The sequence below is a fragment of the Bombina bombina genome, chromosome 8 (assembly GCF_027579735.1).
Source record: "Bombina bombina isolate aBomBom1 chromosome 8, aBomBom1.pri, whole genome shotgun sequence".
Lineage (NCBI taxonomy): Eukaryota > Metazoa > Chordata > Amphibia > Anura > Bombinatoridae > Bombina > Bombina bombina.
Window position 1 is genome coordinate 217,087,484 of NC_069506.1, and position 72,089 is coordinate 217,159,572.

Genomic DNA, 72,089 nt, shown 5'->3' on the forward strand with positions numbered 1-72,089 from the left:
CCTGCCCGGTTCCCAAATCTATATAGTCTACCCGCTGTTTTCAGCAGTCCTGCCGCTGCTTGCTGGTTTGTAAATGTTTCTAGATCTGTTTTAGCTACTATGTAGTTATCATATGTTGATCTCGACCCTGTCTGAAGGAATTGGAGGTAGGCTTGTCCTAGCCGTTCTTGCAAGGCCCTATGTCTGTGTTGAGTTTTGTATTTTACTTTTGCAACGTATGAGATTATGTTGCCTGCCAGCACTGTTTTGGCTGCTTCCCAGAAGAGTGTAGGGTTGTCTACATGTATTGCATTGTCTGTTACATAATCTGTCCAGGAGTGTTGTAAAAATTTAACGAACGATTCTGATTTGACTAAGTATGTGGGGAAACGGAGTGTGTTCCTGTTAGTGTGATGTTTGCTTGTTCTCAACGTTAGTTCTACCGGGGCGTGGTCTGAGATTAGTATATCATGTATTCTACAACTCTGTATTTCGTTGGATAGATTATTGGCTATTAGAAATAGGTCTATTCTGGAGAGTGTATGTTTGGCTTTTGACAGACATGTGTATTCCTTGCCTTCTGGGTTATGTAGCCTCCATATGTCGCAGGTGTTAGTGTCCCTAAAGAACATATTAAATATCCTAGATTCGTATTTGGCTTTATAATTCTTTTTGGGGTCCCTGATTCTGAATGTTTCCAGCCAAAGCCTGTCTAATGTATGCGTGGGTGAGAGATTGAAGTCCCCTCCTATTATCAATTTGGATCCCATATAAGGGGCTAAGGACTTTATCAGGTCTTGCCAGAACTTCATGTCTCTGTGGTTAGGTGCATATAAGTTACAAAATGTATAGTCTGTGGAGTCTATTGTTGCTTCAACTATAAGGTATCTGCAGTTGGGATCTGGATGTACATTCTTCACATCAACTGTCACTCTCTTCCCAAACACTATAGCTAAACCCCGACTGGCGCTGGTGTGTGATCGAAAAACTACGTGCTTTACCCATTCTCTTTGTAGCTTCTGATGTTCTACATCTGTGAGATGCGTCTCTTGTAACATTGCGATGTCTGCTCCTAATTTTCTAAGATGATTAAGGGCTGCCTTACGTTTGATGGGTGTATTAAGACCCCCCACGTTCCATGTTATCACCTTAAGAGGCATATTTACATGTTTGTGTTATGATGGGTGAGGAGAGAGAGAAAAGAAAAAAAAAAAAAAAAAAAAAAAGGGAGGGGGGTGGGTGGGCAGTAGGGGGGTGGGAGAGAGAGAGAGAGGGGAAGCAAAATGTGACATCAAATTTTCTGTATGATTTATGAGTTGACCAAAACATGACCAAGATATCTGTCAACCTTGTATGAGTAATTTTCGGCAACATTCTAATAGTTTTGTCTGGATTGTTGTCTGGGTTTTGGAGTGGTTTCTATCCTTGTAGAGGTGCCCTGTGTCTTTTGTAAGAGAGTACATTTCCCTATCATTACGTGTGTCTTTCCATTACTCATGTGTCTTTCATCTCTCTGTTCCCCATTCTCTCTAGCGTGAGTTGTCAAGTGAACAAGTTTGCCAGTTGAGTATACTCTATGTGGTGCATTTGGGAACATAAAGCCTGGGTTATGGATAGAGAGCATGGGTGTGCGTATTAGGAGAAGCCTGTCTATTTTTTCTTTTCTTTGTTTCTGTGAGGTGTGGTTATAGTAGTGTGTAGGCAGTCCCCCTGTCTTCTCTACAGTTGTTGCAGGTTCTATGTGTGCTTCTAAGCAGGTGTTTTTAAGTGCGCCAACCTTTCTTGTCAGTATGAAATTGCTGTGCAAATCATTATTCCTGGTCATATCATTCAAAACAGTTATAAAACATTCAACAAAACAAAAATACAAATGTGTATTGGTCTTACCAAAGATCTCTTGTCTTTCCATCAATTAGGTTTGGTTAGCTGCCATATATTTGTGAACAAGTTAAAACAAACTAAAACATTCAAACTTACTAAAACACTAAAACAATTTACAATCTTATATAGATGTGATGCGTTACAGTAGTATAACATTACCCTGGAGGTCAGAGGTGACCTCTCTCCATAGTAGTAGTAGTCCATCTGTGTGGTCCGCAGACCTCTTTCAGTCCTTGAACTGTGTCCTTTAATATTCAGATATATAGTGAGTGTCCACCCATTCCATAATGGGCTATGTCAAGCCGATCCAGGGTAGGATATGTTCACTCTGGATGTTGATCCTGTTCTGTAGCTAAGTAGCTCTTCAGGGCCTGAGGAGTATGGAAAAACTTGGGTCCATGAGGTGTTTGTAGTCTCAGCTTTGCCGGGAACAACAGGGCCACTTGTCTCCCTTGCTCGTGAAGCTGAGAACATAATGGTGCAAATTCCTTTCTTTGTTTCGTGACCTCCATAGAGAAATCCTGAAAGAGTAGAAGTTTAGAGCCTTCATGCAGTACCTCTTTTCGAGCTCGATAGGCTTGTAGAATTTTGAGTTTCTCCTGGTAGTTCAGGCATCTAAATATAACCTGTCGTGGTCTGGGATTTCTTTGCTCTAGGCCTCTTTCCGGACCTATACGGTGGGCTCTTTCAACATCTATGGGCAGTATATCAGGGTGTATGCCAAGGAGTTTGGGAAAAGTGAGCGCCACAAACTCCAGTAGGTTCTTGCCTTTGACGGATTCTGGAATGCCTATTATGCGCAGATTATTGCGGCGGCTCCTGTTTTCCAGGTCATCGATACGGTCTTGTAGCAATTCCGATTTCTTTACCAGCTGTTTGATGGTAATGTCTGCTGACACTTGCCTGTCTTCCACGTCTGAGATTCGTGTCTCTGCTGCTGTAATTCTGGATGCAAACTGACGCACCTCACAAGTTAATGTGTCTACTCCCGCCTGTAGGGAGTCCATTTTTGGCAGAAAAAATGATTTCAATTCGTGCAATAAGGATTTATGGTCTAGTCCTGGTAGGGCTGTCTGGTCCATTGGATCAGGGACGTCAGGATGAGTCTCTGTAGGGTTTTTTGGATGTTTTTTATTGTCTGTGTTTTTTGTCCTGTGTGTCATCTCAGCTGGTGTGGGTGAGAGTTTGTGGAAGAATTTGTCTACCTTCATCAACCCCCTCTGTCCCTTTGGGGCCGGTTTTGCAGAGTTAAGATATGTGTCCCTCTTGCTTAGCTTAGCAGTAATTGCAGCAGCCCCTGGCAATCTGATGCAGTGCAGGTGTGCAGACGTGGAGGGGTCTGATAGAACAGATATTGCGGTCAGTTACCGTGCTTATGGTATTTAGCTAGTGAAGGTTCTCTTCGATTCTGTAACCACTATTTTCCTTCTATTGGTTTCTAAGCAGGAGACACAGCTATTATGGTTTTGGCAAGCAAGGGGCTATGATGTCTTTAGTTTTCTGTGCAGCTTGTCCGTGGTTTGGTGCTGATTACGAAAACCAGCAGGAGTCTGGGTTTGACCTCGTGGCGCTGCTCGCTATTCTATAAGTGGAGTAAGATGTTGTTAAGTAAATTAATGTCTTTTCAGCCACGCTGTATCCCAAACTCTGCCAATCTCTGCCCCTCTCTGTCCCAGAGTGTGTCTGTTTTTTGATATACGAGTTTGTTATGACCTTTTTGTTATTATAGTTTTAGATTAGCAGAGCAGTGGGTTCTGGAAAGGTCTATATTTATTACAGTGCTTGCTCTGTGGCCCCGGTAATTATTGGCATCTCTGTTCGGCACAACTGTTTTATGCTTTCTTTCGTTCCCAAACTCTTGTCGAAGCCAAAGGCCAACAGTCTATAATAATAATAATCCAATGTGGGGTATTATATGTTAGGGCTGCAGCCGTGGGGAGCGGTGGCTGTGCCCCTTCCAGGGTCTCAGCAATTAATGTTCTTAGCCACTGTGGGATTAAGATATTTTAGCCTTTGTCCGTTACTGAGTTTTGAGGTCCCTTTTTTAATGTACAATAAAAGAAAAGGAGTTTATGTTGATATTTGTCCCCTTTGATGCAGACCTGATCTTTGTGCTGCCGTGTGTGTAATCTAAGTGCGCTAGGCGTCGGCCTCGTGGTGCGCCGCACCACTTTGTTGGATTACCTTTCTGTCTGTGGCCCTAGCGATCGGTGTTTGTCTGCTGTACCGGACCCAGATTCAGCCCTCTGTTGTCTTAAATTGGGCTTGCGTTGTCAAGTATGGTTTTCCGTGTCTTGGATGCTTTATAATTACCCCAGACCTCCGCTCCTCAATACTCCGTTTTGCTCTGCCGGGGGGGGGTTTGAAGAGGTCTCCTTCCACCTCTTCCTCTGTGTTATTCCTCCGGGGGCTGTAGTGTTCCACCCGGCTCCGTGTAGATGTGTTCTGGGTCCGGGTCTTTACCGGTCTGTGATGGAGACGGTCTGTGATGGGGACGACCTATTTGGCGGCGCGTTAGGAGATGGCGCCTGTTTCCTTTTCTGGGCTCCCGGTCGCTGGATCTGATGGATAAATCCACACACTGCTGTCCAAAGGTCGGCGAAGATTCTCACCTCCCGACAAATCCTTAGAGTGTGGGGCAAAGCAGTAGATAAGGATGAATTTAGATTTATATCAGCTCTGATACTCGGAGCTCTGTTTAGATGCGACTGCTTCTCAAGCCCGCCTACCGGAAGTCCAATAAACATTTTCTTAAGGTAACCCTCTAATTTTTTATCCATAGGATCTGAAAAAGCACAACTGTCCTCGACAGGGATAGTAGTACGCTTTGCTAAAGTAGAAACTGCTCCCTCCACCTTAGGGACCGTCTGCCATAAGTCCCGTGTGGTGGCGTCTATGGGAAACATTTTTCGAAAAATAGGAGGGGGGGAAAACGGCACACCGGGTATATCCCACTCTTTATTAATAATTTCTGTAAACCTTTTAGGTATTGGAAAAACCTCAGTACACACCGGCACTGCAAAGTATTTATCCAGTCTACACAATTTCTCTGGCACTGCAATTGTGTCACAGTCATTCAGAGCAGCTAAATCCTCCCTAAGCAAAACACGGAGGTTCTCAAGCGTAAATTTAAAAGTAGATATATCAGAATCAGGTTTCCCCGAGTCAGAGATATCACCCACAGACTGAAGCTCTCCTTCCTCAGCTTCTGCATATTGTGAGGCAGTATCAGACATGGCCCTTAAAGCGTCTGTATGCTCTGTATTACACCTAACACCAGAGCTATCACGCTTTCCTCTAAATTCAGGTAGTCTGGCTAATACCGCTGACAGTGTATTATCCATGACTGCCGCCATGTAACATAGTAGATAAGGTTGAAAAAAGACTGAAGTCCATCGAGTTCAACCTATACAAATCTAAAATACTTTCAAAAAGCTCCAGTTAAGCTTAAATAACCCCATTAAAATGTGACCCATTTAATACTAGCAATCATATCCATGAATTTTGTTTATATACAGAAATTTATCCAGACTATTTTTAAATGTATCTATGGTATTGGCATTCACTACCTCCTTTGTTAATGAGTTCCACAATTTTATTGCTCTTACAGTGAAAAAACTTTTCTGTTGCAGGAGATTAAATCTCCTTTCCTCCAACCTTAAATTATGACCTCTTGTCAGAAACAATTGTCTTGGAATAAACAGAGCTTCTGCCATCTCTGTATATGGGCCTTGAATATATTTATATAAAGTAATCATGTCACCTCTCAAGCGCCTTTTTTCTAAAGAAAACAGACCCAGTTTGGCTAGTCTCTCCTCATAGGTTAATTTCTCCAATCCCCTTATTAGCTTTGTGGCCCTTCTCTGAACTTTTTCTAGTTCTGCAATATCTTTTTTAGAAATCGGTCCCCAGAACTGCACTCCAAACTCAAGGTGAGGTCTTACCAGGGCTTTATATAATGACAGAATTATGCTTTCCTCCCTTGAATCAATGCCTCTTAATACATGCTAGTATCTTATTAGCCTTTGAAGCCGCTGCCCTGCATTGTTCACCCATCTTTAGCTTGTTATCTATTACTACTCCCAAATCCCTTTCCTCCTGTGTTTGTCTAAGTCTTGTCCCATTTAAAAAATACGTAGCCTGCTTATTTTTACTTCCAAAATGTAGAACCTTGCATTTTTCCGTATTAAACCTCATTTTCCATTCACTTGCCCATAGTTCTAATTTTAGCAAATCCCTTTGTAAAGAGAGTTCGTCCTGCTCTGACCTAATGACCTTACTTAACTTAGTATCATCTGCAAAAATAGAGATTTCGCTATTTAATCCTTGCTCCAAGTCATTTATAAAAATATTAAAAAGAACAGGGCCCAGTACTGATCCCTGGGGGACGCCACCGATTACCTTTGTCCAATCTGAGTATGATCCATTTACTACTACTCTTTGCTCCCTATCTTTTATCCAGTTATTTATCCATGAGCTAACATTTTCAGCTATTCCCAGTCCCTTAATTTTGTGCATTAATCTCTCATGTGGCACTGTATCAAATGCCTTTACTTGTAAAGTAATCGCTATGGGCGTCCTTGATGTACTTGGCGCCATTTGAGCGTGAGTCCCTTGAGCGGGAGTCAAAGGGTCTGACACGTGGGGAGAGTTAGTCGGCATAACTTCCCCCTCGTCAGAATCCTCTGGTGATAAATTTTTTAAAGACAAAAGCTGATCTTTATTGTTTAAAGTGAAATCAATACATTTAGTACACATTCTCATATGGGGATCCACCATGGCTTTTAAACATAATGAACAAGGAGTTTCCTCTATGTCAGACATGTTTGTACAGACTAGTAATGAGACTAGCAAGCTTGGAAAACACTTTAAATCAAGTTAACAAGCAAATATAAAAAAACGGTACTGTGCCTTTAAGAGAAACAAATTTTGTCAAAATTTGAAAAACAGTGAAAAAAGGCAGTAAATCAAACGAAATTTTTACAGTGTATGTAATAGGTTAGCAGAGCATTGCACCCACTTGCAAATGGATGATTAACCCCTTAATGCAAAAAACGGATCAAAAAAAACGAAATAAACTTTTTTTAAACAGTCACAACAACTGCCACAGCTCAGCTGTGGCCCTACCTTCCTCAATAAATGACTTTTGAAGCCTTTAGAGCCCTTCAGAGATGTCCTATAGCATGCAGGGGACTGCTGAGGGAAGCTGAATGTCTCTGTCTGTAATTTTAACTGTGCAAAAAAGCGCTAAAATAGGCCCCTCCCACTCCTACTACAACAGTGGAAAGCCTCAGGAAACTGTTTCTAGGCAAAAATCAAGCCAGCCATGTGGAAAAAACTAGGCCCCAATAAGTTTTATCACCAAAGCATATATAAAAACGATTAAACATGCCAGCAAACGTTTTATATTGCCATATTATCAGAGTATATATCTCTGGTAGTAAGCCTGATACAAGTCGCTATTAAATCACTGTTTTTAGGCTTAACTTACATTAATTAGGTACCAGCAGCATTTTCTAGTCCCTAGAAAAACTTAAAACTGCACATACCTAAATAGCAGGATAACCTGCACGCCATTCTCCCTCTGAAGTTACCTCACTCTTCAGACATATGTGAGAACAGCAGTGGATCTTAGTTACAAGCTGCTAAGATCATAGAAAACACAGGCAGATTATTCTTCTAAATACTGCCTGAGATAAAATAGCACAACTCCGGTACTATTTGAAAATAACAAACTTTTGATTGAAGAAAAAACTAACTATATTTTACCACTCTCCTCTTACTACCTCCATCTTTGTTGAGAGTTGCAAGAGAATGACTGGGTATGGCAGTTAGGGGAGGAGCTATATAGCAGCTCTGCTGTGGGTGTCCTCTTGCAACTTCCTGTTGGGAAGGAGAATATCCCACATAAAATAGTACAACTCCGGTACTATTTGAAAATAACAAACTTTTGATTGAAGAAAAAACTAACTATATTTTACCACTCTCCTCTTACTACCTCCATCTTTGTTGAGAGTTGCAAGAGAATGACTGGGTATGGCAGTTAGGGGAGGAGCTATATAGCAGCTCTGCTGTGGGTGTCCTCTTGCAACTTCCTGTTGGGAAGGAGAATATCCCACAAGTAATGGATGATCCGTGGACTGGATACACCTTACAAGAGAAAGCACAGTTATATGTAGATATAAAATTCAAATTTATTTAAGGATAAAATATCCACATAATCAACAAGTATAGTGCCGGCACTGTTAAAATATATATAAAAAAATATATTAAAAAAAGCATATATTATGCATAGATATTCAACACATAAGTATTACAAGCATATAGATGTGTTTGGGATGTATGTGAATCCCCAATTTAAAAATAAGCAGCTTCAAAAATAAAAGTCTCAGATATGGCTGTTTGTGGCAGCAGTACCTTAGCAATAGTTAGTAACGATGTGTAGCTGAACAGTCTGTTGAGAGATCGCTGTGATATGTACAGCTAAGATGTTTCTTAGGATATATTGTATCAAATTGTGTCCATAGCTTTTAATGGAGTTGATGTTCCTCTGTGTGAGGCTAGTAGCCTCTATGCTGCTGATGTTAGGAGCTGGGCCGCCATGCGGTTCCAATCAGATTTGTCTGTCAGCGTTGTAGCGATAATCCAAATGTTTGGCGTGTGCCTTAGTATGGATGAGGCTATGCTCTAAGGTAAATGAAACAAAGATTCTCACTGTGAGCGCTCTTTACGGTAGTGATGTGTAATGACCCTTGTGTATACAAAGGGACAATTGACACCCGTTTAGCACTATGAGGATCAGCATTCAAAAGTACATCAGGAGTGCATCAGATTATGGGGTACCAGGTAGAAAGGTGCATGTTGCTAATATGATGACATCATTGTCATCTTTCTACCTGGTACCCCATAATCTGATGCACTCCTGATGTACTTTTGAACGCTGATCCTCATAGTGCTAAACGGGTGTCAATTGTCCCTTTGTATACGCAAGGGTCATTACACATCAGTACCGTAAAGAGCGCTCACAGTGAGAATCTTTGTTTCATTTACTTCAGAGCATAGCCTCATCCATACTAAGGCACACGCCGAACAGTTAGATTATTGCTACAACGCTGACAGACAAGTCTGATTGAAACCGCATTGCGGCCCAGCTCCTAAGATCATCAGCATAGAGGCTACTAGCCTCACACAGAGGAACATCAACTCCATTAAAAGATACGGACACAACTTGATACAATATATCCTAAGAAACATATTAGCTGTACATATCACAGCGATCTCTCAACAGACTGTTCAGCTACACATCGTTACTAACGATTGCTACGGTACTGCTGCCACAAACAGCCATATCTGAGACTTTTATTTTTGAAGCTGCTTATTTTTACATTGGGGATTCACATACATCCCAAACACATCTATATGCTTGTAATACTTATGTGTTGAATATCTATGCATAATATGTGCTTTTATTATATATAAATATATATTTTATCAGTGTCGGCACTATACTTGTTGATTATGTGGATATTTTATCCTTAAATAAATTTGTATTTTATATCTACATATAACTGTGTTTTTTACCTAGGTGCTTTATAAATTCCTATTGTGCACTACCCTTCCCAATTATAACAGGCTAATTAGCCTTATATAATCCTAATACACCAGTCAGTTTTGCTCTCTAGCAGAGCACTAACCCACTGCTCCCAACTTTTCCTTAGCCTTAGGAAGGTGGCAAAGATCGTTATAGCCTGCAGCGTCATTCATAACATAGCTCAGCGGGCTGGGATGCTTCAGGCAAGATGAGGAGGATGAGCCAGTTCTAGAGGGGCCATTCCGGGACGAGAGACTCAATGTCAGAGCCAACATCATCAACCGCAACTTCAGACGGTAAATACTAGAAGTTATATAGGAGCATTGCGAATATGTGAGACTTTTAGGAAAATTAAAGTATAGAATTTTGCAAACATGTTATGATTTTTAAAACAATTATTTTCGAAAAATTAATGTTTTTATTTTTATTATCATAGGTAATTTATACAGCATATGATTCTGGCATTGGCTCCTGTAATGACTTTGCCACCTGATTTTCAAAGACAACATCAGATGGTAAGTATACACAATCTATGGACTGCGGGGGGGGGGTTTGCACAATGATCCATCATATGGCATACAATTAGTTTCAATGTATTATTTAGTTTAGACATTATTAGAGTTTTAGATAGTCAGAAAGGGATACTCTGAAGCACATAGTATTGCCAAAGTCATACATCAGAGGTTAAATCTGCACAATGTATCTGACTAAGCTTCACACTTGGTTGATAGAACAAAACACAAAAGATGCTACATATGCTTAGTAAGCTATTGATTCAAATAGTTTAGGAAATAGTTGGGGGGGGGGGGTGCAGAACCATGTCACACATGTTATTACTGATTTTATTTACACTTTATTTTACATTAGGGAGATGACTTCATCTCCAGACTGAAAGTGAAGAATACCAGACTGAAAGTGAAGATGACTTCATCTACAGACTGAAAGAGAAGAATACCAATGTGATCATGTTTGTGGCATTTTCAATCAACTGTGTTGACTTTTAAAAACATACAAATACACGTTCACATGGTAAGTGGACACAATTCTCAGGAACAAGCCTGGGGATGCAGGATACATCTTATGGGAAACACTTATGGTTCCTCCTTTTTTTTTTTTAGATGGTATTTCACAATCCTCTATATGGAAAATGATGAATAGGACACATAATGAAGATAAACTGATATTTTGAATAGAATTGCCTTTCAAAGACCATACATCCAGGTTAGTTTGCACAATGCATGCTATTTAAGAATCATAGGAGGAATAATGTTCAAATAATTCATAATATATACATGTCCTATTTTAGAATAATTTTATTTTATATACATTACCCATACTTTGTGCTATAGAGAACTCGGATTGTGATGAATCAGACAGATAAATGGGATACATTTTATAGTTTACATTTAGTTATATTATTATTTGAAATACTACACATTCAATTATGTCCCTCATACAATAGAATAATTAGGAATCTTTGCTCAAAATTTGATATTATGCATTATTTTGTCTAATCTTAAATGCTAATATGCAAGTCAACTCTTGATTAGACAATTTAATGTAATTAATTTCAAATTAATGTGTAGATAGATTGATAGAGCTAGATCTCCAGTCTGAACCTGGCTTTAATATCAAGACAAACAATACATGTTAGAGCATAGACAGAAGATTAATTTACAATTATTGTATTTACAGAATATTTGGTTAGTCATGTGTTCATTAAATAACCTAATTGATTTCAGATTTTTTTTTTTATTTCTTTCTTACAGATATTCATTTTTGCTGAATTCCAAAACTAATATTGATTTATTGTTATTTTTTTCAATACATTTCTATACATACTATATTTTTATATTTTATTTATTGAAATACATATTATTTTATATATATCTCGATCCCAGTAAGATAATAAGAAATACATCCTTCTAATATTCTGACATGTAAACAAAAACAGAATTTATACTTACCTGATAAATTACTTTCTCTTGTGATGTATCAAGTCCATGGATTCATCCTTTACTTGTGGGATATTCTCCATCCCAACAGGAAGTGGCAAAGAAAGCACACAGCAGAGATGTCCATATAGCTCCCCCTCTAGCTCCACCCCCCAGTCATTCGACCGAAGGTTAGGAAGAAAAAGAGGGAAACCATAGGGTGCAGTGGTGACTGTAGTTTAAAACAAAAAAGCTATCTGACTTAATAGCCAGGGCGGGCCGTGGACTCGATACATCACAAGAGAAAGTAATTTATCAGGTAAGCATAAATTCTGTTTTCTCTTGTAAAATGTATCGAGTCCACGGATTCATCCTTTACTTGTGGGATGCCAATACCAAAGCTTTAGTACACGGATGAAGGGAGGGAACAAGACAGGTACCTTCAACGGAAGGCACCACTGCTTGTAAAACCTTTCTCCCAAAAATAGCCTCCGAAGAAGCAAAAGTATCGAATTTGTAAAATGTATGCAGCGAAGACCAAGTCGCTGCCTTACAAATCTGTTCAACAGAAGCCTCAATTTTAAAAACCCATGTGGAAGCCACTGCTCTGGTAGAATGAGCAGTAATTATTTCGGGAGGCTGCTGGCCAGCAGTCTCATAGGCCAAACGGATGATGCTTTTCAGCCAAAAGGAAAGAGAGGTAGCAGTCGCCTTCTGACCTCTCCTCTTACCAGAATAGATAACAAACAATGAAGGTGTTTGTCTGAAATCCTTAGTTGTTTGTAAATAGAACTTTAAAGCACGAACCACATCAGGATTGTATAAAAGACGTTCCTTCTTCGAAGAAGGATTAGGACACAGAGAACAATTTCCTGGTTAATGTTCTTATTAGACCCAACCTTAGGAAGAAAACCGTGTTTGGTATGCAAAACTACCTTATCTGCATGGAAAACCAGGTAAGGTGAATCACACTGTAAAGCAGATAACTCTGAAACTCTTCGAGCAGAAGAGATAGCTACCCAAAACAAAACTTTCCAAGATAAAAGCTTAATATCTATGGAATGCAAAGGTTCAAACGGAACCCCTTGAAGAACTGAAAGAACTAAGTTCAGACTCCATGGCGGAGCCACAGGTCTATAAACAGGCTTGATTCTGACTAAAGCCTGACTAAACGCTTGAACGTCTGGTACCTCTGCCAGACTTTTGTGTAAAAGAATAGACAAAGCAGATATCTGTCCTTTTAAGGAACTAGCTGATAATCCTTTCTCCAATCCTTCTTGGAGAAAGGACAATATCCTGGGAATCCTAATCTTACTCAATGAGTAACCCTTGGATTCACCCCAAAAAAGATATTTTCGCCAAATCTTATGGTAGATTTTCCTGGTGACAGGCTTTCTAGCCTGAATCAGGGTATCAATAACCGACTCAGAGGGACCACGCTTTGATAGAATTAGGCGTTCAATCTCCAAGCAGTCAGACGCAGAGAAATTAGATTTGGATGTTTGAAAGGACCTTGTATTAGAAGGTCCTGCTTCATTGGTAGTGGCCATGGTGGGACAGATGACATGTCCACTAGGTCTGCATACCAGGTCCTGCGTGGCCACGCAGGCGCTATCACAATCACCGAAGCCCTCTCCTGCTTGATTCTGGCAACCAGACGAGGGAGGAGAGGAAACGGTGGAAAAACATAGGCCAAATTGAAGGACCAAGGCGCTGCTAGAGCATCTATCAGCACCGCCTGGGGATCCCGGGACCTGGACCCGTAAAGAGGAAGTTTGGTGTTCTGACGGGACGCCATCAGATCCAATTCTGGAGTGTCCCATAGCTGAGTCAGCTGAGCAAATACCTCCGGGTGGAGTTCCCACTCCCCCGGGTGAAAAGTCTGACGACTTAGAAAATCCACCTCCCAGTTGTCTACTCCTGGGATGTGAATTGCTGAGAGATGGCAGGAGTGATCCTCCGCCCACCTGATTATTTTGGCTACTTCCGTCATTGCTAGGGAACTCCTTGTTCCCCCTTGATGATTGACGTAAGCTACAGTCGTGATGATGTCCGACTGAAATCTGATGAATTTGGCCGCAGCTAGCTGAGGCCATGCCTGAAGCACGTTGAATATCGCCCTCAGTTCCAGAATGTTTATCGGGAGAAGAGCTTCTTCCCGAGACCATAAGCCCTGAGCTTTCAGGGAGTCCCAGACTGCACCCCAGCCCGACAGACTGGCGTTGGTCGTTACGATGATCCACTCTGGTCTGCAGAAACACATTCCCTGAGACAGGTGATCCTGAGACAACCACCAGAGAAGAGAATCTCTGGTCTCCTGGTCCAGCTGTATTTGAGGAGACAAATCTGCATAATGCCCATTAAACTGTTTGAGCATGCATAGTTGCAGTGGTCTGAGGTGTATGCGTGCAAAAAGGACTATGTCCATTGCCGCTACCATTAGTCCGATTGTCTCCATGCACTGAGCTACAGATGGCCGAGGAATGGGATGAAGAGCTCGGCAAGTGGTTAAGAGTTTCAACTTTCTGACCTCCGTCAGAAATATTTTCATATCTACCGAGTCTATCAGAGTCCTAGGAAGGAAACTCTTGTGAGGGGGGAGAGAGAACTCTTTTTGATGTACACCTTCCACCCGTGAGACCTCAGAAAGGCCAAAAAAATTTCCGTGTGGGACTTGGCTCTTTGGAAAGTCGAAGCCTGAATTAAGATGTTGTCTAGATAAGGCGCCACTGCTATGCTCCGCGGTCTTAGAACCGCCAGGAGGGACCCTAGAACCTTTGTGAAAATTCTGGGAGCAGTGGTCAACCCGAAGGGAAGAGCTACAAACTGGTAATGCTTGTCCAGAAAGGCGAACCTGAGAAACTGGTGATGATCTTTGTGGATAGGAATGTGCAGATACGCATCCTTTAAATCCACGTGGTCATATATTGACCCTCCTGGATCATAGGTAAGATTGTCCGAATGGTCTCCATCTTGAATGATGGGACTCTGAGGAATTTGTTTAGAATTTTGAGATCCAGGATTTCTGAGAATTCCTTCTTTCTTGGGAACCACAAACAGGTTTGAGTAAAAACCCAGCCCCTGTTCCGCAATTGGAACTGGGTGGATCACTCCCATTGTATGTAGGTCTTCTACACAGCGTAAGAACGCCTCTTTCTTTGTCTGGTCTGTAGACAGATGAGAAATGTGGAACCTTCCCCTTGGAGGGGAGTCCTTGAATTCTAGAAGATATCCCTGGGATACAATCTCTAAGGCCCAGGGATCGTGTACATCTCTTGCCCAGGCCTGAGCGAAGAGAGAGAGTCTGCCCCCTACTAGATCCGGTCCCGGATCTGGGGATACCCCTTCATGCTGTCTTGGAGGCAGCTGCAGGCTTCTTGGCCTGTTTACCCTTGTTCCAGCCCTGGTAAGGTTTCCAGGCTGACCTGGGTTGGGGAGCAGTACCCTCTTGCTTTGCAGCAGGGGAGGATGAAGCGAGACCGCTCCTGAAATTCCGAAAGGAACGAAAATTATTTTGTTTGTTCTTTATCTTGAAGGACTTGTCCTGAGGGAGAGCATGGCCTTTTCCCTCAGTGATTTCTGAAATAATCTCTTTCAATTCAGGCCCGAAGAGGGTCTTTCCTTTGAAAGGGATGTTCAAAAGTTTGGATTTTGACGACACATCGGCCGACCAGGACTTTAGCTATAGCGCCCTGCGCGCTAAAATGGCGAAACCTGAATTCTTTGCTGCTAACTTAGCTAGTTGTAAAGCGGCATCTGTGATAAAAGAATTAGCCAGCTTAAGAGCCTTAATTCTGTTCATAATATCCTCATATGAGGTCTCCGTCTGGAGCGCTTCTTCCAGCGCCTCGAACCAGAAAGCAGCTGCAGTAGTTGCAGGAACAATGCATGCAATGGGTTGGAGAAGAAAACCTTGTTGAACAAAAATTTTCTTAAGTAAACCCTCTAATTTTTTATCTATAGGGTCTTTGAAAGCACAACTTTCTTCAATTGGTATGGTTGTGCGTTTAGCAAGTGAAGAAATGGCCCCCTCCACTTTAGGGACCGTCTGCCACGAGGAGGGGAAACAAAGGGAATACCTGGTCTATCCCACTCCCTAGTAACAATATCCGCAATCCTCTTAGGGACCGGGAACACATCAGTGTAAACAGGAACTTCTAGGTACTTGTCCATTTTAAACAATTTCTCTGGAACCACCATAGGGTCGCAGTCATCCAGAGTAACTAATACCTCCCTGAGCAATAAGCGGAGGTGTTCTAGTTTAAATTTAAAAGCCGACATTTCTGGAGAGCAGTGATAAAAGAAATAGAGAAAATACTAGAAATACAGATCCCATTAGACCCCCTAATATGGCTTCTGAATAAACACCCTAAGATTAAATTTAAACCCTACCTTAAACTATTTTTCATCATGACTAATAGCATTAAATTCCTAATAGCCAAAAATTGGAAGAGCAAAGAGGTCCCAAATGTGAAATTGTGGAGCAGGAAGGTCTCTGACTTTCTGGATATGGAGGAACTACAATATTTAAAACAGGACAGAATGGAGGTGTATGCGGAGATGACCTTAAAATGGGAAAGCTATGTTACACCAACCAAACAGAGGGAGCAGCATAATATTAATAATGAGGTGGTCAGTTAATTGATTGTATATCAAATAATATGAAGTTAAGTTTCAGAAACATGGTAATATATGTGGAAAAAGAATAACCAGTCATACAATATTGTTATTATAATTTGATTTAGATATGTTATAAGAAAAACTGAATTGGCTCATGAATGTAATATGTTGGAGCTGTGTCTCCGATTCTTGTAAACCTTTTGAATTACAATAAAGCTGATTAAAAAAAAAAAAAAAAGTTACATTTATATAATTTACTATTAAAAAATAAATAAATAAAAAATTTAAAAGCCGACATATCTGAATCTGTCTGAGGAGAAACCTTTCCTGAATCGGAAATTTCTCCCTCAGACAGCACATCCCTCACCCCAACTTCAGAGCATTGTGAGGGTATATCGGATAAGGCTACTAAAGTGTCAGAATGCTCAGTATCTGTTCTTAAAACAGAGCTATCACACTTTGCAGGTAACACGGGCAGTTTAGATAAGAACTCTGAGAGGGTATTATTCATAACTGCCGCCAAGTCTTGCAAGGTAAAAGAGTTAGACGCACTAGAGGTGCTAGGAGTCGCTTGAGCGGGCGTAACTGGTTGTGACACTTGGGGAGAGGTTGACGGCCTAACCTCGTTACCTTCTGTCTGAGAGTCATCTTGGACCACATTTTTAAGTGCAACAATATGTTTCTTTAAAGTGTATAGACATATCAGTACAAGTGGGACACATTCTGAGAGGGGGTTCCACCATGGCTTCTAAACACATTGAACAAGGATTTTCCTTGGTGTCAGATATGTTTAACAGACTAGTAGTAAAACAAGCAGGCTTGGAAATCACTTTAATCAAGTAAAAACACACTTTGAAAAAACGTTACTGTGCCTTTAAGAGATAAAAAAGGCACACAATTTTGCAAAACAGTGAAAAAATGCAGCAAACTTTTCGAAATTTTTACAGTATGTACCTAAAGTATTAGTAAGATTGCACCACTAGCAATAAAAACGATTAACCCCTTAATGCCCAAACCGGATCGACAGTAAGCCAAAAAAACGGTTAAAAAACGTTCAGCACCTTGCACAGCTCTGCTGTGGCCCTACCTGCCCTTAGGAACCAGATTTGTGGGGAAAAAGCTTCTTATAGGCCCTCAAACTGCAACCGGACCCTCCATGTGAAACAGCCTGAACTTCTAGTCAAATATAACTGAGCATCTGAGGCGCGAAATTAGGCCCCTCCCGCCTCACTACGATGCTTGTGAGGCCTAAAGAAACACTCCAGAGTGTTTTAATAATAGCCATGTGGGTAACAACCCCTGAAGGAAACCCAAAGGAACCTTCAAAGTGTCTCAAAAAAACGATATTTTCAATAAAAACAGTTTGCCCTGAAAGTAGTGTCAACCAGCATAAACTAGCCCTGTTATGTAAGCTTGAAATTCCATACTTAGTCTCTGAATACAGCTTACCCTTCCCTCATGGGAATATTATCAGTCTTTTCTAGCATTATCACAGTCTTGTCTAGAAATAAATGACTGAACATACCTTATTGCAGCCTAACCTGCAAACCGTTCCCCCCAACTGAAGTTTTCTTGCACTCCTCAGTCCTTTGTGGGAACAGCAGTGGATTTTAGTTACAACATGCTAAAATCATCTTCCTCCCTGCAGAAATCTTCATCTCCTTTCTGCTAGAGAGTAAATAGTACACACCGGTACCATTTAAAATAACAAACTCTTGCTTGTAGAAAATAAAAACATAATTTATGCTTACCTGATAAATTTATTTCTCTTGTGGTGTCCACGGGTCATCCATTACTTGTGGGATATTCTCCTTCCCAACAGGAAGTTGCAAGAGGATCACCCACAGCAGAGCTGTCTATATAGCTCCTCGAGTAGATAAATAATAGATGAAGCAGCACCAATTTCATGCAATTAAAACTTCTTTATTGACAGCTTTTACAAACTTCCAATGGTAGGCAGGTAGTTGTGATGTGACAAACTGTGTCTAGACAAACACACATAGAAGACAAACTGCTGACATGTTTCGGCCCTTCTGGCCGTAATCTTAGCTGTGTTGTCTCTCCCCAATTCACCACTTATACTTCTATGCTCATTGTGATTGGTTAAAAACATAATCCAGTGTGTCTGCCTAATTAGGCACATTAGTAAACGTTCTAGTTTAAACAAACATGTCAGTCTATACAACAATACCACCTATGAACTTTAATTACACATTGAGGAATAGAAGAAAATAGAGGGGCGCCTCATGTGTAGGATCAACAGATATAAAAATCAGTAATAACAGTAGTAGAGCCAAATGGGTACTCACACACTTCACAAGCACACCAATGTGCTGGTAGTAGCAGGCTGCAGATTCAAATAGGTGTGGCAGCTCACCTCTCAGGTAGTACTGTGATGCTGGAGATGGAAAAGGAGACACAGAAAAAAAGCACTACATGTGCAGACTGTTAAAAATATAACAAACAATATTTTCAGTGGTACAGATGGTTACTCACATACTCCATGAGCACACTTATGTGCTGGTAGAAACAAGCTGCAAATTTTAGGCAGGTGTAGCAGCTCACCCCAGATCAGATTTCTTAATTCTGTAATCAAATGGCTCCAATAGGTAACACAAAGTCCCAAAAAGGTAGAGAGACTCTTATGTATCAGCAGGGCAGTAGGTAGGTAAAGATATCCACTCAAAGGCGTATTTCCAGTAAAATACACATATTTATTAAAAACAAAAGTTAAAAAACACAACAGAACAATTGCTGTGTTAGGTGGATAAAAAAGGGGTTAACAGTGACCCCAATAATGCAACGCGTTTCTCGGTTTAGCACCGTTTCATCAGGCATAAAATTGTTCTTATTCCTACCTCTCCTGCCTCTGCTTTATATAGCCAGCTAACAAACATTATCCTCCTTTCAGAGGGGTGTGTTTAACAATTAATCACTGACACCTGTCTAAGGTGGCTAGTCTCCTAATTACAAGATGTTAAGGAAATCCAATGTATTTATATATGCAAGAAAACTGTCTGTTGTTTATGATATACGTGTATATGTACAAAAGACTAGCTTTCTATCTGATATACGTATGTGTATAAGTGTAAGGGGGATTTTCTTTCTATTCCATCTATTTTATAGATCTCCCAACAGTGATAGTCTATTCCTATACTATATATGTTATATGGCTCATCTATCAGTAATATTTCCCTATATTAATTCCCGATATTAATTGGCCGGGGTGCATATGAATTTTAACCTCTGTGGGGTTTTTTTCCCCTATATCTAGAAATATTCATAGCCGTAAACTTTTTACAAAATAATCTGTCCTCTTAATAATATGTCCTAATGTTGTACTTTATAGGTAATAATGGGGGTTTCTATACTACGGTAATTTTACCAATGCTGCACTCCACGAGCAGCATATATGAAATTTACAGCGAAACATTAACCCAATATTGACTTGGCTCAACTAAATGGTATGCACTGTATTATAAATAGTGCCCTAGTGTTCCGATTTCTTTAGATAGATTTGTAATTTTTATAATTACATAGTATATTCGATCCCAAAATGTGATAAAAATCACACATAATAAATATCAAAATAAACCACGATTGTGGAGCAAAACAGTCTAAAATCTAGTATTTAAATACAAAAAAATCAAATTTATGTTGATAAATCTTGGAGTAATGCATAAAGTAGCATATGGTGAATATTAATATGGTGTATAATATAACATAATATGTCTCAAAATGTGATGTTGCAACTAAATGTGACAGTAATATAAAGGTGATTAGACCATCTAATGTGATAAAAATGTGTCAAGATAATCTATTTATAAATTCAAAGAAAATACTTATTCACTAAAGATTAAAACTGTAACTAAAAAGTATTAATACTAAAGTGATTCCTAACTCTAAGTGTCCTCTATATGTGAAAAAAAGCAGCATGTATGAAATTTACAGCGAAACATTAACCCAATATTGACTTGGCTCAACTAAATGGTATGCACTGTATTATAAATAGTGCCCTAGTGTTCCGATTTCTTTAGATAAATTTGTAATTTTTATAATTACATAGTATATTCGATCCCAAAATGTGATAAAAATATCACACTTTGGGATTGAATATACTATGTAATTATAAAAATTACAAATTTATCTAAAGAAATCGGAACACTAGGGCACTATTTATAATACAGTGCATACCATTTAGTTGAGCCAAGTCAATATTGGGTTAATGTTTCGCTGTAAATTTCATACATGCTGCTTTTTTTCACATATAGAGGACACTTAGAGTTAGGAATCACTTTAGTATTAATACTTTTTAGTTACAGTTTTAATCTTTAGTGAATAAGTATTTTCTTTGAATTTATAAATAGATTATCTTGACACATTTTTATCACATTAGATGGTCTAATCACCTTTATATTACTGTCACATTTAGTTGCAACATCACATTTTGAGACATATTATGTTATATTATACACCATATTAATATTCACCATATGCTACTTTATGCATTACTCCAAGATTTATCAACATAAATTTGATTTTTTGTATTTAAATACTAGATTTTAGACTGTTTTGCTCCACAATCGTGGTTTATTTTGATATTTATTATGTGTGATTTTTATCACATTTTGGGATCGAATATACTATGTAATTATAAAAATTACAAATCTATCTAAAAAAATCGGAACACTAGGGCACTATTTATAATACAGTGCATACCATTTAGTTGAGCCAAGTCAATATTGGGTTAATGTTTCGCTGTAAATTTCATATATGCTGCTCGTGGAGTGCAGCATTGGTAAAATTACCGTAATATAGAAACCCCCATTATTACCTATAAAGTACAACGTTAGGACATATTATTAAGAGGACAGATTATTTTGTAAAAAGTTTACGGCTATGAATATTTCTAGATATAGGGGAAAAACCCCCCACAGAGGTTAAAATTCATATGCACCCCGGCCAATTAATATAGGGAATTAATATAGGGAAATATTACTGATAGATGAGCCATATAACATATATAGTATAGGAATAGACTATCACTGTTGGGAGATCTATAAAATAGATGGAATAGAAAGAAAATCCCCCTTACACTTATACACATACGTATATCAGATAGAAAGCTAGTCTTTTGTACATATACACGTATATCATAAACAACAGACAGTTTTCTTGCATATATAAATACATTGGATTTCCTTAACATCTTGTAATTAGGAGACTAGCCACCTTAGACAGGTGTCAGTGATTAATTGTTAAACACACCCCTCTGAAAGGAGGATAATGTTTGTTAGCTGGCTATATAAAGCAGAGGCAGGAGAGGTAGGAATAAGAACAATTTTATGCCTGATGAAACGGTGCTAAACCGAGAAACGCGTTGCATTATTGGGGTCACTGTTAACCCCTTTTTTATCCACCTAACACAGCAATTGTTCTGTTGTGTTTTTTAACTTTTGTTTTTAATAAATATGTGTATTTTACTGGAAATACGCCTTTGAGTGGATATCTTTACCTACCTACTGCCCTGCTGATACATAAGAGTCTCTCTACCTTTTTGGGACTTTGTGTTACCTATTGGAGCCATTTGATTACAGCATTAAGAAATCTGATCTGGGGTGAGCTGCTACACCTGCCTAAAATTTGCAGCTTGTTTCTACCAGCACATAAGTGTGCTCATGGAGTGAGTAACCATCTGTACCACTGAAAATATTGTTTGTTATATTTTTAACAGTCTGCACATGTAGTGCTTTTTTTCTGTGTCTCCTTTTCCATCTCCAGCATCACAGTACTACCTGAGAGGTGAGCTGCCACACCTATTTGAATCTGCAGCCTGCTACTACCAGCACATTGGTGTGCTTGTGAAGTGTGTGAGTACCCATTTGGCTCTACTACTGTTATTACTGATTTTTATATCTGTTGATCCTACACATGAGGCGCCCCTCTATTTTCTTCTATTCCTCATAGTTATACCCGGACCAGTCGGCGAGGAGGAGGCAGCAACCACAGGGCTTTTCCACTTGGTTTTGAAAAGGACTCATTTTTGCCTTGATTTTGTAATTATATTTGGACTTCCCTCATTTGAGAGGATTTTATTTGTTTTCTCTTATTTTTTTTTTTATATTTTTTTATCTGTATTGTATACACAATTACCAATTTGCATTTTTTAAAGAGTATATAGATTAATATCATTATCTATATTATCACTAGCGCCCCCTTACTTTGCTGTAAGGCTATATATACACATTTAATTACACATTGTTTATCAATACCAACACTTTCATTTCAATGCCCCCCTTGCAAAATTATATGGATTGACTGAAATAATCCTAAAATACTCTATGATAAATTATGCTAAAGGAACTTCTAGAAATTATATTTTTTTGTTACAAACATCAAAAATGAAATAAAAATGAAATGATAGTATGAAAACTGATGATAAATAGTAACTAATATTTAACATATCGATGTATAAAATTAGAAAAGTGACATAGGAGATTAAAGAGAGAGGTGTCCTAGACTCACAGGAACCAAACTTTTTTTATTCCCAAAAATTGATCAAATCAAATTCTGAATTTAATCCTGGGGGAATTCTAGTTTTTAACCTGTGTATCCAGAACACCTCCCTCTTTGCTAGTAGGGTCTCTCTATCCCCCCCCTCTCTTTTTACATTTCACTTGCTCAATAATAGTCCAGCTAAGCGAACTGGTATTTTTATTGTGTTTAGTTTTGAAATGTTGTACTAGGGGGGTCGTGAGTTTACCAGCTTTAATGTTAGTGATGTGCTCTCGGATCCTCTCCCTTGCTTCCCTAGTAGTGAGACCTGTATATTGTAGTCCACAAGTTTCACAAGTCAACAAATAGACCACATAAGTGGATCTACAATTCAGACATGAATAATGTCTGAAATGTTCTCCTGTGACTGTACTGGCAAAACCTCCACCTAGTTGTAAGCAACCACATGCTATACATGGACCATAATTGCATTTGTAGACTCCATTGAATCTTAACCAAGATGAATTGGAGGCATGGGTTGTCCTCAATTGTGTGGGGGCTACTATGTTGCCAATTGTCATGCCTTTTTTGTATGCAAAGCTACACCCTTTGGACACTATATTAGTAAGACCCTCATCTGCTGTTAGCATACGAAAATGCTTACGTATGATATTGCATACTTGATGGTATTGTGCACTGTACTTTGTCACAAAAGTTGTTTTTCCAAAACCTCTGTTTTCGTTGTGTGAATTTTTAGGAGTGAGAAATTAATTTCTCTCTCTTTTTGAGATGGTTTCTCTGACCCTAGAGACCTCCTTTCTGTCATAGCCCCTATTACAGAGACGATTCTCTAGATCTAATGATTGCTGCTCAAATTCTGACTGGGTTGAACAATTTCTTTTCAGGCGTATAAATTGTCCTTTCATTACAGAAAAGAATACCCTTTTAGGATGACTACTTTTCGCGTGTAAAAGTGTATTCCCAGAGATTAGTTTTCTATACACTTTAGTTTGTATCCTTCCCTGTTCACCCATTAATGTTACATCCAAAAAATGTATTTGGGTTTTTCCATAGTCATAGGTGAGTTTTATGCCTGCTGTGTTTCTGTTTAGTTCCTCGAGAAATTCCACCAACTCTTTTTCTTCTCCCTCCCAGATGATCAGATGATCATCTATGTATCTTCTGTAGTATTTTATATAGCTCCTCCCCTAACTGCCATATCCAGTCATTCGGCCCGAAGACAAGCAAGAGAAAGGAGAAACCATAGGGTGCAGTGGTGACTGTAGTTTAAAGTTAAAAAATACCTGCCTTAAAATGACAGGGCGGGCCGTGGACTGGATACACCACAAGAGAAATAAATTTATCAGGTAAGCATAAATTATGTTTTCTCTTGTAAGGTGTATCCAGTCCACAGATCATCCATTACTTGTGGGATATCAATACCAAAGCTAAAGTACACGGATGAAGGGAGGGACAAGGCAGGTACTTAAACGGAAGAGAAAGAGAGAGACGCCTCATGGGACAGTATCGTAACAACCAGATAAGGCAAACAATGAGGCAGCCCGTGATGGGGTATACTCACAAGGATAGCGGCATATGAGGATGCCTAGTAGAGCGGGACGGGACTTTAGGTCGCCCGACAGACATACACAGCAGTGCGTGGAGACGTCAGGTCACGGGGTCCGTTCAGCCAATCAGCGGCCACAGAGAATCAGCATCAGACGTCAGAGCTGTTCCGGGAGTAGCCAATGCTAGGCTTCACGTTTGAACAGGCAGGTCAGCAGACCAATCAGGATGATGGATCAGGATAATGAAGAGCAAGAAGTGATATGGATAAAAAACTCGTATTTATTGAGTTAATTAAAAACAAATGGCAAACAGCAACGCGTTTCTCGACCTACGGGTCGTTTCATCAGGCTGATAATGCCTATCTCAGAACTTGCTCTACTTATAGTATTTAGTAACCTATCAAATGCTGACCTCACTCACACACCCCAATAGGAAGCCAATCAGAGAGCCAAACACGGATTGGTTCATGGCCAATCACATTCATCCTATAGATAAGGTGTGTGTGTGACGTGAGCCACAACGGCTTTCAGATATATTTAAAATTAAAAATTATTAACAATTCATCTTAACATTGTATAATATTAAAACATATACATATCACAACTCAGATAAAAATAATAAAATATGTGCACAATTGATCACAATATTAAACAACTTCATTGATCCTGGATGCAACAACTTTGGGTAAAAAATAACACCCTACATGTGTATATAAAAGCGTCAGTGCAACCAGGAACAGAAGAATTGCATGATTTCATATGAGCATTCCTATACAATAAATGTCCTTTCTGGCTAGACATATGTCCTAGTCTCACAGATAAGACAGACCAATACATCCTAACAAACGAGCATGTATATTATAAAAAGCATACATATTATATATATAAAATAAAATCAGGATCTCAGACGTGACATGTGTCACCACCAAACCATAACTAATTAGAAAGCTATAGTAACAACATAGTACATTATAAAATAAATATAGTTAGTAGAGATGTATATCCTATATAGCGCTGTCTTATAATCAAGGCTCATATGTTAAGGGAGACTTGATATGGCCCTTTTTAACATATATATATATCCTAAATGCAGGTGTATAGCCACAACAGAGGGACTTTTAAGATTAACCCAATAATTGATGATAGCATGGTAATACACACATGACCTGTCAATTTGAGTCCCATGGACCAAGGCTCATTGATGGAGAGGGAGACCTAAAGGAGCCAGTCACTGAAAGGCGGCCAAATCAACACATAGATTCAGGCCGTCAGGGTGCATACTCTTCAGTACATGTCTATTAGATCAATGGTTAATAACAATGGCCACTCCTTTGTAAATGACACTAGTCGGAACTGCAATTCCAACTTAAGTCTGTATGTTGAAAGTGTGAATCAAACAGGAGCATCTGCGAATAATTCTTCTCCTAATTTTTTAGAGTTAGGCCCCAGACAATCCAGTTGGAAACAGAAAACAATTGCCAGTTATCTAGAACCTGTGGTCTCTCTAACTGTCCCCCCAAAAGGCAAAAGACCACACGGAAACAAGGGTGCAGAGGACGAAGTACAGCCCTCAAAGAGACACGATTACAGACCTTGAAGAAAGGCATTTATAACCTTTCATCTCATGCATTAACAAATGATGAGATACGGGTTCTTGGTAAAGGCCTATCCTATAGTCCCTCCACCAAACATAACATTTTCTCACTTTTCGTAGATCTAAATAAATTCACACAGAAATTGTCTATGCAAAAGTTCTTTGCTGAGAAATTGCTTAAGGATAACACACAGAGGCCCATTTTAACTGATTCCATGGAAGCAAGACTCAGACAGCAAACTGTTGCTGTTTATGAGCCTGATAGCTTATTAGACCAATTATGTGATGGTTACATACACACATCTTTTAGAAACAAATCTAATTTTGTACCACAGCTTAATAATAATGCTCATATTGAAATATTTAGACAACTGGTCAGCGATGATTTCGAAAAAATTCCAAAAAAGATAAATATAAGACAAGAGAATCTATTCCCCAACGAAAAAAGAGCTATGTTAACCCTCAGAAACAATAAATCCCTCATTATTAGGCAGGCCGATAAAGGCGGAGGGGTGGTCCTACAAGATATAGATGATTATCTTATGGAAGCAAGAAAAATCTTATTTAACACCTCCTATTATATAAAACTCAACTCGGATCCTACTGTGAGATATAGAGCTATCCTTAGAGATATTGTAGAAGGTGCTTTTAAGGAAGGGATACTTTATAAAAAGGATTATCTGGTCCCTAATGAGCCTAACCAGGCTTTTTACTACCACCTTCCTAAGATACATAAGGACAACAAATGTTCTCCAGGCCGTCCCATAATAGCAGGGATAGGCAGTCTCACTGACAATGTATCTTCTTACGTGGATTATTTTCTGCAGAGGTATGTACTGGGTCTCGAGTCATATATTCGGGACTCAACAGACCTCCTGAAAAAATTAGAACCAATACAAATCTCTCCAGAAATGATATGGATAACATGTGATGTCCAAGCGCTGTATTCCAACATCCCCCATGAATTGGGGTTGATAGCAGTATCCCACTACCTAGAACTTGATATGTATCTCCCTGAGAACCAAAGAGTCTTTATATTGGACTTGATTACTTTCATCCTGGAACACAACTATTTTGTGTTCCAGGATGAGTTCTTTTTACAGACAAGAGGTACTGCCATGGGTACCAGGTTCGCCCCGAGCTACGCTAACCTATTTATGGGTTACTTCGAACAACATTATATCCATGAATCGGGCTTTGGGGCGAACCTGGTATTCTATGGCAGATTTATAGATGACCTCATATTCATTTGGAGGGGGGATCAGTCCTCCGCTAATCTATTTATAGACCATCTAAATTCTAACAATAGAGGCATAAACTTCACGAGTGTCATCAATGATAAATCTATTGTGTACTTAGATTTAAATCTTTGTTTCACTGATGGGAGGGTAACTAGTACCACCTTTTTTAAAACGGTTGACTGCAACAGCTTTTTGGACTTTAAGAGTTGTCACCACCATCCATGGAAACAAAATGTGCCTTATGGGCAATTTAAAAGAGTCCGCCGCAATTGCAGCTCTATATCTGACTATGAGTCTCAGAGTCTCATTTTACGAGAACGTTTCATTGAGAAAAACTACCCAACACATATCATTAATAATGGGTACAGTAGGGCCAAATCTGATGATAGAGAGAAATATTTCTCTACTGCTACCACCCAAGCAGAGAAGGTTGAGGGTATCAATAAATGTCCCCTCTTCATAACTCAGTACAATTCCAACCACCATCTAATAAAACAGATTATTTACAAACATTGGGAGATTCTGATGAAAGATCCCATTTTAGGAAAACAGTTGGACAATAAACCAAGAGTAGTCTATAGAAGGGTTCCCACCTTAAAAACACTGCTGGCTCCTAGTAAAGTGGTAAAACACAAGATACCACTTACACGTAACCATCTATCAGTATGCCAACTACCATCAGGTTCCTTTAAATGTAGGTCAAATAGATGCAAGATGTGCACATTTGTGGACAATAAACAAAAAACTTTTAGATCTAGCGTCACCCAAAAATCATATACTATAACCGGGCATGTGTCCTGTGCTTCCAATTATGTTGTTTATTTGTTGACATGCATTTGTGGAATGCAGTACGTGGGGCGCACCTGTAGGCGCCTTAGCACTAGGTGGGCTGAGCACCAACGAAATATGAAAAATAACTATAGAATTCACAGTGTCTCCAGACACTGTAATAATGCTCATAATGGTGACCTTAAATGCTTTTCAATCAACCCCATCGAACATATATCTAAGTCTCATTTATATAATCGTTTTTTTAGACTCAGGCAGAGGGAGACCTACTGGATTCATGTACTGAAGAGTATGCACCCTGAATCTATGTGTTGATTTGGCTGCCTTTCAGTGACTGGCTCCTTTAGGTCTCCCTCTCCATCAATGATCCATGGTCCATGGGACTCAAATTGACAGGTCATGTGTGTATTACCATGCTATCATCAATTATTGGGTTAATCTTAAAAGTCCCTCTGTTGTGGCTATACACCTGCATTTAGGATATATATATATGTTAAAAAGGGCCATATCAAGTCTCCCTTAACATATGAGCCTTGATTATAAGACAGCGCTATACAGGGTATACATCTCTACTAACTATATTTATTTTATAATGTACTATGTTGTTACTATAGCTTTCTAATTAGTTATGGTTTGGTGGTGACACGTCACGTCTGAGATCCTGATTTTATTTTATATATATAATATGTATGCTTTTTATAATATACATGCTCGTTTGTTAAAATGTATTGGTCTGTCTTATCTGTGAGACTAGGACATATGTCTAGCCAGAAAGGACATTTATTGTATAGGAATGCTCATATGAAATCATGCAATTCTTCTGTTCCTGGTTGCACTGACGCTTTTATATACACATGTAGGGTGTTATTTTTTACCCCAAGTTGTTGCATCCAGGATCAATGAAGTTGTTTAATATCGTGATCAATTGTGCACATATTTTATTATTTTTATCTGAGTTGTGATATGTATATGTTTTAATATTATACAATGTTAAGATGAATTGTTAATAATTTTTAATTTTAAATATATCTGAAAGCCGTTGTGGCTCACGTCACACACACACCTTATCTATAGGATGAATGTGATTGGCCATGAACCAATCCGTGTTTGGCTCTCTGATTGGCTTCCTATAGGGGTGTGTGAGTGAGGTCAGCATTTGATAGGTTACTAAATACTATAAGTAGAGCAAGTTGTGAGATAGGCATTATCAGCCTGATGAAACGACCCGTAGGTCGAGAAATGCGTTGCTGTTTGCCATTTGTTTTTAATTAACTCAATAAATACGAGTTTTTTATCCATATCACTTCTTGCTCTTCATTATCCTGATCCATCATCCTGATTGGTCTGCTGACCTGCCTGTTCAAACGTGAAGTCTAGCATTGGCTACTCCCGGAACAGCTCTGACGTCTGATGCTGATTCTCTGTGGCCGCTGATTGGCTGAACGGACCCCGTGACCTGACGTCTCCACGCACTGCTGTGTATGTCTGTCGGGCGACCTAAAATCCCGTCCCGCTCTACTAGGCATCCTCATATGCCGCTATCCTTGTGAGTATACCCCATCACGGGCTGCCTCATTGTTTGCCTTATCTGGTTGTTACGATACTGTCCCATGAGGCGCCTCTCTCTTTCTCTTTGATTCACAGGCACCTACCTTCACTTTCCAAGAGTGCTGCCTGCTTCTTCGGAAGACTCTGGGAACATCCACCTACTGAACGCCTTTCTGAACTTTGCGCACCTCATATAGAGACTTGATTTACTCTATATTTATTGTACTTAAACGGAAGGTACCACTGCCTGTAAAACCTTTCTCCCAAAAATAGCCTCCGAAGAAGCAAAAGTATCAAATTTATAGAATTTTGAAAAAGTATGAAGCGAAGACCAAGTCGCCGCCTTGCAAATCTGTTCAACAGAAGCCTCATTTTTAATGTAGAATGAGCTGTAATCCTTTCAGGAGGCTGCTGGTCAGCAGTCTCATAAGCTAAGCGTATTATACTTCTTAGCCAAAGTGAAAGAGAAGTTGTCGAAGCCTTTTGGCCTTTCCTCTGTCCAGAGTAGAGAACAAACAATGCAGATGTTTGAGGAAAATCTTTAGTAGCTTGTAAATAAAACTTTAAAGCACGAACCACGTCAAGATTGTGTAAAAGACGTTCTTTCTTTGAAGAAGGATTAGGACGCAGTGACGGAACAACAATCTCCTGATTGATATTCTTATTAGATACCACCTTAGGAAGAAACCCAGGTTTGGTATGCAAAACTACCTTATCTGCATGGAAGATCAAATAAGGGGAATCACACTGCAAGGCAGATAACTCTGAAACTCTTCGAGCCGATGAGATAGCTACCAGAAACAGAACTTTCCAAGATAAAAGCTTGATATCTATGGAATGCAGAGGTTCAAACGGAACCCCTTGAAGAACTTTAAGAACTAAATTTAAACTCCATGGCGGAGCAACATGTTTAAACTCAGGCTTGATTCTAACTAAAGCCTGACTAAACGCCTGAATGTCTGGAACATCCGCCAGACGCTTGTGCAAAAGAATAGACAGAGCAGAAATCTGTCCCTTTAAGGAACTAGCTGACAATCCCTTCTCCAATCCTTCTTGGAGAAAAGATAATATCCTGGGAATCCTGACTTTACTCCATGAGTAACCCTTGGATTCACACCAATGAAGATATTTACACCATATCTTATGATAGATTTTCCTGGTGACAGGCTTTCGAGCCTGAATTAAGGTATCAATGACCGACTCGGAGAAACCACGTTTTGATAAAATCAAGCGTTCAATCTCCAAGCAGTCAGACGCAGAGAAATTAGATTTGGATGGTTGAAAGGACCCTGAAGTAGAAGGTCCTGCCTCAGCGGTAGAGTCCATGGTGGAAGGGATGACATGTCCACCAGATCTGCATACCAAGTCCTGCGTGGCCATGCAGGTACTATCAAAATCACTGAAGCTCTCTCCTGGTTGATCTTGGCAATCAGACGAGGGAGCAGAGGAAACGGTGGAAACACATAAGCCAGGTTGAAAGACCAAGGCGCTGCTATAGCATCTATCAGCACTGCCTTGGGATCCCTGGACCTGGATCCGTAACAAGGAAGCTTGGCGTTCTGACGAGACGCCATGAGATCCAGTTCTGGTTTGCCCCAAAGTTGAATCAACTGTGCAAACACCTCCGGATGGAGTTCCCACTCCCCCGGGTGAAAAGTCTGTCGACTTAGAAAATCCGCCTCCCAGTTCTCTACTCCTGGGATATGGATAGCTGATAGATGGCAAGAGTGAACCTCTGCCCATAGAATTATTTTTGAAACCTCCAACATTGCTAGGGAACTCCTTGTTCCCCCTTGATGGTTGATGTAGGCTGCAGTCGTGATACTGTCCGACTGAAATCTGATTAACCTGACCGCAGCTAGCTGAGGCCAAGCCTGAAGAGCATTGAATATCGCTCTTAGTTCCAGAATGTTTATCGGAAGGAGGGCCTCCTCCTGAGTCCACAATCCCTGAGCTTTCAGGGAGTTTCAGACTGCACCCCAGCCCAGAAGGCTGGCATCTGTCGTTACTATTGTCCAATCGGGCCTGTGGAAGGTCATACCCTTGGACAGATGGACCCGAGATAGCCACCAGAGAAGAGAATCCCTGGTCTCTTGATCCAGATTTAGTAGAGGGGACAAATCTGTGTAATCCCCATTCCACTGACTGAGCATGCAGAGTTGCAGCGGTCTGAGATGTAGGCGGGCAAACGGCACTATGTCCATTGCTGCTACCATTAAGCCGATTACTTCCATACACTGAGCCACTGAAGGGCGAGAAGTAGAATAAAGAACACGGCAAGAATTTAGAAGTTTTGACAACCTGGCCTCTGTCAGGTAAATCTATCTATCAGAGTTCCTAGGAAGGAAACTCTTGTGAGAGGGGATAGAGAACTCTTTTCTTCGTTCACTTTCCACCCATGCGACCTCAGGAATGCCAGAACAATGTCTGTATGGGACCTGGTGATTTGAAAATTCGACGCCTGTATTAGAATGTCGTCTAGGTAAGGGCCTACTGCTATACCCTGCGCCATAGGACCGCTAGGAGTGACCCCAGAACCTTCATAAAGATTCTTGGTGCCGTAGCTAACCCAAAGGGAAGAGCCACAAACTGGTAATGCCTGTCTAGGAAGGCGAACCTGAGAAACCGATGATGATCTCTGTGTATTGAAATGTGCAGATAAGCATCCTTTAAGTCCACGGTAGTCATATATTGACCCTCCTGGATCATAGGTAGGATGGTTCAAATAGTCTCCATCTTGAAGGATGGGACCCTGAGAAATTTGTTTAGGATCTTGAGATCTAAGATTGGTCTGAAGGTTCCCTCTTTCTTGGGAACCACAAACAGATTTGAATAGAAGCCTTGCCCCTGTTCCTCCTTTGGAACTGGGTGGATCACTCCCATAACTAGGAGGTCTTGAACACAATGTAAGAATGCCTCTCTCTTTATCTGGTTTGCAGATAATTGTGAGAGATGAAATCTTCCTTTTGGGGAAGAATCTTTGAAGTCCAGAAGATATCCCTGGGACACAATTTCCAACGCCCAGGGATCCTGGACATCTCTTGCCCAAGCCTGGGCGAAGAGAGAAAGTCTGCCCCCTACTAGATCCATTACCGGATCGGGGGCTGATCTTTCATGCTGTCTTAAGGCAGCAGCAGGTTTTTTGGCCTGCTTTCCTTTGTTCCAAGCCTGGTTAGGTCTCCAGACCGGCTTGGACTGGGCAAAATTTCCCTCTTGTTTTGTATTAGAGGAAGTTGAAGCTGCGCCACTCTTGAAGTTTCGAAAGGCACGAAAATTAGGCTGTTTGGTCCTTAATTTGTTGGACCTATCCTGAGGAAGGGCGTGACCTTTTCCTCCAGTAATATCAGAAATGATCTCCTTCAGTCCAGGCCCGAATAGGGTCTGCCCCTTGAAGGGAATGTTAAGAAGCTTAGACTTTGAACTAACGCCAGCTGACCAGGATTTAAGCCATAGCGCTCTACGCGCCTGAATAGCAAAACCTGAGTTCTTAGCCCTTAGTTTGGTTAAATGAACAACGGCGTCAGAAACAAATGAATTGGCTAGCTTAAGAGCTTTAAGCTTGTCAAGGATATCATCCAATGGGGTTTCTACCTGTAGAGCCTCTTCTAGAGACTCAAACCAGAAGGCCGCAGCAGCAGTGACAGGGTCAATGCATGCAAGGGGCTGGAGAATAAAACCTTGTTGAATAAAAATTTTCTTAAGGTAACCCTCTAATTTTTTGTCCATTGGATCTAGAAAAGCACAACTGTCCTCGACAGGGATAGTTGTACACTTCGCTAGAGTAGAGACTGCTCCCTCCACCTTAGGGACCGTTTGCCACAAGTCCCGTGTAGCGGCATCTATGGGAAACATCTTTTTAAAAACAGGAGTCGGAGAGAACGGTACATCTGGTCTATCCCATTCCTTAGTAATAATTTCTGAAAACCTCTTAGGTATTGGAAAAACATCAGTGTAAACAGGCACTGCGTAGTATTTATCCAATTTACACAATTTCTCTGGGACTACAATGGCGTCACAGTCATCCAGAGTTGCTAAAACCTCCCTGAGCAACATGCGGAGGTGTTCAAGCTTAAATTTAAATGTAGACATATCAGAATCAGGTTGAAGTGTCTTCCCTGAGTCAGAAAAATCACCGACAGATAGAAGCTCTCCTTCTTCGGCTTCTGCACATTGTGAGGGTATATCGGACATAGCTACTAAAGCGTCAGAGAGCTCTGTATTTGTTCTAGCCCCAGAGCTGTCTCGCTTTCCTTGTAACCCTGGCAGTTTGGACAATACTTCTGTAAGAGTATGATTCATAACTGCCGCCATGTCTTGTAAAGTATACGCAATGGGCGCGCTAGATGTACTTGGCGCCCCTTGAGCGGGAGTTATAGGCTCTTACACGTGGTGAGAGTTAGTCGGCATAACTTCCCCCTTGTCAATTTTCTCTGGTGATAAATCTTTTAAAGCCAGAATATGGTCTTTATAACTTATAGTAAGATAAGTGCATTTGGTACACATTCTAAGAGGGGGTTCCACAATGGCTTCTAAACATAATGAACAAGGAGTTTCCTCTATGTCAGACATGTTTAACAGACTAGTAATGAGACCAGCAAGCTTTGAAAACACTTTAATTAATGTGAAAAAGCAGAATATAAAAAACGGTACTGTGCCTTTAGGGGAAAAAAACAAACACAAAAACTGCAAAACAGTGAAAAAAGCAGTTAACTCTATGAAATTTTTACAGTGTATATAATAGACTAAAATAGCATTGCACCCACTTGCAAATGGATGATTAACCTCTCAGGTTCAAAAAAGAAGCAAAAAAACGGTAAAAAACGTTAAAACAGTCACAAGCAAACTGCCACAGCTCTACTGTGGCTCCTACCTTCCCATAAAACGACTTTTGTAGGTACAAAAACCCTTTACAGAGGCCCACTATGTCAGGGGACTCCTTCAGGGAAGTTGGATGTCTCAGAATGTAAAATCAACTGTGCAATTAGAGCGCGAAAATAGGCCCCTCCCACCATGTACTCAAAGTCAGAGGGCCTTAAAAAACTATTCCTAGGAGTAAAATAACAGCCATGTGGAAAACTAGGCCCCAAACAAAGATTTATCACCTCAGTAAAAAACGTTCTTTATATATATGCAAACGTTTTACATACTAAGCCATAATAGAAAGTAATATGAAAATTACCCTTTACTGCAAGCATGATGCCAGTCGTTATTAAATCACTGCACTCAGGCTTACCTTAACTATATCAGGCACTGTCAGCATTTTCTAGTTCTTATCATCCTCTAGAAATAATATACTGAACATACCTCAGGGCAGTTAATTCTGCAGGCCGTTCTCCCAGCTGAAGTTTCCTCATACTCTTCAGTTATGTGTGAGAACAGCAGTGGACCTTAGTTACAACCTGCTAAGATCATCAAAAACCTCAGACAAATTCTTCTTCTAATTTCTGCCTGAGGTAAAAAACAGTACAACGCCGGCACCGTTTAAAAATAACAAACTTTTTATTGAAGATAAACTACACTAATTCACCACATCTCTATAGCTACTTCCCTTGTCGAGAGCTGCAAGAGAATGACTGGAAGTGGCAGTTAGGGGAGGAGCTATATAGACAGCTCTGCTGTGGGTGATCCTCTTGCAGCTTCCTGTTGGGAAGGAGAATATCCCACAAGTAATGGATGAATCCGTGGACTGGATACACCTTACAAGAGAAATGGGTTTCATATCCTTTTAAACACAAAATTACAAAACACATTATGAAATATGTTTAAAAATGTGTTTGCAGTTTTTAATGTATTCTTAATCACCCCCTTCTTGCACAGAGTAAAACGTGCAAATTTGCTTTAAAAAAAACTAAAAGGAGGGTTTGAGTGGCAAATGCTGCAGCTATATGTGATAGTGCCAGTTCCAGAGCTATTTAAAGCGTCAGTATCATTAAATTGTCAGATTGCAAGAAACAGAACCAAAGTGTTTTTAAAGCAATTAAGACCATCAAACTATGGACCAGATTATAAATTGAGTACAAAATATCACTTTCGCGAAAGCGATATTTGCGCTCAACTGGGTAATACCAGGGCAAGTAAATGTGCGCTGGTATTACAAGTTAGGTGCAATGCGAATGCTACCTCCTTTTCGCATTGCACGGAAGCATTGCGCTTACGAGAGCGTGCTTCCATAGGCTCCAATGAGACACAGCATGAGAACTAGCGCAATGAAGGGGGTAAGTTGTTCAGCAAATATATATGTATATGAATATATACATATATTTTTATGTGTTACTATGTCATAAACCAGACTACATTATGTAGAAGGGCCTATCCAAGCACTCTGCCAAGGATATAGTTCATTGGCAATGGCAGGTAAATTTAATCTGGTGGGTGGGGGGTGCTATGACAACTCTACACTGCGAGAAGATATACACTACTCGACTGACTTCTTTCATCTCCTATGTCCAGGAGGAAACTTTGAGAAGTTTCAAATCAGTTAGAGAACTCTTCTCAAATTATGTAAAGGTAACAGCATTTCATAAATCCTATGGAGACAAAAATTAAACTGAGGTATGAGGTTAGACAAAGGAGGGTCAAAGATCTAGACTATAGGGGTGGGTTTGCATCCCCATGGTGGCTGGAAATGAATAGCCCACATGTAATGATCCTTTGATTTCTCAAAATCCTTTATAGGAAAATTGATTTGTTCCGATTAAGGGCCAGATTACAAGTGGAACATTGTTTAACGCATTGGCTGCGCTAGGAGTAAATTTTTTGCGTGCGTCGGGTTGTGCTCGAATTACAAGTTGAAAGTAACGTGTTGTCGTTTGCGCACTAACTTGACGCATATAAAAAGCCGATAACCTATTCCCCCATAGAAGTCAATGGAGCAAAAAAAGTGGGGGAAAATCCTACCACCCTACTCCCGCACAAACCCAATCGCATATTCTCAAGTGCTCTAACCCGACATGAAAATATGATTATTTCACATTAAAGTGTTCTACACATAGAAGAATATGTTCTATTTATTCATAAATACACATTTCTACATATATATGATGGTATTTTGGTACAATATACAGTACGGTGCAAAAGTCTTATATTTGTTGTTTTAGCAATGGTACAATGACCATATATAATTATTTATTAGAATACAACCAGAAAATACGGAATATTTGTATGCAGTATTAAAAAACAGAAACAAGCTGAAAAAAAAAACATTTATATAGTGTGACCTCTCCTTACACTTGAGCAATAGTAGGAACCTGGCTCTCGTAAACCTAAATCGAATGGAATCCTAATTAATGTCATTGCTAACACCTGTATTTGTCTATTACACCAGGTTTGTGCAAGACATGCTTGAACATTACATACACATGTGGTATGAGTTTAAATCAACTTTCAATCACATCATTCCATTAAAAATGCCAAAGATCACAGAATTTGACATAAAATCATACTTTTGCATCAGTAAGGCCACTTTCAAAGGGAAATCAGCAAACAAGTAATTTGAAGAATCAGGAGAGGTCAAGGGCAAAAAAAGAACTGGAAGGCCAAGAAACCTTTCAAAATTTAATGAGAAGTTTCTCAGAGTTTCTTCTTTGAGAGACAGGAAGAAGTCCAGCAAGGACCTGGCTCAGCATCTGGCAGCTTCATCGGGAATGACAAGTTGACCCTTCTACAGTCCGAAGAAGCTTGATCAGGAATGGCCTTTGTAGAAGGGTAGCAGCCAAAAAAACAAAATTTATGCTTACCTGATAAATTTCTTTCTCTTGTAGTGTATCCAGTCCACGGGTTCATCCATTACTTGTGGGATATTCTCCTTCCCAACAGGAAGTTGCAAGAGGACACCCACCGCAGAGCTGTCTATATAGCTCCTCCCCTAACTGTCACCCCCAGTCATTCGACCGAAGACGAGCAAGAAAAAGGAGAAACTATAGGGTGCAGTGGTGACTGTAGTTTAAAAATAAAAAACACCTGCCTTAAAGTGACAGGGCGGGCCGTGGACTGGATACACCACAAGAGAAAGAAATTTATCAGGTAAGCATAAATTTTGTTTTCTCTTGTAAGGTGTATCCAGTACACGGGTTCATCCATTACTTGTGGGATACCAATACCAAAGCTTTAGGACACAGATGAAGGGAGGGACAAGGCAGGAACTTAAACGGAAGGCACCACTGCCTGCAAGACCTTTCTCCCAAAAATAGCCCCCGAGGAAGCAAAAGTATCAAATTTGTAGAATTTAGAAAAAGTATGAAGAAAAGACCAAGTCGCCGCCTTACAAATCTGTTCAACAGAGGCCTCATTTTTAAAAGCCCATGTGGAAGCTACCGCTCAAGTGGAATGAGCTGTAATTCTTTCAGGAGGCTGCTGGCAAGCAGTCTCATAAGATAAACGGATTATGCTTCTCAGCCAAAAAGAAAGAGAAGATGCCGAAGCCTTTTGGCCTCTCCTCTGTCCAGAGTAGACAACAAACAATGCAGATGTTTGACGGAAATCCTTAGTAGCTTGTAAATAAAACTTTAAAGCACGAACCACGTCCAGATTGTGTAATAGACGTTCCTTCTTTGAAGAAGGATTAGGACACAGTGACGGAACTACAATCTCCTGATTGATATTCTTATTAGATACCACCTTAGGAAGAAATCCAGGTTTGGTACGCAACACTACCTTATCTGTATGGAATATCAGATAAGGGGAATCACACTGTAAGGCAGATAACTCTGAAACTCTTCGAGCCGAAGAGATAGCTACCAAAAACAGAACTTTCCAAGATAAAAGCTTGATATCTATGGAATGCAGAGATTCAAACGGAACCCCTTGAAGAACTTTAAGAACTAAATTTAAACTCCATGGCGGAGCAACAGATTTAAACACAGGCTTGATTCTAATTAAAGCCTGACAAAACGCCTGAACGTCTGGAACATCTGCCAGACACTTGTGCAGAAGAATAGACAGCAGAAATCTGTCCCTTTAAAGAACTAGCTGACAATCCCTTCTCCAATCCTTCTTGGAGAAAGGATAATATCCTAGGAATCCTGACTTTACTCCATGAGTAACCCTTGGATTCACACCAATGAAGATATTTACACCATATCTCATGATAGATTTTCCTGGTGACAGGCTTTCGAGCCTGAATTAAGGAATCAATGACCGACTCGGAGAAACCACGTTTTGATAAAATCAAGTGTTCAATCTCCAAGCAGTAAGCCACAGAGTGGGAACACATACGCCAGGCTGAAGGACCAGGGCACTGCTAGAGCATCTATCAGCGCTGCCTGGGGATCCCTTGACCTGGACCCGTAACAGGGAAGCTTGGCGTTCTGACGAGACGCCATCAGATCCACTTCTGGTTTGCCCCATAGTTGAATCAGCTGGGCAAATACCTCCGGATGGAGCTCCCACTCCCCCGGATGAAAAGTCTGCCGACTTAGAAAATCCGCCTCCTAGTTCTCTACTCCTGGGATATGGATAGCTGAGAGATGGCAAGAGTGAACCTCTGCCCATAGAATTATCTTTGAAACCTCCAACATTGCCAGGGGGCTTCTTGTCCCGCCCTGATGGTTGATATAGGCTACAGTCGTGATATTGTCTGACTGAAATCTGATGAACCTGACCGCAGCTAGTTGAGGACAAGCCTGAAGAGCATTGAATATCGCTCTCAGTTCCAGAATGTTTATCGGAAGGAGGGCTTCCTCCTGAGTCCACGAACCCTGAGCCTTCAGGGAGTTCCAGACTGCACCCCAGTCCAGAAGGCTGGCATCTGTCGTCACTATAGTCCACTCTGGCCTGCGGAAACTCATTCCCCTGGACAGATGGACCAGAGATAACCACCAGAGAAGAGAATCCCTGGTCTCTTGATCCAGATTTAGCAGATGGGACAAATCTGTGTAATCCCCATTCCACTGATTGAGCATGCAAAGTTGCAGTGCTCTGAGATGTAGGCGGGCAAACGGAACTATATCCATTGCCGCTACCATTATGCCGATTACTTCCATACACTGAGCCACTGACGGCCGAGAAGTGGAATGAAGAGCACGACAAGAATTTAGAAGCTTTGATAACCTGACCTCTGTCAGAAACTTTTTCATTTCTACTGATTCTATCAGTGTTCCTAGGAAGGAAACTCTTGTGAGAGGGGAGAGAGAACTCTCTATGCCCCGTGGCCTTAGAACCGCCAGTAGGGACCCTAGAACCTTCGTAAAGATTCTTGGTGCCGTGGCTAACCTGAAGGGAAGAACCACAAACTGGTAATGCCTGTCTAAGAAGGCGAACCTGAGGAACTGATGATGATCTCTGTGAATCGGAATGTGAAGGATGGGACCCTGAGAAATTTGTTTAGGATCTTGAGATCCAAGATTGGTCTGAAAGTTCCCTCTTTTTTGGGAACTATAAACAGATTTGAATAGAAGCCCTGCCCCTGTTCCTCCCTTGGAACTGGGTGGATCACTCCCATAACCAGCAGGTCTTGAACACAACGTAAGAATGCCTCTCTCTTTATCTGGTTTACAGATAATTGTGAGAGATGAAATCTCCCCTTTGGAGATGAAGCTTTGAAGTCCAGAAGATATCCCTGGGAAACAATCTCTAATGCCCAGGGATCCTGGACGTCTCTTGCCCAAGCCTGGGCGAAGAGAGTCTGCCCCCCACTAGATCCGGTTCCGGATCGGGGGCTACTCCTTCATGCTGTCTTAGAGGCAGCCGCAGGTTTCTTGGCCTGCTTCCCCTTATTCCAAGCCTGGTTAGGTCTCCAGACTGGTTTGGACTGGGCGAAATTTCCCTCTTGTTTTGAATTAGAGGAAACTGAAGCTGCGCCACTCTGGAAGTTTCGAATGGAGCGAAAATTATTCTGTTTGGTCCTTAACTTATTGGACCTATCCTGAGGAAGGGTGTGACCTTTTCCTCCAGTAATATCAGAAATGATCTCCTTCAGACCGGGCCCGAATAGGGTCTGTCCCTTGAAGGGGATGTTAAGAAGCTTAGACTTTGAAGTAACGTCTGCTGACCAGGACTTAAGTCATAGCGCCCTACGCGCCAAAATGGCAAAACCTGAATTCTTAACCGTTAGCTTGGCTAAATGAAAAATGGCATCAGAAATAAAGGAGTTAGCTAACTTAAGAGCTTTAATCCTGTCTAGAATATCGTCTAACGGGGTCTCCACCTGTAGAGCCTCCTCAAGAGACTCAAACCAAAAAGCCGCTGCAGCAGTAACTGGGGCAATGCATGCAAGAGGCTGGAGAATAAAACCTTGATGTATAAAAATTTTCTTAAGGAGACCCTCCAATTTTTTATCCATAGGATCTAGGAAAGCACAACTGTCCTCGACGGGGATAGTTGTACGCTTAGCTAGGGTGGAGACTGCTCCCTCCACCTTAGGAACCGTCTGCCACGAGTCCCGTATGGTGGCATCTATGGGAAACATCTTTTTAAAAGCAGGAGGGGGAGAGAACAGCACACCTGGTCTATCCCATTCCTTAGTAATAATTTCCGAAAACCTCTTAGGGACTGGAAAAACATCGGTGTAAACAGGTACTGCAAAGTATTTGTCCATATTACACAATTTCTCTGGAACCACAATGGGGTCACGGTCATCCAGAGTCGCTAAAACCTCCCTAAGCAATAAGCAGAGGTGTTCAAGCTTAAATTTAAAAGCTGTCATCTCAGAATCAGACTGAAGTAACGCCTTCCCTGAGTCTGAAATGTCACCCACAGATAGAAGCTCACCTGCCTCGGCTTCTGAGCATTGTGAGGGTATATCGGAAACAGGCAATAAAGCGTCAGAAAGCTCTGTATTAATTCTAGCCCCAGAGCTGTCTCACTTTCCTTGTAGCCCTGGCAGTTTGGAGAATACCTCTGTGAGGGTAGCATTCATAACTGCCGCCATGTCCTGTAAGGTAAAAGAATTAGACGTGCTAGATGTACTTGGCGTCACTTGAGCGGGAGTTATAGGTTCTGACACATGGGGAGAGTTAGATGGCATAATCTCCCTCTTTTTAGTCAGAGAATCCCCTGGAGATAAATCTTTAAGCGCCATAATATGGTCTTTATAGTTTATAGAAATTTCCGTACATTTGGTACACATTCTAAGAGGGGGTTCCACAATGGCTTCCAAACATATTGAACAAGGAGTTTCCTCTATGTCAGACATGTTTAACAGACTAGTAATGAGACAAGCAAGCTTGGAAAACACTTTAATAAAGGTGAAACAGCAATTAAACAAAAACGTTACTGTGCCTTTAAGAGAAAAAAATTAGCACTTAAACTGCAAAACAGTGAAAAAATACAGTAAAATCTTTACAGTGTGAATAAGGGACTAAAGCAGCATTGCACCCACTTGCAAATGGATGATTAACCCCTTAGGCCCCAAACCGGATTGAAAAACGTTAAAAATCAATTGAGCACTATGCCACAGCTCTGCTGAGGCTCCTACCTGCCCTTAAATACGATTTTGTGCAGAAATAACCCCTTTGAAATGGTTCTCAGATGCCAGAGGACTCTTCTAGGGAAGCTGGATGTCTCAGTCTGTATTAAAACTGCGCAGTTAGAGCGCTAAAATAGGCCCCTCCTACCATGTACTGGATGTCAGAGGGGCCTTAAGAAAATACTCCTGGGAGTATCTGACTAGCCATGTGGAAACTAGGCCCCTAATATAGACTTATCTCCCTCAGAGAAAAAAACGTCATATTTATGAAATCATGTAAACGTTTTGTCACTAAGCAATATGAATATTAACATGAGTATTACCCTGTTATGTAAGCATGATCCCAGTCGCTGTTAAATCACTGCATCAGGCTTACCTCAAATACACAAGGCTCTGTCAGCATTTTCTAGAACTTATTCCTCTCTCTAGAAATAAAAATACTGAACATACCTCAAAGCAGGTAATCTGCAGGCCGTTCCCCCAACTGAAGTTTTCCCATATTCATCAGTTATGTGTGAGAACAGCAATGGACCTTAGTTACAAACCGCTAAGATCATCAAATCTCCAGGCAGAATTCTTCTTCTAATTTCTGCCTGAGAGAAAAACAGTACAACGCCGGTACCGTTAAAAAATAACAAACTCTTGATTGAAGGTAAAACTACACTAAGTAACCACATATCTCTTGATACTTCCTTTCTTGTCGAGAGTTGCAAGAGAATGACTGGGGGTGGCAGTTAGGGGAGGAGCTATATAGACAGCTCTGCTGTGGGTGTCCTCTTGCAACTTCCTGTTGGGAAGGAGAATATCCCACAAGTAATGGATGAACCCGTGGACTGGATACACCTTACAAGAGAAAACACTTTTTCAGAAGGGGAACAGGGTGAAAAGGCTAAGATATGCTAAAGCTCACAAAGATTGGAATGAAGATCAGTGGAAAAGAGTATTATGGAGTGAAGAATCCAAGTTTGAAAGTTTTGGGTCCAATCGTCGACAATATGTGAGAAAAAGAGTTGGAGAGAGATGGAAAAATGAGTGCATGCAGCCTTTAGTGAATGCAGTTAAATCATATTTGGAGAGAAAACCAGCTGATAAAACACTGACAGTCATGGGAGTCCAGATCTGAAGATTATAGAGGTAGTATGGGATCACCTGGACAGAGAAATAAATAAAAGACAACCTAAATCTCTGGGAAGTGCTGAAAGAAGTCTGGTATAATATACCAGAAGATTACTTCCGAAAACTTCAGGACTGTCTCCCCGAAAGAGTTCAAGATGTGCATAGTGCCAAGGGAGGTCATACTTTTGTCTGAAGAAGCCTATATGTTCTGAAAATTGTGTTTTTAATATTTTGTGTACATATTTCCTGTATTTTCTGTTTGTATCTTAATAAAGAAACCAAAAAATATCACCAGGCCACTAGGAGGAGGCAAAGACACCCTACACCAAAGTTTCAAATATCCCTCCTTACTTCCCCTTCCCTCCCAGGATAGGAAAAAATAAGAAAGACAATACGGTTCCGAGATGCAAAGTGGGACTGCCACGATCCTTACTTTTGGGAATCAATACCCAAGCTATCGAGTCCACAAAATATGGGTGGGATAGAAAGAGAAAAAGGCAGGCACTCTTTTATCAGGAATCTCCACCTGAAGAACCTTCCTGCCAAAGGCTGCCTTAGCCAAAATGATAGAATTTGGTGAAAGTACAGGACAGGAGCAGGGCTCATTTTCAGTCAAGATAAAATGTTTAAAAAAAGAAGAAAAAATAAATACTATATATATATATATATCTATACACACACACATATGTGTGTGTAACTTTGTATGTGATTGTATGTATGTATATATATATATATATATATATATATATATATTGTGACAGAAAGCAAGGCCTGGTTATAAATGGAAGATATTTAAGACCAAGCATTGTACATGCTATTTCTCCTTTCAGTTAAAACCCCAGGGAGAAAGAGTGTGTATTTGATTATGCAGTTGATAAACTGTGTTCTGGGTCCCTGGGGTTTGGGATAATTGGAGAGAGGGTGGGCCATTATCCCAGACAGCTGTGAAGCTGTCCAGAAGCTAATCACAGGTGTGGCTAATTATAAGTTGTGAGGGTTTAAATAGCAGCCTCACTTAGGCCTTGAGAGAGAGATATACAGCTACAGAAGCTGGTGTGTGTGTTTGTTACACTGTGTAAAAGACTTTTGTTCCTGTGAACTATAAAAGGACATTATTTTTACAAAGCACTTGTGGAATGCTGTGAAGTGCTGGGACACATTTAAAAGCACTTAACTTTGCTGCAGAGGAAGGATTTCCCTCTTTTGGAAATGAACTGCCTGTTTGTTATTGCTGTGAAAAATAAAGCTTTTTAAACTACAGTGGATTGTCCTGTGCTGCATTTGTGCCCTAGAAGACCGTGGTTAAAAGTGTTCCTGTCACACTTGGTGGAGAATCCGGGCAACCACGTTGTATGTCTGTGGGCATAATAATCTGCAAGCAACATGGAGGAAGTCATTAAAGCTTTGATCCATTCTAATGCTTGGTCTTAAATATCTTCCATTTATAACCAGGCCTTGCTTTCTGTCACAATATATATATAAATATATACAGGGAGTGCAGAATTATTAGGCAAGTTGTATTTTTGAGGATTAATTTTATTATTGAACAACCATGTTCTCAATGAACCCAAAAAACTCATTAATATCAAAGCTGAATAGTTTTGGAAGTAGTTTTTAGTTTGTTTTTAGTTATAGCTATTTTAGGGGGATATCTGTGTGTGCAGGTGACTATTACTGTGCATAATTATTAGGCAACTTAACAAAAAACAAATATATACCCATTTCAATTATTTATTTTTACCAGTGAAACCAATATAACATCTCAACATTCACAAATATACATTTCTGACATTCAAAAACAAAACAAAAACAAATCAGTGACCAATATAGCCACCTTTCTTTGCAAGGACACTCAAAAGCCTGCCATCCATGGATTCTGTCAGTGTTTTGATCTGTTCACCATCAACATTGCGTGCAGCAGCAACCACAGCCTCCCAGACACTGTTCAGAGAGGTGTACTGTTTTCCCTCCTTGTAAATCTCACATTTGATGATGGACCACAGGTTCTCAATGGGGTTCAGATCAGGTGAACAAGGAGGCCATGTCATTAGATTTTCTTCTTTTATACCCTTTCTTGCCAGCCACGCTGTGGAGTACTTGGACGCGTGTGATGGAGCATTGTCCTGCATGAAAATCATGTTTTTCTTGAAGGATGCAGACTTCTTCCTGTACCACTGCTTGAAGAAGGTGTCTTCCAGAAACTGGCAGTAGGACTGGGAGTTGAGCTTGACTCCATCCTCAACCCGAAAAGGCCCCACAAGCTCATCTTTGATGATACCAGCCCAAACCAGTACTCCACCTCCACCTTGCTGGCGTCTGAGTCGGACTGGAGCTCTCTGCCCTTTACCAATCCAGGCACGGGCCCATCCATCTGGCCCATCAAGACTCACTCTTATTTCATCAGTCCATAAAACCTTAGAAAAATCAGTCTTGAGATATTTCTTGGCCCAGTCTTGACGTTTCAGCTTGTGTGTCTTGTTCAGTGGTGGTCGTCTTTCAGCCTTTCTTACCTTGGCCATGTCTCTGAGTATTGCACACCTTGTGCTTTTGGGCACTCCAGTGATGTTGCAGCTCTGAAATATGGCCAAACTGGTGGCAAGTGGCATCTTGGCAGCTGCACGCTTGACTTTTCTCAGTTCATGGGCAGTTATTTTGCGCCTTGGTTTTTCCACACGCTTCTTGCGACCCTGTTGACTATTTTGAATGAAACGCTTGATTGTTCGATGATCACGCTTCAGAAGCTTTGCAATTTTAAGAGTGCTGCATCCCTCTGCAAGATATCTCACTATTTTTGACTTTTCTGAGCCTGTCAAGTCCTTCTTTTGACCCATTTTGCCAAAGGAAAGGAAGTTGCCTAATAATTATGCACACCTGATATAGGGTGTTGATGTCATTAGACCACACCCCTTCTCATTACAGAGATGCACATCACCTAATATGCTTAATTGGTAGTAGGCTTTCGAGCCTATACAGCTTGGAGTAAGACAACATGCATAAAGAGGATGATGTGGTCAAAATACTCATTTGCCTAATAATTCTGCACTCCCTGTATATATATATATGTGTGTGTGTGTGTGTGGTTTGTATTTTTATGCTCCCAGAGTGTATTGGACATTCAGAAACATGTACATTAAGATTCTGTAGAATTAAATTTTTTTTTTTGAAAAAGGGTTTAAAATCATTAAAAAAAAATCCTGATTTTCATTTTTGCCCATATCGCCCAGCCCTACATACATTAGAGGGAGCAAGGAAATTATGTACACATGATTCGTTGTTACCTTCATTGCAGGTGTATACATTTTAGCATTTCCTGTTACTGATTAGGCATGATTAAGGATGAATTATCCGAAACGTTGCTATGTTTGTCTACTGGTGACCATGTGTTGAAATAAAGGTCCTTTTAACCTAAGAAGTGCTGCTGCGTATCGTATTCTATATGTGAGGACTTTGCAGCATCCTGGGAACAGTGTGCACTTAAACAGGAAGGTGCTTGACTCATACTTTGTATCATACTTTGTCAAGCAGGAATGATAACTTGCTCTAAAAACCCAAACTGTGGTGTTTTAGCAGGGTCTCCCAATTCTCAGCCCAGTGTCCTTGTCATAAGCAGCCTCACGAGACCTGACACTATAGGGATAGAGGATAAACCTGCCATATGCAGAATACACCCATGGCTAACTTGTGATTCAACTTCAAGAAGAAGAAGAAGAAAAATGTACAAGAAACACCCTCCTAACTCCTTCTCTTCCAGGAACTGTCCTCTGAAGGAATACAATTCTGAAATTCTTCATATATTTCAGCAGCATCTTCATCCATGCAGTCTTCTTGGTGTAGGGAAGAAATACTGGGATATATGGGAAAGTAGGAGGGATATTTGAAACTCGTATAGGGTGTCTGCCTCCTCCTGGTAGCCAGGTTATGTAATTCCCAAAAGTAAGGATCGTGGACTCTCACTACCATCTAGGGCTGCAACTAATGATTATTTTCATAATCGATTAATCGGCCTATTATTTTTTCGATTAATCAACTAATCAGATAAAAATAAAATGTTTAAAATAAAATCCGCAACCAAGGTGGGATATTTATCTTTGTTAACTCTCCATCAAGGCAAAGTAAGCCTGAACTTCATTCTAACATAATCATTTCTTGAATATTTATACGCAATAGTAAATAAGGTTATGGAAAAAATGTCTAGTCTGCCCTTAAAATAACAGATATATACTTAGAGGTTGTATTTGGTACATAATACAATTAATGAAAAACAAAATTTATGCTTACCTGATAAATTCATTTCTCCTGTAGTGTGGTCAGTCCACGGGTCATCATTACTTCTGGGATATTATCTCCTCCCCTACAGGAAGTGCAAGAGGATTCACCCAGCAGAGCTGCCATATAGCTCCTCCCCTCTACGTCACCTCCAGTCATTCGACCAAAGGACCAACGAGAAAGGAGAAGCCCAAGGGTGTAGTGGTGACTGGAGTATAATCCAAAAATTTTTTTAGCCTGCCATAAAAAACAGGGCGGGCCGTGGACTGACCACACTACAGGAGAAATGAATTTATCAGGTAAGCATAAATTTTGTTTTCTCCTGTTAAGTGTGGTCAGTCCACGGGTCATCATTACTTCTGGGATACCAATACCAAAGCAAAAGTACACGGATGACGGGAGGGACAGGCAGGCTCTTTATACGGAGGGAACCACTGCCTGAAGAACCTTTCTCCCAAAAACAGCCTCCGAAGAAGCAAAAGTGTCAAATTTGTAAAATTTGGAAAAAGTATGAAGAGAAGACCAAGTTGCAGCCTTGCAAATCTGTTCAACAGAAGCCTCATTCTTAAAGGCCCAAGTGGAAACCACAGCTCTAGTAGAATGAGCTGTAATTCTTTCAGGAGGCTGCTGTCCAGCAGTCTCATAGGCTAATCGTATTATGCTACGAAGCCAAAAAGAGAGAGAGGTAGCCGAAGCTTTTTGACCTCTCCTCTGGCCAGAATAAACGACAAACAGGGAAGACGTTTGACGAAAATCCTTAGTTGCCTGTAGATAAAATTTCAGGGCACGGACTACATCTAGATTGTGTAGCAGACGTTCCTTCTTCGAGGAAGGATTAGGACACAAAGATGGAACAACAATCTCTTGATTGATATTCCTGTTAGTGACCACCTTAGGTAGGAACCCAGGTTTAGTACGCAGAACTACCTTGTCTGAATGAAAAATCAGATAAGGAGAATCACAATGTAAGGCAGATAACTCAGAGACTCTTCGAGCCGAGGAAATAGCCATTAAAAACAGAACTTTCCAAGATAACAACTTGATATCAATGGAATGAAGGGGTTCAAACGGAACACCCTGTAAAACATTAAGAACTAAGTTCAAACTCCATGGCGGAGCAACAGTTTTAAACATAGGCTTGATCCTAGCTAAAGCCTGACAAAAAGCTTGAACGTCCGGAACTTCTGACAGACGTTTGTGTAAAAGAATGGACAGAGCTGAAATCTGTCCCTTTAAGGAACTAGCGGATAAACCCTTTTCTAAACCTTCTTGTAGAAAAGACAATATCCTTGGAATCCTAACCTTACTCCATGAGTAACTCTTGGATTCGCACCAATACAAGTATTTACGCCATATTTTATGGTAAATCCTTCTGGTAACAGGCTTCCTAGCCTGTATTAAGGTATCAATAACTGGCTCAGAAAACCCACGTTTTGATAAAATCAAGCGTTCAATCTCCAAGCAGTCAGCTTCAGAGAAGTTAGATTTTGATGTTTGAATGGACCCTGGATCAGAAGGTCCTGTTTCAGAGGTAGAGACCAAGGCGGACAGGATGACATGTCCACTAGATCTGCATACCAAGTCCTGCGTGGCCATGCAGGTGCTATTAGAATCACTGATGCTCTCTCCTGTTTGATTCTGGCAATCAATCGAGGAAGCATCGGGAAGGGTGGAAACACATAAGCCATCTTGAAGGTCCAAGGTGCTGTCAGAGCATCTATCAGAACCGCTCCCGGATCCCTGGATCTGGACCCGTAGCGAGGAAGCTTGGCGTTCTGACGAGACGCCATGAGATCTATCTCTGGTTTGCCCCAACGTCGAAGTATTTGGGCAAAGACCTCCGGATGAAGTTCCCACTCCCCCGGATGAAAAGTCTGACGACTTAAGAAATCCGCCTCCCAGTTCTCCACTCCCGGGATGTGGATTGCAGACAGGTGGCAAGAGTGAGACTCTGCCCAGCGAATTATCTTTGATACTTCCATCATTGCTAGGGAGCTTCTTGTCCCTCCCTGATGGTTGATGTAAGCTACAGTCGTGATGTTGTCCGACTGAAACCTGATGAACCCCCGAGTTGTTAACTGGGGCCAAGCCAGAAGGGCATTGAGAACTGCTCTCAATTCCAGAATGTTTATTGGAAGGAGACTCTCCTCCTGATTCCATAGTCCCTGAGCCTTCAGAGAATTCCAGACAGCGCCCCAACCTAGTAGGCTGGCGTCTGTTGTTACAATTGTCCAGTTTGGCCTGCTGAATGGCATCCCCCTGGACAGATGTGGCCGATAAAGCCACCATAGAAGAGAATTTCTGGTCTCTTGATTCAGATTCAGAGTGGGGGACAAATCTGAGTAATCCCCATTCCACTGACTTAGCATGCACAATTGCAGCGGTCTGAGATGTAGGCGTGCAAAGGGGACTATGTCCATTGCCGCTACCATTAATCCGATCACCTCCATGCATTGAGCTACTGACGGGTGTTGAATGGAATGAAGGACACGGCATGCATTTTGAAGCTTTGTTAACCTGTCTTCTGTCAGGTAAATCTTCATTTCTACAGAATCTATCAGAGTCCCCAAGAAGGGAACTCTTGTGAGTGGAAAGAGAGAACTCTTCTTTTCGTTCACCTTCCATCCATGCGACCTTAGAAAAGCCAGTACTAACTCTGTATGAGACTTGGCAGTTTGAAAGCTTGAAGCTTGTATCAGAATGTCGTCTAGGTACGGAGCTACCGAAATTCCTTGCGGTCTTAGTACCGCCAGAAGAGTACCCAGAACCTTTGTGAAGATTCTTGGAGCCGTAGCCAATCCGAATGGAAGAGCTACAAACTGGTAATGCCTGTCTAGAAAGGCAAACCTTAGATACCGGTAATGATTTCTGTGAATCGGTATGTGAAGGTAAGCATCCTTTAAATCCACTGTGGTCATGTACTGATCCTCTTGGATCATGGGCAAAATTGTTCGAATAGTTTCCATCTTGAACGATGGAACTCTTAGGAATTTGTTTAGGATCTTTAAATCCAAGATTGGCCTGAAAGTTCCCTCTTTCTTGGGAACTACAAACAGATTTGAGTAAAACCCTTGTCCTTGTTCCGACCGCGGAACTGGATGGATCACTCCCATTAATAAAAGATCTTGTACGCAGCGTAGAAACGCTTCCTTCTTTGTTTGGTTTGTTGACAACCTTGACAGATGAAATCTCCCTCTTGGGGGAGAGGATTTGAAGTCCAGAAGGTATCCCTGAGATATGATCTCTAACGCCCAGGGATCCTGAACATCTCTTGCCCAAGCCTGGGCGAAGAGAGAAAGTCTGCCCCCCACTAGATCCGGTCCCGGATCGGGGGCCCTCGATTCATGCTGTCTTAGGGGCAGCAGCAGGTTTCCTGGCCTGCTTGCCCTTGTTCCAGGACTGGTTAGGTTTCCAGCCTTGTCTGTAGCGAGCAACAGCTCCTTCCTGTTTTGGTGCAGAGGAAGTTGATGCTGCTCCTGCTTTGAAATTACGAAAGGAACGAAAATTAGACTGTCTAGCCTTAGCTTTGTCCTGAGGCAGGGCATGGCCTTTACCTCCTGTAATGTCAGCGATAATCTCTTTCAACCCGGGCCCGAATAAGGTCTGCCCTTTGAAAGGTATATTAAGCAATTTAGATTTAGAAGTAACATCAGCTGACCAGGATTTTAGCCACAGTGCTCTGCGTGCCTGAATGGCGAATCCGGAATTCTTAGCCGTAAGTTTAGTTAAATGTACTACGGCATCTGAAATAAATGAGTTAGCTAACTTAAGGGCTTTAAGTTTGTGTGTAATCTCATCTAGTGTAGATGATTCAAGTGTCTCTTCCAGAGACTCAAACCAAAATGCTGCTGCAGCCGTGACAGGCGCAATACATGCAAGAGGTTGCAATATAAAACCTTGTTGAACAAACATTTTCTTAAGGTAACCCTCTAATTTTTTATCCATTGGATCTGAAAAAGCACAGCTATCCTCCACCGGGATAGTGGTACGCTTAGCTAAAGTAGAAACTGCTCCCTCCACCTTAGGGACCGTTTGCCATAAGTCCCGTGTGGTGGCGTCTATTGGAAACATTTTTCTAAATATCGGAGGGGGTGAGAACGGCACACCGGGTCTATCCCACTCCTTAGTAACAATTTCAGTAAGTCTCTTAGGTATAGGAAAAACATCAGTACTCGCCGGTACCGCAAAATATCTATCCAACCTACACATTTTCTCTGGTATTGCAACTGTGTTACAATCATTCAGAGCCGCTAATACCTCCCCTAGTAATACACAGAGGTTTTCCAGCTTAAATTTAAAATTTGAAATATCTGAATCCAGTCTGTTTGGATCAGAACCGTCACCCACAGAATGAAGTTCTCCGTCCTCATGTTCTGCCACCTGTGAGGCAGTGTCTGACATGGCCCTAATATTATCAGCGCACTCTGTTCTCACCCCAGAGTGATCACGCTTACCTCTCAGTTCTGGTAATTTAGCCAAAACTTCAGTCATAACAGTAGCCATATCCTGTAATGTGATTTGTAATGGCCGCCCAGATGTACTCGGCGCTACAATATCACGCACCTCCCGAGCGGGAGATGCAGGTACTGACACGTGAGGCGAGTTAGTCGGCATAACTCTCCCCTCGTTGTCTGGTGAAATATGTTCAATTTGTACAGATTGACTTTTATTTAAAGTAGCATCAATACAGTTAGTACATAAATTTCTATTGGGCTCCACTTTGGCATTAGCACATATAGCACATGTATCTTCCTCTGAATCAGACATGTTTAACACACTAGCAATTAACTAGCAACTTGGAAATGCTTTTTCAAGTAATTTACAATAATATGAAAACGAACTGTGCCTATAAGAAGCACAGAAAAAATTATGGCAGTTGAAATAAATAAATTATAGCATCAAATCTTTGTAAGAAATATACAATTTTAGTAAAGGATTGTTCCCATTAGCAAAGGATAACTAACCCTGACAGCAGAAAAAATACACAAATAAACGTTTTTTATCACAGTCAACTACAATCTTCACAGCTCTGCTGTGAATGATTACCTCCCTCAAAACAAGCTTTGAAGATCCCTGAGTTCTGTAGAGATGAACCGGATCATGCAGGAAAAAAATGAACCTCTGACTGAGTTTTTTGATGCGTAGTAAAAGCGCCAAAAATGGCCCCTCCCCCTCACACATAACAGTGAGAGAGATCAGTAAACTGTTTAAATTTAAACAAAACTATTGCCAAGTGGAAAAAACAGTGCCCAAAACATTTTTTCACCCAGTACCTCAGAGAAATAAACGATTTTACATGCCAGCAAAAAACGTTTAACCTCAATAAATTAATTGGTATTTAAAAACCTATTGCAAGTCCCTGCAAATTAGGTTAAGTCTATGCATACAGTATAAATCCAGTGAAGTACCATTCCCCAGAATACTGAAGTGTAAAATATACATACATGACAGCCTGATACCAGATACATCTACTGTATTTAAGGCTGAGTTTACATTATAACGGTATGGCAGGATTTTCTCATCAATTCCATGTCAGAAAATATATAAACTGCTACATACCTCTTTGCAGATTAATCTGCCCGCTGTCCCCTGATCTGAAGTTTACCTCTCCTCAGATGGCCGAGAAACAGCAATATGATCTTAACTACTCCGGCTAAAATCATAGAAAAAACTCAGGTAGATTCTTCTTCAAATTCTACCAGAGAATGAATAACACACTCCGGTGCTATTATAAAATAACAAACTTTTGATTGAAGGTAATAAACTAATTAAAATCACCACAGTCCTCTCACACATCCTATCTATTCGTTGGGTGCAAGAGAATGACTGGAGGTGACGTAGAGGGGAGGAGCTATATGGCAGCTCTGCTGGGTGAATCCTCTTGCACTTCCTGTAGGGGAGGAGATAATATCCCAGAAATAATGATGACCCGTGGACTGACCACACTTAACAGGAGAAAATATATATAAAAAGTCAAAAGAGTTAAGGACTATATATTAACAACAGGACAAAGCCTTGAACATTTATATATACAGTACATATAATCAGCAATAGCAAGCGATCCACTAATAATTGCGCAAACAGATAATAGTGCACATAAATTCAAATAACAAATCCCATCAATCTAGAGCTAGGTATAAATATGTTCAGCAAAGCATATACCATGCGAAGCATAGTCCAAAATCACCTGATTTAAAGGGACATAATACTTATATGCTAAATCACTTGAAACTGATGCAGTATAACTGTAAAAAGCTGACAGGAAAATATCACCTGAGCATCTCTATGTAAAAAAGGAAGATATTTTCTGTGTAAAAAGTTATACTCAGCTGCAGGTAAAAAAAAAATAATAATGAAGAAATGAACAGCAGCCAATCAGCATCAGCAGTGCTGAAGTCATGAACTCTTTTACTGTGATCTCATGAGATTTGACTTAACTCTCATGAGATTTCATAGTAAACTTCCTTACACTGAATAGGGAAATAAGATAAGTGTGCACGAAAGCTCGCTCCTTCCGCTGTCCCGGGACAGACATACTGATTTGTTGCTTAGAAGTCCTTTACAATGGGATGTGGCTACTGAGGAACTTTTGAGGTAAAAACATAATTTATGCTTACCTGATAAATTTATTTCTCTTGTAGTGTATCCAGTCCACGGATCATCCATTACTTATGGGATATTCTCCTTCCCAACAGGAAGTTGCAAGAGGATCACCCACAGCAGAGCTGCTATATCGCTCCTCCCCTAACTGCTATATCCAGTCATTCGACCGAAACAAACAGAGAAAGGAGAAACCATAGGGTGCAGGGGTTACTGTAGTTTAATAAAATTTTAGACCTGCCTTAAAATGACAGGGCGGGCAGTGGACTGGATACACTACAAGAGAAATAAATTTATCAGGTAAGCATAAATTATGTTTTCTCTTGTTTAGTGTATCCAGTCCACGGATCATCCATTACTTATGGGATACCAATACCAAAGCTAAAGTACACGGATGATGGGAGGGACAAGGCAGGGATTAAGCGGAAGGAACCACTGCCTGAAGAACCTTTCTCCCAAAAACAGCCTCCGAAGAAGCAAAAGTATCAAATTTGTAAAATTTTGAAAAAGTGTGAAGCGAAGACCAAGTCGCGGCCTTGCAAATCTGTTCAACAGAGGCCTCATTTTTAAAGGACCAGGTGGAAGCCACAGCTCTAGTAGAATGAGCTGTAATTCTTTCAGGGGGCTGCTGTCCAGAAGTCTCATAGGCTAGGCGTATAATACTCCGAAGCCAAAAGGAAAGAGAGGTTGCCGAAGCTTTTTGACCTCTCCTCTGTCCAGAATAAATGACAAACAGGGAAGATGTTTGACGAAAATCTTTAGTAGCTTGTAAGTAAAACTTCAAGGCACGGACTACGTCCAGATTATGTAAAAGACGTTCCTTCTTTGAAGAAGGATTAGGACACAATGATGGAACAACAATCTCTTGATTGATATTCTTGTTAGAAACCACCTTAGGTAAAAACCCATGTTTGGTACGCAGAACTACCTTATCTGCATGAAAAATCAGATAAGGAGAATCACATTTTAAAGCAGATAGCTCAGAGACTCTCCGAGCCGAGGAAATAGCCATCAAAAACAGAACTTACCAAGATAAAAGCTTAATATCAATGGAATGAAGGGGTTCAAACGGAACTCCTTGAAGAACTTTAAGAACCAAGTTTTGATAGAATCAAGCGTTCAATCTTTATGCAGTCAGTCTCAGAGAAATTAGATTTGGATGATTGAAAGGACCTTGTATTAGAAGGTCCTGTCTTAGAGGCAGAGTCCATGGTGGAAAGGATGACATGTCCACTAGGTCTGCATACCAGGTCCTGCGTGGCCACGCAGGCGCTATTAGAATCACCAATGCTCTCTCCTGTTTGATTTTGGCAATCAGTCGAGGGAGCAGAGGAAACGGTGGAAACACATAAGCCAGGTTGAAGAACCAAGTCGCTGCTAGAGCATCTATCAGCGTCGCTTCTGGGTCCCTGGACCTGGATCCGTAACAAGGAAGCTTGGCGTTCTGGTGAGACGCCATGAGATCCAACTCTGGTTTGCCACAACGATGAATCAACTGAGCAAACACCTCCGGATGGAGTTCCCACTCCCCCGGGTAAAAAGTCTGACGACTTAGAAAATCCGCCTCCCAGTTCTCCACGCCTGGGATATGGATTGCTGACAGGTGGCAAGAGTGAGTCTCTGCCCAGCGAATTATTTTTGAGACTTCTAACATCGCTAGGGAACTCCTGGTTCCCCCTTGATGGTTGACGTAAGCCACAGTCGTGATATTGTCCGACTAAAATCTGATGAACCTCAGTGTTGCTGAGGCCAAGCCAGAAGAGCATTGAATATTGCTCTTAACTCCAGAATATTTATCGGAAGGAGTTTCTCCTCCTGAGTCCACGATCCCTGTGCCTTCAGGGAGTTCCAGACTGCACCCCAACCTAGAAGGCTGGCATCTGTTGTTACAATTGTCCAATCTGGCCTGCGAAAGGTCATACCCTCGGACAGGTGGACCCGAGACAACCACCAGAGAATCTCTGGTCTCTTGATCCAGATTTAGCAGAGGGGACAAATCTGTGTAATCCCCATTCCACTGACTTAGCATGCATAATTGCAGCGGTCTGAGATGTAGGCGCGCAAATGGCACTATGTCCATTGCCGCTACCATTAAGCCGATCACCTCCATACACTGAGCCACCGAAGGGCGCGGAATGGAATGAAGAATACGGCAAGCATTTAGAAGCTTTGATAACCTGGACTCCGTCAGGTAAATTTTCATCTCTACAGAATCTATAAGAGTCCCTAAGAAGGAGACTCTTGTGAGTGGGGATAGAGAACTCTTTTCCTCGTTCACTTTCCACCCGTGCGATCTCAGAAATGCCAGAACTATCTCTGTATGAGACTTGGCAATTTGAAAGCTTGAAGCCTGTATCAGGATGTCGTCTAGATACGGAGCCACCGCTATGCCTCGCGGTCTTAGAACCGCCAGAAGTGAGCCCAGAACCTTCGTAAAGATTCTCAGGGCTGTAGCCAACCCGAAGGGAAGAGCTACAAATTGGTAATGCCTGTCTAGAAAGGCAAACCTTTAGGAACCGATGATGATCTTTGTGAATCGGTATGTGAAGGTAGGCATCCTTTAAGTCCACTGTGGTCATGTACTGACCCTCTTGGATCATGGGTAGGATGGTCCGAATAGTTTCCATTTTGAAAGATGGAACTCTGAGGAATTTGTTTAAGATCTCTAGATCCAAAATTGGTCTGAAGGTTCCCTCTTTTTTGGGAACCACAAACAGATTTGAATAAAAACCCTGTCCTTGTTCCGTCCGTGGAACTGGATGGATCACTCCCATTACTAGGAGGTCTTGCACACAGCGTAGGAATGCCTTTTTCTTTATCTGATTTGCAGATAACCTTGAAAGATGAAATCTCCCTTGTGGAGGGGAAGCTTTGAAGTCCAGAAGATATCCCTGAGATATGATCTCCAACGCCCAGGGATCCTGAACATCTCTTGCCCACGCCTGGGCGAAGAGAAAAAGTCTGCCCCCTACTAGATCCGTCGCCGGATAGGGGGCCGTTCCTTCATGCTGTCTTAGAGGCAGCAGCAGGCTTTCTGGCCTGCTTGCCTTTGTTCCAGGACTGGTTAGGTTTCCAGGCCTGCTTAGATTGAGCAAAAGTTCCCTCTTGTCTTGAAGCGGAGGAAGTTGATGCTGCACCTGCCTTGGAATTTCGAAAGGCACGAAAATTAGACTGTTTGGCCTTTGATTTGGCCCTGTCCTGAGGAAGGGTATGACCCTTACCTCCAGTAATGTCAGCAATAATTTCTTTCAAACCAGGCCCGAATATGGTCTGCCCCTTGAAAGGAATGTTGAGTAATTTAGACTTTGAAGTCACATCAGCTGACCAGGATTTGAGCCATAGCGCCCTACGCGCCTGGATGGCGAATCCGGAATTCTTAGCCGTTAGTTTAGTCAAATGAACAATGGCATCAGAAACAAATGAGTTAGCTAGCTTAAGAGTTCTAAGCTTGTCAACAATTTCAGTCAATGGAGCTGTATGGATGGCCTCTTCCAGGGCCTCAAACCAGAATGCCGCCGCAGCAGTGACAGGCGCAATGCATGCAAGGGGCTGCAAAATAAAACCTTGTTGAATAAACATTTTCTTAAGGTAACCCTCTAATTTTTTATCCATTGGATCTGAAAAAGCACAACTGTCCTCAACCGGGATAGTGGTACGCTTTGCTAAAGTAGAAACTGCTCCCTCCACCTTAGGGACAGTCTGCCATAAGTCCCGTGTAGTGGCATCTATTGGAAACATTTTTCTAAATATAGGAGGTGGGGAAAGGGCACACCGGGCCTATCCCACTCCTTACTAATAATTTCTGTAAGCCTTTTAGGTATTGGAAAAACATCAGTACTCACCGGCACTGCATAGTATTTATCCAGCCTACACAATTTCTCTGGCACTGCAATTGTGTCACAGTCATTCAGAGCAGCTAATACCTCCCCAAGCAATACACGGAGGTTCTCAAGCTTAAATTTAAAATTAGAAATCTCTGAATCAGGTCTCCCCGAATCAGAGACGTCACCCACAGACTGAAGCTCTCCGTCCTCAGGTTCTGCATATTTTGACGCAGTATCAGACATGGCTCTTACAGCATCTACGCGCTCTGTATCTCGTCTAACCCCAGAGCTATCGCGCTTGCCTCTCAATTCAGGCAATCTGGATAATACCTCTGACAGGGTATTATTCATGATTGCAGCCATGTCCTGCAAAGTAATCGCTATGGGCGTCCCTGATGTACTTGGCGCCATATTAGCGTGCGTCCCTTGAGCGGGAGGCGAAGGGTCCGACACGTGGGGAGAGTTAGTCGGCATAACTTCCCCCTCGACAGACCCCTCTGGTGACAATTCTTTTATAGATAAAGACTGATCTTTACTGTTTAAGGTGAAATCAATACATTTAGTACACATTCTCCTATGGGGCTCCACCATGGGTTTTAAACATAATGAACAAGTATCCTCTGTTTCAGACATGTTTGTACAGACTAGCAATGAGACTAGCAAGCTTGGAAAACACTTTAAAGCAAGTTAACAAGCAATATAAAAAACGTTACTGTGCCTTTAAGAGAAACAAATTTTGACAAAATTTGAAATAACAGTGAAAAAAGGCAGTTACACTAACAAAATTGTTACAGTGTATGTAACAAGTCAGCAGAGCATTGCACCCACTTGCAAATGGATGATTAACCCCTTAATAACAAAAACAGAATAATAAATGACAAAAACGTTTTTTTAAACACAGTCACAACTGCCACAGTCTACTGTGATTGTTACCCTCCTCAAACACGACTTTGAAGCCTTTTGAGCCCTTCAGAGATGTCCTGTATCATGCAGAGGGAAGCTGAATATCTCTGTCAGTATTTTTATCTGCACAGAAAAGCACTAAAATAGGCCCTTCCCACTCATATTGCAACAGTGGAAAGCTTCAGGAAACTGTCTCTAGGCAGAAATCAAACCAGCCATGTGGAAAAAAACTAGGCCCCAATAAGTTTTGTCACCAAACATATATAAAAACGATTAACATGCCAGCAAACGTTTTATATTACATTTTTATAAGAGTATGTATCTCTATTAATAAGCCTGATACCAGTAGCTATCACTGCATTTAAGGCTTTACTTACATTAATCCGGTATAAGCAGCATTTTCTAGCAAATTCCATCCCTAGAAAAAACATAATTTATGCTTACCTGATAAATTCCTTTCTTCTGTAGTGTGATCAGTCCACGGGTCATCATTACTTCTGGGATATTACTCCTCCCCAACAGGAAGTGCAAGAGGATTCACCCAGCAGAGCTGCATATAGCTCCTCCCCTCTACGTCACTCCCAGTCATTCGACCAAGGACCAACGAGAAAGGAAAAGCCAAGGGTGAAGTGGTGACTGGAGTATAAATTAAAAAATATTTACCTGCCTTAAAAACAGGGCGGGCCGTGGACTGATCACACTACAGAAGAAAGGAATTTATCAGGTAAGCATAAATTATGTTTTCTTCTGTTAAGTGTGATCAGTCCACGGGTCATCATTACTTCTGGGATACCAATACCAAAGCAAAAGTACACGGATGACGGGAGGGATAGGCAGGCTCTTTATACAGAAGGAACCACTGCCTGAAGAACCTTTCTCCCAAAAATAGCCTCCGATGAAGCAAAAGTGTCAAATTTGTAAAATTTGGAAAAAGTATGAAGCGAAGACCAAGTTGCAGCCTTGCAAATCTGCTCAACAGAGGCCTCATTCTTGAAGGCCCAAGTGGAAGCCACAGCTCTAGTAGAATGAGCTGTAATTCTTTCAGGAGGCTGCTGTCCAGCAGTCTCATAAGCTAAACGAATTATGCTACGAAGCCAAAAAGAAAGAGAGGTAGCAGAAGCTTTTTGACCTCTCCTCTGCCCAGAGTAAACGACAAACAGAGAAGACGTTTGTCGAAATTCCTTAGTTGCCTGTAAGTAAAATTTTAGAGCACGGACTACATCCAGGTTGTGCAGCAGACGTTCCTTCTTCGAAGAAGGATTTGGGCACAAAGAAGGAACAACAATCTCTTGATTGATATTCCTGTTAGTAACTACCTTAGGTAAGAACCCAGGTTTAGTACGCAGAACTACCTTATCCGAATGAAAAATCAAATAAGGAGAATCACAATGTAAGGCTGATAATTCAGAGACTCTTCGAGCCGAGGAAATAGCCATTAAAAATAGAACTTTCCAAGATAACAACTTTATATCAATGAAATGAAGGGGTTCAAACGGAAACGCCCTGTAAAACATTAAGAACCAGGTTTAAACTCCATGGTGGAGCAACAGTTTTAAACACAGGCTTAATCCTGGCCAAAGCCTGACAAAAAGCCTGGACGTCAGGAACTTCTGACAGACGTTTGTGTAACAGAATGGACAGAGCTGAGATCTGTCCCTTTAATGAACTAGCAGATAAACCCTTTTCTAAACCTTCTTGTAGAAAAGACAATATCCTAGGAATCCTAACCTTACTCCAAGAGTAACCTTTGGATTCACACCAATATAGGTATTTACGCCATATCTTATGGTAAATCTTTCTGGTAACAGGTTTCCTAGCCTGTATTAAGGTATCAATAACTGACTCAGAAAACCCACGTCTTGATAAAATCAAGCGTTCAATTTCCAAGCAGTCAGCTTCAGAGAAGTTAGATTTTGATGTTTGAAGGGACCCTGTATCAGAAGGTCCTGTTTCAGAGGTAGAGACCAAGGTGGACAGGATGACATGTCCACCAGGTCTGCATACCAAGTCCTGCGTGGCCACGCAGGTGCTATTAGAATCACTGATGCTCTCTCTTGTTTGATTCTGGCAATCAATCGAGGAAGCATCGGGAAGGGTGGAAACACGTAAGCCATCCTGAAGTCCCAAGGTGCTGTCAGGGCATCTATCAGGACTGCTCCTGGATCCCTGGATCTGGACCCGTAACGAGGAAGCTTGGCGTTCTGTCGAGACGCCATGAGATCTATCTCTGGTTTGCCCCAACGTCGAAGTATTTGGGCAAAGACCTCCGGATGGAGTTCCCACTCCCCCGGATGAAAAGTCTGACGACTTAAGAAATCCGCCTCCCAGTTCTCCACTCCCGGGATGTGGATTGCTGACAGGTGGCAAGAGTGAGACTCTGCCCAGCGAATTATCTTTGATACTTCCATCATAGCTAGGGAGCTTCTTGTCCCTCCCTGATGGTTGATGTAAGCTACAGTCGTGATGTTGTCCGACTGAAACCTGATGAACCCCCGAGTTGTCAACTGGGGCCAAGCCAGGAGGGCATTGAGAACTGCTCTCAATTCCAGAATGTTTATTGGCAGGAGACTCTCCTCCTGACTCCATTGTCCCTGAGCCTTCAGAGAATTCCAGACGGCACCCCAACCTAGAAGGCTGGCGTCTGTTGTTACAATTGTCCAGTCTGGTCTGCTGAATGGCATCCCCCTGGACAGATGTGGCCGAGAAAGCCACCATAGAAGAGAATTTCTGGTCTCTTGATCCAGATTCAGAGAAGGGGATAAGTCTGAGTAATCCCCATTCCACTGACTTAGCATGCACAGTTGCAGTGGTCTGAGGTGTAAGCGTGCAAAGGGTACTATGTCCATTGCCGCTACCATTAAGCCGATTACCTCCATGCATTGAGCCACTGACGGGTGTTGAATGGAATGAAGGGTGCGGCAAGCACTTTGAAGTCTTGTTAGCCTGTCCTCTGTCAGGTAAATCTTCATTTCTACAGAATCTATAAGAGTCCCCAGGAAGGGAACTCTTGTGAGTGGAACGAGTGAACTTTTCTTTTCGTTCACCTTCCATCCATGTGACCTTAGAAATGCCAGCACTAACTCTGTATGAGACTTGGCAGTTTGAAAGCTTGAAGCTTGTATCAGAATGTCGTCTAGGTATGGAGCTACCGAGATTCCCTGCGGTCTTAGTACCGCCAGAAGAGTACCCAGAACCTTTGTGAAGATTCTTGGAGCTGTAGCCAATCCGAATGGAAGAGCCACAAACTGGTAATGCCTGTCTAGGAAGGCAAACCTTAGGTACCGGTAATGATCTTTGTGAATCGGTATGTGAAGGTAAGCATCTTTTAAATCTACAGTGGTCATGTACTGACCCTCTTGGATCATAGGTAAAATTGTCCGAATAGTCTCCATCTTGAACGATGGAACTCTTAGGAATTTGTTTAGGATCTTTAAGTCCAGGATTGGTCTGAAAGTTCCCTCTTTTTTGGGAACCACAAACAGATTTGAGTAAAACCCCTGTCCCTGTTCCGATCGTGGAACTGGATGGATCACTCCCATTAACAAGAGCTCTTGTACGCAGCGTAGAAACGCCTCTTTCTTTGTCTGGATTGTTGACAACCTTGACAGATGAAATCTCTCTCTTGGAGGAGAGTATTTGAAGTCCAGAAGGTATCCCTGAGATATTATCTCTAGCGCCCAGGGATCCTGGACATCTCTTGCCCAAGCCTGGGCGAAGAGAGAAAGTCTGCCCCCCACTAGATCCGATCCCGGATCGGGGGCCCTCAATTCATGCTGTTTTAGGGGCAGCAGCAGGTTTCCTGGTCTGCTTGCCCTTGTTCCAGGACTGGTTAGGTTTCCAGCCTTGTCTGTAGCGAGCAACAGCTCCTTCCTGTTTTGGTGCAGAGGAAGTTGATGCTGCTCCTGCTTTGAAATTACGAAAGGAACGAAAATTAGACTGTCTAGCCTTAGCTTTGGCTTTGTCCTGAGGCAGGGCATGGCCTTTACCTCCTGTAATGTCAGCGATAATCTCTTTCAACCCGGGCCCGAATAAGGTCTGCCCTTTGAAAGGTATATTAAGCAATTTAGACTTAGAAGTAACATCAGCTGACCAGGATTTTAGCCACAGCGCCCTGCGTGCCTGAATGGCGAATCCTGAATTCTTCGCCGTAAGTTTAGTAAGATGTACTACGGCCTCCGAAATGAATGAATTAGCTAGTTTAAGGACTCTAAGCCTGTCCGTAATGTCGTCCAGAGTAGCTGAACTAATGTTCTCTTCCAGAGACTCAATCCAGAATGCCGCTGCAGCCGTGATCGGCGCAATGCATGCAAGGGGTTGCAATATAAAACCTTGTTGAACAAACATTTTCTTAAGGTAACCCTCTAATTTTTTATCCATTGGATCTGAAAAAGCACAGCTATCCTCCACCGGGATAGTGGTACGCTTAGCTAAAGTAGAAACTGCTCCCTCCACCTTAGGGACCGTTTGCCATAAGTCCCGTGTGGTGGCGTCTATTGGAAACATTTTTCTAAATATCGGAGGGGGTGAGAACGGCACACCGGGTCTATCCCACTCCTTAGTAACAATTTCAGTAAGTCTCTTAGGTATAGGAAAAACCTCAGTACTCGCCGGTACCGCAAAATATTTATCCAACCTACACATTTTCTCTGGTATTGCAACTGTGTTACAATCATTCAGAGCCGCTAACACCTCCCCTAGTAATACACGGAGGTTTTCCAGTTTAAATTTAAAATTTGAGATATCTGAATCCAGTCTGTTTGGATCAGAACCGTCACCCACAGAATGAAGTTCTCCATCCTCATGTTCTGCCACCTGTGACGCAGTGTCTGACATGGCCCTAATATTATCAGCGCACTCTGTTCTCACCCCAGAGTGATCACGCTTACCTCTTAGTTCTGGTAATTTAGCCAAAACTTCAGTCATAACAGTAGCCATATCCTGTAATGTGATTTGTAATGGCCGCCCAGATGTACTCGGCGCCACAATATCACGCACCTCCCGAGCGGGAGATGCAGGTACTGACACGTGAGGCGAGTTAGTCGGCATAACTCTCCCCTCGTTGTTTGGTGAAATTTGTTCAATTTGTACAGATTGACTTTTATTTAAAGTAGCATCAATACAGTTAGTACATAAATTTCTATTGGGCTCCACTTTGGCATTGCAACAAATGACACAGGTATCTTCCTCTGAATCAGACATGTTTAACACACTAGCAAATAAACTTGCAACTTGGAATACAATTCAATTAGAATAATATTAAAAACGTACTGTGCCTTTAAGAAGCACAGAAGATCTATGACAGTTGAAAATTAATAAATTGAAACAGTTATAGCCTCAATCCTTATAAACAACACAACTTTAGCAAAGGTTTAATCCCATTAGCAAAGATAACAAATTCTGAAAGCAGGAAACAAATTACAGAATAAACGTTTTTTGTCTCAGTCAACTATAATTCTCACAGCTCTGCTGAGAGAAATTACCTCCCTCAAAATAAGTTTTGAAGACCCCTGAGCTCTGTAGAGATGAACCGGATCATGCAGGAAATACAATGAGCTGCTGACTGAAATATCTGATGCGTAGCAAAAGCGCCAAAAAACGGCCCCTCCCCCTCACACACAGCAGTGAGAGAGAACAGAAACTGTCAGAAAAAAGATTAAGCAACTGCCAAGTGGAAAAATAGTGCCCAAAACATTTATTCACTCAGTACCTCAGCAAATGAAAACGATTTTACATTCCAGCAAAAACGTTAAACATAATTTCTAGTTATTAAACAGCTTTATGTACTTCTTACAGTGTAATTCTAGTGAAGTACCATTCCCCAGAATACTGAAGTGTAAAGTATACATACATGACATTATATCGGTATGGCAGGATTTTCTCATCAATTCCATTGTCAGAAAATAAAAGCTGCTACATACCTCTATGCAGATTCATCTGCCCGCTGTCCCCTGATCTGAAGTTTACCTCTCCTCAGATGGCCGAGAAACAGCAATATGATCTTAACTACTCCGGCTAAAATCATAGCAAAAACTCTGGTAGATTCTTCTTCAAACTCTGCCAGAGAGGTAATAACACACTCCGGTGCTATTTTAAAATAACAAACTTTTGATTGAAGATATAAAACTAAGTATAATCACCATAGTCCTCTCACACATCCTATCTAGTCGCTGGGTGCAAGAGAATGACTGGGAGTGACGTAGAGGGGAGGAGCTATATGCAGCTCTGCTGGGTGAATCCTCTTGCACTTCCTGTTGGGGAGGAGTAATATCCCAGAAGTAATGATGACCCGTGGACTGATCACACTTAACAGAAGAAATATTAACTGCACATACCTTATTGCAGGAAAACCTGCATGCCATTCCCTCTCTGAAGTTACCTCACTCCTCAGAATATGTGAGAACAGCCATGGATCTTAGTTACTTCTGCTAAGATCATAGAAAATGCAGGCAGATTCTTCTTCTAAATACTGCCTGAGATAAACAGCACACTCCGGTACCATTTAAAAATAACAAACTTTTGATTGAAGAAATAAACTAAGTATAAAACACCACTCTCCTCTTACGACCTCCATCTTTGTTGAGGGTTGCAAGAGAATGACTGGGTATGGCAGTTAGGGGAGGAGCTATATAGCAGCTCTGCTGTGGGTGATCCTCTTGCAACTTCCTGTTGGGAAGGAGAATATCCCATAAGTAATGGATGATCCGTGGACTGGATACACTTAACAAGAGAAATATCTTTCTTTTTTACATAGAGATGTTCAGGTGATATTTTCTAGTCAGCATTTTACAGCTATGCTGCATTACTTTCAAGTGTTTAAACATTTGGGTATTATGGCCCCTTAATATAAACAATCCAAATGATGACTCCTATTATTTCTGGGTTGCACATAAGCCAGGATTAGCTGTAAATTTATAGTGTCCTGAAAAATTGAAAAGTAAACATCTGTAGATGTCCTTTAGGTTAAGGGCATAACCATAAAACACAATGCCATGTGCAGGAGCTCATTGGAGTGAAGCAGCTGGTGCTGTGCACAGACCAACTAATTGCAAACCAACTAATCGATTATGAGATTCGTTGACAACTATTTTCATAATCGATTATTATCGATTAGTTGTTGCAGCTCTACTACCATCAGAAAGAAATGTATTTTAAAATACTTAGAACATATTCCCTTATGTGCAGAACACTGGAATGTGACATATTTACAGTAAATATCTTGTTAAAACTATTAATAAATGTGAATTATTGCATAAATATGTTTTTTCATGCTTTCATCTACTTAACTGCTAAGGGCTACAATGCACTTATATATGTCTATATATGTCTACATTTGTATTTATGTGTGTATATCTGTCTGTAAATACATATATACAAATATAAATACATATGTACACATATATATTTATATATACTGTACATACATATCCATCTTTAGACATTTATATGTATGTATCTCTACGTTAAATACCTTTGCTTGCCTTTTTGTTCTCTAACACCTGAGACCTCATATCTTTGAGCCCTTATAACTTGGTGTTATTATGAGTGTAACTGTACTCTGTAATGTAATCATGATGCTTTTTTGAGACTTTTTTGTTTTGCGAAACAGTTAACCAGTGCTCTAAAGTTGCACTACCTGAAGCATGTTAACTTCAATTGGGCTCAAGTGATCGTGTTTATTTTCAACTTGTAAAACGATTGAAAAGCCCAACACACGCAGACAGCTGCGATAAACCTCTTTTCGCTCACACTCAAGTTAGCACACCACTTGTAATCTAGCCCTAAGAGTTTTCTGAAATAATTTCAAAATTCAATGTATAGCAAAGTTTATGGTCCATAGAGTTTAATGTCAATATGGAATATCTGTTTTTATACAAAACTAATTTTTTTATATAAAGATAGAAAAGCAGCATACACAAACATAGAGGCAAAAAAGGACTCTAATGTTTTTGTTAATGAGAATCAGATATTATTCTATGAGTCAAAGTATAAAGTACTATTCTACATGGCTAATAGAGTTTCATTCTAGGGAATATCCAAGCTTCAGGACTTGATCTGTCATGCAGAGTTTGTTTTAACATTTCTCTGTTAGGAAAAGTAATAAATGAGTTTTCATGGTCAGTATATTCAAAATTAGGAAATACTGATGTCACCCGCTGCCATTGATCATCCACACACAACTCTGATTGTGTAACTGGGTAGGATAACTCTTGACTGTTCCAAAAATTATTCATGGTAGCCTTAGGAATATTGTTAATTGTTAAAGAAGACACTGGACTCCTTACATTAAATTCAGGGACGTCATTCCATGAAGATAGATTAGATGATGGCAATATCACATCATGCAATGTAGTACCTACTTCTCTTTGATTTATATGTTTCCCCAAAGTCCTTAAATGTCTGCATTCCAAGGATATATTTTTTGTCAAGTCTTCATCTTGGAACTTTCTTGGGCCAAAATCAGTGAGGGAGTCCACACCTTCAGAAAGAATCTGGTAACTCTGGTGGTGACTTTTTGTATGTGCCTTTTGTGGCCCTAGCTCCTTATAACATAAACTTGCTCCATGAGGGGTTACATCCAAACAAAATTTTCTTCTTTTGGAAAAAGACAAACTCTGGAGATCATTACTCCAAATATTCTTGAGAACATCAAAAGATGTATGCTGATCGTCTGGAGCGGTTTGCCTCATTCTTAGCCCTGACTGCATGACAAGCTCAGGAATACTTTCTTGCAAAGGACTTTTAATACTCTGCCTCATTGCCTGACGAAAAGCCTCAGTATTTCTTTGTAGCCTACTCCTGTTGTCCCAGATTAACTCAGGGTGGTCATTTGGTGATACATATTTATGTACATTGTAATGCTCCTTTGGAAATTTTAGCGGACATTCATTAAGTACATTAAATACAGGCTGGTTACACAGTTCTGTTAGCTCTTCCCGTCCCTGTGAATCTGGTATCTGTGTAAAACAAACAAATGAGAGTTTGAGAGCAACTCAAACTAATACCTGCAACATAAAACAGACTCAATCTTTCTTAATAAAGGATAAAGCTGTTTGACATAAACACCTTTAGATCACAAGAAATTTCTTTACTTTAGCAATAACAACATAAAAATGTAAAACGTTTCTGAAAATTTGCTGCAATTTATTTTTCAATAGCTAAACTTAAACTTACCTTGTCTTATTCTTTTAATATCATATCCTATTACCTCTGATTAGGCTAATTAGGGACAGCTCTAAAAAATGGAGAACCTACAATTTTCACTGCAAAATTACAGGAAAAGTGGGCAACATACCTAATGGGTATAAGTGTACCGCACACCTTTTTGGCCGTCACGCAATGTCAGTACCGCACTTTTAAAAAAGTCCTTTTTCTATGGGACTTCCATAGCGCCAGTATTTCAAGTTTGCCTGGGAGGCCAAAAAGTGAGCAGTACACTCTATAACCACAAGATCTGTCCCGCCATCTAAAGTCAGTAGTTATGAGTTTTACGTTACAAAGCTGTACCATTAAACTAATAACTAAAGTGTTTAAAAAAAGTACACTAACACCCATAAACTACCTATTAACCCCATAAACCGAGGCCCTCCCGCATCGCAAACACCAAAATAAAATGAACCCCTAATCTTCTGCTCCAGACACCGCTGCCACTTAAAAAATGTGTTAACCCCTATTCTGCCGCTCCCCGACATCGTCGCCACTATAATAAACTTATTGACCCCTAAACCGCTGCCCTCCCGCATCCCAAACACTATTTAAAAATGATTAACCCCTAATCTGCCATCCGCCCACACCGCCGCTATAATAAACCTATTAACCCCTAAACCGCCGCCCTCCAGCATCACTACATAAATATATTAACCCCTAAACCTAACCCTAACGTAACCCTAAGCCTAAATCTAACTTAAATATAATTAAAATAAATCTAAATAAAACTTAAATTATTACCTACATAACCTATTTAAAACTAAATACATACTTACCTGTGAAATACAACCTAAGCTAGTTTAAAAAACAAAATTTATGCTTACCTGATAAATTTCTTTCTTTTGCGATGTACAGAGTCCACGGATTCATCGTAACTTGTGGGATACCAATACCAAAGCTTTAGGACATGGATGAAGGGAGGGACAAGACAGGAACCTAAATGGAAGGCACCACTGCTTGCAAAACCTTTCTCCCAAAAATAGCCTCCGAAGAAGCAAAAGTATAAAATTTGTAAAATTTTGAAAAGGTATGAAGCGAAGACCAAGTCGCAGCTTTACAAATCTGTTCAACAGAAGCATCATTTTTAAAAGCCCATGTGGAAGCTACCGCTCTAGTAGAATGAGCTGTAATCCTTTCAGGAGGCTGCTGTCCAAACGGATGATGCTTTTCAGCCAAAAGGAAAGAGAAGTCGCCGTAGCCTTTTGACCCCTACGCTTTCCAGAATAGACAACAAACAAAGAAGATGTTTGACGAAAATCTTTGGTTGCCTGCAAATAAAATTTCAAAGCACGAACCACGTCCAAGTTGTGCAACAAACGTTCCTTCTTACAACAATTTCTTGATTGATATTCCTGTTAGTAACAACCTTAGGTAGGAACCCAGGCTTGGTACGCAAAACCACCTTATCAGCATGGAACACCAGATAAGGTGAGTCACATTGAATGCAGATAGTTCAGAAACTCTTCGAGCTGAAGAGATAGCAACTAGGAACAAAACTTTCCAAGATAAAAGCTTAATATCTATGGAATGCATGGGTTCAAACGGAACCCCCTGAAGAACTCTAAGAACTAAATTTAGACTCCATGGCGGAGCAATAGGTTTAAACACAGGCTTAATTCTAACTAAAGCCTGACAAAAAGCCAGAATGTCTGGAACATCTGCCAGACGCTTGTGCAACAAAATAGACAGAGCAGATATCTGTCCCTTTAGGAGAAAAGACAAAATCCTAGGAATCCTGATTTTACTCCAGGAGAAGCCTTTGGATTCGCACCAAAAAAGATATTTACGCCATATCTTATGATAAATTTTCCTGGTAACAGGCTTTCGAGCCTGAATCAAGGTATTTATGACTGACTCAGAGAAACCCCGCTTTGATAGAATCAAGCGTTCAATCTCCAAGCAGTCAGTTGCAGAGAAATTAGATTTGGATGCTTGAATGGACCTTGAATCAGAAGGTCCTGTCTCAATGGCAGAGACCATGGTGGAAGGGATGACATGTCCACCAGGTCTGCATACCAAGTCCTGCGTGGCCACGCAGGTGCTATCAAAATCACTGACGCTCTCTCCTGTTTAATTCTGGTAATCAGACGTGGAAGGAGAGTGAAAGGTGGAAACACATAAGCCAGGTTGAACGACCAGGGTACTGCTAGAGCATCTATCAGTACAGCCTGAGGATCCCTTGACCTGGAGCAGTAACAAGGAAGTTTGGCGTTCTGACGAGACGCCATCAGATCCAACTCTGGTGTGCCCCATAGCCGCCCCAGCTGAGCAAACACCTCCGGATGGAGTTCCCACTCCCCCGGATGGAAAGTCTGAAGACAGAAAATCTGCCTCCCAGTTCTCTACATCTGGGATATAGATCGCTGACAGATGGCAAGAGTGAGCCTCTGCCCATTGGATTATCCTTGAGAACTCTATCATCGCTAAGGAACCCTTTTTTCCGCCCTGATGATTTATATAAGCCAGTCGTGATGTTGTCCGACTGAAACCTGAGGAATCTGTCCGAAGCCAGCTGAGGCCATGCCTGGAGAGCACTGAATATCGCTCTTAATTCCAGAATATTTATCGGTAGGAGAGCCTCCTCCCGAGTCCACAAACCATGAGCTTTCAGGGAATTCCAGACTGCACCACAGGCCAGAAGACTGGCGTCTGTCGTCACTATAACCCATTCTGGCCTGCAGAAACACATTCCCTGGGACAGATGATCCTGTGACAACCACCAAAGAAGAGAGTCCCTAGTCTCTTGATCCAGATTTATCTGAGGAGATAAATCTGCATAATCCCCATTCCACTGATTGAGCATGCATAGTTGCAGTGGTCTGAGATGCAAGCGAGCAAACTGAACTATGTCCATTGCCGCTACCATTAGTCCGATTACCTCCATACACTGAGCCACTGACGGCCGAGGAATAGAATGAAGAGCTTGGCAGGTGGACAAAATCTTTGATTTCCTGACCTCCGTCAGAAATATTTTCATGTCCACCGAGTCTATCACAGTCCCTAGAAATGAAACTCTTGTGAGGGGGGAAAGAGAATTCCTTTTTACGTTCACTTTCCACCCGTGAGACCTTAGAAAGGCCAACAATAAGTCTGTGTGAGACTTGGCTAGTTGGAAGGAGGATGCTTGAATTAGAATGTCGTCTAGATTAGGCGCCACTGCTATGCCCCGTGGCCTTAGAACCGCCAGAAGGGACCCTAGCACCTTCTTGAAGATTTGCGGCGCCGTGGCCAACCCGAAAGGAAGAGCCACAAACTGATAATGCTTGTCCAGAAAGGCAAACCTGAGGAACTGGTAATGATCTTTGTGGATAGGAATGTGTAGATACACATCCTTTAGGTCCATGGTATGATAGTCCGAATGGTCTCCATCTTGAAAGATGGAACTCTTAGGAATTGGTTTAGGATCTTGAGATCCAGAATTGGTCTGAAGGTTCCCTCCTTTTTGGGAACTATAAACAGATTGGAGTAGAACCCCTGCCCCTGTTCTGCTTTTGGAACTGGGCAGATCACTCCCATGGTAAAAAGGTCTTCTACTCAGCGTAGGAACGCCTCTCTTTTTGTCGGGTTTACAAACAATTGAGACAGATGGAACCTCCCCCTTGGAGGGGAATCCTTGAAATCTAGAAGGTATCCCTGGGTTACAATTTCTACTGCCCAGGAATCCTGAACGTCTCTTGCCCAGGCCTGAGCAAAGAGAGAGAGTCTGCCCTCTACTAGATCCGGCGCCGGATCGGGGGCTACCCCTTCATGCTGACTTAGTGGCAGCAGCAGGCTTTTTGCCAGTTTACTCTTGTTCCAAGCCTGATTAGGTCTCCAGGTTGGCTTGGATTGAGCAAAGTTCCCCTCTTGCTTTGCAGCAGGGGAAGAGGTAGAGGGACCACTTTTCGAAAGGAACGGAAATTATTTTGTTTGGTCCTAGTCTTATTTGACTTGTCCTGAGGGAGGGTATGACCCTTCCCTCTAGTAATGTCTGAAATTATCTCTTTCAATGCAGGCCCGAATAGGGTCTTACCTTTGAAAGGGATCGACAAAATCTTAGATTTAGATGACACGTCAGCTGACCAGGACTTAAGCCATAACGCTCTACGAGCTAAAATGGCAAAACCTGAATTCTTAGCCGCTAATTTAGCAAGATGAAAAGCGGCATCTGTAATAAAAGAATTTGCCAGCTTAAGAGCCTTAATTCTGTCCAAAATATCATCTAGTGGGGTCTCCATCTAAAAAGCCTCTTCTAGAGCCTCAAACCAAAAGGCAGCTGCAGTGGTTACAGGAACAATGCACGCTATAGGTTGAAGAAAACCTTGATGAACAAAAATTTTCTTTAGGAGACCCTCTAATTTTTTATCTATAGGATCAATGAAAGCACAACTGTCTTCAATAGGAATAGTTGTACGCTTAGCCAGAGTAGAAATAGCTCCCTCCACCTTAGGGACCATCTGCCATGAGTCCTTTATGGTGTCAGAAATGGGAAACATTTTCTTAAAAACAGGAGGGGGAGAGAACGGAATACCTGGTTTATCCCACTCCTTAGTA